The 72,089-nt window shown below is 34.9% G+C and overlaps 4 long non-coding RNA genes across 9 annotated transcripts; 3 read left to right on the plus strand and 1 right to left on the minus strand.

The window, feature by feature from the left end:
• The first annotated feature begins 41,015 nt into the window (after nt 1–41,015).
• Nucleotides 41,016–44,746, plus strand: LOC103486114 (uncharacterized). Of its 6 annotated transcripts, none has more exons than XR_007822823.1 (5): nt 41,016–41,817; nt 42,828–42,862; nt 42,947–43,047; nt 43,178–43,565; nt 43,976–44,746. It is a non-coding gene; the product is annotated as an uncharacterized LOC103486114 (long non-coding RNA). The 6 variants fall into 6 exon arrangements; XR_007822826.1 differs by having other exon boundaries at nt 42,955–43,047; XR_007822824.1 differs by lacking the exon at nt 42,828–42,862.
• A 6,346-nt stretch (nt 44,747–51,092) lies between these two features.
• Nucleotides 51,093–52,470, minus strand: LOC107990565 (uncharacterized). Its single transcript, XR_001762211.2, has 2 exons — nt 52,245–52,470; nt 51,093–51,327 (listed from the first exon to the last, which is right to left on the minus strand). It is a non-coding gene; the product is annotated as an uncharacterized LOC107990565 (long non-coding RNA).
• On the plus strand, nt 51,321–54,974 carry LOC103486113 (uncharacterized). Its single transcript, XR_537015.3, has 2 exons — nt 51,321–51,465; nt 54,621–54,974. It is a non-coding gene; the product is annotated as an uncharacterized LOC103486113 (long non-coding RNA).
• Nucleotides 54,975–63,170: 8,196 nt separating this feature from the next.
• Nucleotides 63,171–63,903, plus strand: LOC127150572 (uncharacterized). Its single transcript, XR_007822974.1, has 2 exons — nt 63,171–63,538; nt 63,748–63,903. It is a non-coding gene; the product is annotated as an uncharacterized LOC127150572 (long non-coding RNA).
• Nucleotides 63,904–72,089: the final 8,186 nt, after the last annotated feature.

Raw genomic sequence — 72,089 nt, forward strand, 5'->3', positions numbered from 1 at the left:
AAAAAATAAACCTTAGTTGGGTATGCTAAAAACCAAATCAAACATACCAAGGCTTACCAAAAAAATGGGTCAAAATAGGGTTAAAAGAAACTTGGTAGCTCAAATGGCTCGACTGGAGGAAAGGAACCAGCTGGAGGCTCGGTTAAGGTGGATGCACGACTCAGGAGAAGGCGCAGCTAGCTAGGGGCAGGCACGCGCGACTCGATCTTCACACGGGCGGCTCGAGGCGGAAAAGATGGCGCGGGTCGGCAGCTCAGGTCGGGCGCGTGTGCGACTCAGGAGTGGAGGGTGCTTGGCCTTTCAGTGATACGTGGCACGACTCCGGTTGCGACGATCTCTGACGGTCGATGACAGAACGAGGCGGCGGTGCTTTATGATCAGTGGAGCGCGTTTGCTGACGACGACGGGCGACAGAGACGAACAAACGAAGGTGGGGCGCTTGGAACGGTTGGCTTGCCAAGGCGAGAGGACGGCTCGGGCGATCGACTGTCGGCTCGGTATTGCTGCTCGACGGATGACAAGGTAGAAATCGATCGGCTAGACGTTCGTGGTGGCGACGGGAAAGGGTTAGGGTTTTTTTTCCTTTCTCTTTTCTTTCTTTTTCCCAATGAAGGAGATGACATAACTTCCCATGCACATTTAAACAAAATAATAATGTTAATTATTATTATTCTTTTCCTTTCCTTCTCTTCTCAAACTTATCCAAATAAAACAAATCTCTTCTCTCTCTTCATTTAAAACCCATTAAATCCCCTTTTTTACTCAAATTTCCCTCTCTCTCCAAACCAATCATCTTTATCTTTAAATAAATAAATATCCTTATCTAATTACATTATCCACATAATATAATTATCTTACCGTCAAAATTTAATTAATTATACAATCAAATATATAATTAATCAAATTTTCTCAAATACAACCAATTAAAACACAAACTCTAAACACTACAACAATTAGATATTTTCCTAATATCAAATAAAATCCAATCTTCATAAATCAAATAAATCAACCAAATAACACCTATAATTACAAAAAAATTTAAACTTAAGTTAATCAAAATAAATTACCTTAAATTTTGGGGCGTTACATTAAAAGTCTATCATTCAAATTTTTCATATTGAATGTGTTAAATATATCGTTAATCCAATTTATAACATTCACTTCAAGAAATTGGTTTTCTTTTCATGCCTTGCCCAAAACGTCACTCTATGCGATCAAGTAGAGATGTAACTGCCTACACATTCTTCGCAAGTCTTTCTACGATATGACATGCAGAACGCCTAGTAAGCGAATTAATCACAACCAACAAGCTTAAATGTGAAATGAAAACTCGATTGAATAACAAGACTTTATTGATGTGTAGCAACAGAGTACACTCAACACTTAGTACAAGATTCCTTCCAAAAGAATTAAATACAACTCAAAACAACAATTTGACTCTTCTTGTCTAGCTTCTACATACTATGCGAGTTGATAGTGACCACGACCAAAATGATGCGTTTCACGTATGGCACAATAAGCGATCAAGGCTACAAGTTCAACGCTGGATATCCTTCGCTACCTAGGTGGAGATGAAACAAAATATTTGAAAGATTGGACGAAAATGTCTAGTGAGTGGGGTCTTTCATCAACACCCTTAATAAGTTAAATTCTACCTTAACTCGTTATAAATCATACGATATAAACAATTTTCTTTTCTATTAATAAAACATTGAGTCTTAAACCAAATCATTTCAATGCATTAGGTAATTAGCACAATTCAAACCTCATCATCAAACATTTCTAAATCGCACGGAAATCAATCTTTTCAATTCATACATAAAGTGCCATGTCCCATTCCAAAGGTCACTCCTTGCAACCAGATGAGAGAGTGCTGCCTAGATATCCATTGTGTATCTCTCTGTGAGATGACACTCTGAACGCCTAGTAAGCGAAATAACTCTTACTCTTGTCTCTTTCACAAAGCTCTTCCATTGAGCCTTAAAGTCCTTCACAACTTTCTGCAGCAAAAAGCAACTCTTCAGACTAACTTGGTTGCCTATCTCTTATTACTTAATTCCACGACTTCTAGGCGATAAGTACAAAGATATAAGTAGCAAATTAATCAATTAAAATTCCTCTCTTTATTAACTTAACACTTTTATAAAGTTAGCAATGTAAAGAGAAACCCTTAATCTAATCTCCACGGCATCCTTCTTACTCAGGGGCTTCTCTTTATGCCACGATGTTCGTGCGTATAAGACCCCTTTTCCTTTCTTCGCCGCTTCAATTGCTTCCTTGAGGCAGGGCACCTAGAGGTGCAAAGTCCTCCTTGTGAGGCCCTGATCTGGAAAAGGAAGTTTTGTTGTAAAGGACCCTTGTTGGGAGGTTTTTCTTATAAGTGTTGAGACATCCCATAAGAATAGATGCTAAAAGAGAATATGTGATGAGAAGAGAAACGCGTAAGTCAAGGATCTATCATGTGAAGGTGAGCAACGCGATGAGGATGACTGACGAGGAAGGCATTATGTTAGGAGCCAAGAGCGAGGCATTTGACATGATACTGTGAGAGAAGTATCTGCACCTGAAGTTTGAGGCGAGGAAGTGAATGTATTGTCACTGTGACTTGACAACTCGCTATAGGAAAGAAAACGATGGTGACTTTTCCGAAAGAGAAAAGGACAATTGGACAAATAAAAGTTTGGCTTCCCGAGGAGATAAGGTGTACGTCTTAAGAAAAAGTCAAATCACTGTTGATGGTTAGATTACATGTCGAGTTCAGGTTGGTGGCACAACGTGTTAGTAAAGTAACATGTGTAAAGTGCAGAAGTGGCTCTTGGATGTGAAAAACCTATATAAATAGGATCGAAAGCCAAAAGAAAAGGGGAAGTTTTGTTGAGAGACTCTAGATTTTCTGATGAAAGTGAGAGGATAAAGCTGTGAATGATGAACTGATGGTTACTTCAATCGTCGAATGAGAGGAGAAAGTCTGAAGCCAAGAAGGAAGGGGTTAAGGCTAAGTATCTTTTGTGAGTGACAAAATGAATTGTATGTTTTTTTTTAGTTACTGTTTTGCAAGTATTGTTTGGAAGTGATAAATGTGATTTATAAATGTGTCCAATGATTGATTACTCTTCTATGAATGATCAAATACATTTTATATGTTTTGTTTCTACAAGTGTTAAGATATGTTTTAAAAATGATTGTGAAAGATTAAACGTCTTCCATATTTAAATGTAGGTTATGAATGCTCTTCAGTTAACGATTAAATGTTTTCTATGAATAGATATGAGTATTCTTCTTAAGGTGATAAAATGAGATTTATAAACTGTTGTGAATGAAAAATTGGATTTTGAATGTAACTTCTAAACTTTTGACCCTCATTTTGGAAAAGAGATGTTTTATAAAATTTATTTTGTGAGTATTCTTTCCTCTATGATTACGGTCATACGATGTCTTATGGTTCTGTGATGTTTTGTGCTATTAGTAAGTTGTGAACTATCGCGTGGTTGTGAGTTGTGATGTTTTCGTAAGGCAGGACATTAGTTGTTTAAATTGTTGGGATGAGGGAAGAATCCCAAGTTTCAGTGTTGAGCTCGTTGTAAAATGATTCTAGCGTACGACATTGTAGGACTCGCTGTGTGGTTGTTTAAATTGTTGTGGTTAATGCGATGTGCGATGTGGCTTGATGCATATGCTTTGTTTGATGTGGTTTAACCTTATTACTTGTGATTCTATGTGTTTTCCCCAAAAAGGTTTTTCTCAAAACTCGTCGCTTACTAAGTATGTTTGAGTTACATTTTAAGTTTTTCCCTTCCTAGGTTGTCAGGTGTTGAAGCCATGCAAAGATTGGTTCTGAGGCGTTGTAGCATAGTTAAGGAGGAAAGATAGAGTTACTCTGTAGTCTTACATGGTATGCTAACCATGACATCTCATCATACACCTGAAGAGCTTATTGGTAAGCGAATGGCTCTTTAGCGTGGATGGCCCGACTTAGAAGGTAGGCGAGTGCAATATCCAAGTTTGTGAGGCCTAACCTGGTGAACCAGAGAGCCAGAGAGCCAAAGAGTCGAGTCTAGGGAAAGCTAGCCCTGAATGTGATCTGCTAAGAGAGGTGGTTGGGAACTTGGGCGAAGGAGGAAGTGTCATCTTTACACCTTTAGGTACCCGCCACAAGGAGCAACCTTTAGTGTGAAGAAAGAAAATGAAGACTCTTGTGGTTGTCCTTTGGTTGAATTGTAGATGACAAAAATGAAAAAAGACGTGAGTGAAGTTTGATGCCCCAACCACCACTACAGAGAGCAGCATTAGGCGGTGGATGAAGGAAGGTACGCAACATGAAAGACTGTAACTTGGTAGGAAGAGGAAGGATGTGATAAGATATGAGTTGGTTTATTTATGCAAAGAAAAAGTTGTAAATTGTATTTTGTATTAGTTAACTTCTGTAAGTGTTAAGTTAATAAAGAGGAGTTTAAGTTATTCAGTTGTGTTATTGTATTTCCTTGAGCTGCAGCCTGAGGGTTAAAAGTTAAGTTGTGTTGTAAAAGTGTTAGGAAACGAAGCTACATTGAAAAGTTGTTTTTCTGCTGTAAATGTGGTGAAGGTCTCTAAGGCTCAACGCAAGAGCTTTGCGAAGAGACAAGAAGAAGAGTTGTTCCACTAACTAGGTGTTCGTCGCATTATCTCGTAAGAGGTATGCATTGAATGTTTAGGTAGCATGCCTTTCATTTGATCGCGTGGTGTGACATTTGGGGTGGGGTGTGGCACTCCTTCCCCTTTTCACCTTGGTCGCCTAACAACTCCAACTTAGAAGACAACCTTCAGGGCTTCCTTTCCTTGCCTTAATTCTTCGACTCTTTTGCACTCTAGCTTGACCTCACTAACCTAGGTATGCATTTGCAATCCTGCTGAATTGAGTTGTGGGCGTTTAGGAGCGATGCTTTTACCAACCGACTCTTTAAACACAGGATGGGATACCATGGCTAGCACGCCATGTAAGATTACAAAGTAACTTTGCCTTCCCTCTTTAGCTAGGCTATAACACCTAATATCAATCCTTCGCTTAGCTTCAACGCCTAACAAAGTGAGGAGGGGGAATCTTAAAACGTAAGTCAAACGAACTTAGTAAGTGATGAGTTTGAGAAAATCTTTCTGGAGAAAACATAGCAGAATTAATAATAATAAGGTCAAACTGCATCGTATAAATCTCATCGCGTCAAGCCACAAACAAATCAATCATCAATACAACAAATGCTACAAGCGTCATGTGCTTAGATCCTCTCGCAGTTCATGTTCATCACTGAGACTTGGGATTCTCCCCTTGCCTAACCTTGAGATTCACTCTCAACCAACGTTAGACGAATTACCTGGCGTCTCGTCACATTCAATTTTTCTCAGACCTAGAATTCTCGCCTCGTCAAGATCTGGGGTTCACAATCAACTAACATCATGTGACTTACTTGGGGTCTCCACCCAGTCTTACTATAGATCTCACCTTCTTGTGTCATTCCATCATTACAAATCAAAGGGTTGACTTTCTAGCTACTTTCCTTACACCAAATCACAGTAACAACAATATCATGGAATACGTATCAATGACAAAATACCTTCATGTTAATTAACAATAGAATACATCAATCACATATCAAGCTTACAAACACAACAACAACTATTTATGAAGAATTACTCATAGGACAATTATTCGCAATTCAAATTCAAACATGTAGAACATTTAAACATAAATAACAACTTAGAAAATCACATTGAAAATGTGTTTGTCACTCAACATATTCATGCATTCGTAAGGATCACCCACCAAATTACTTGACCTCCACTCCTTCCTTATCTGCTATTGGATTCCTTTTTTCACCAAGTGGTTTTCTCGACTGGTCGTTCAACATTTGAGGTTTCTCCTTGACATCTTTTGTCTGGAAATCTAACACTTCCGAACAACCTTTTTCTTTTGAACTTTCGTCCTATTTATAGTGATCTCCCATATCCCAGAGTCACTTCCACGCTTTACACGTGTCACCTCACTTAATTCACCACATCATGCAGTCAACCTAAACTCGACACGTAGACTAAACGTCAGCGACGATTGGACATTCCCTCGAGACACACATCTTATCTCCTTGGAAAGCCAAACTCTTTAATCACTTGACCCTCATATCTTCTCTAGAAGCAACCGACATTTACTTCCTTCAACGAGTGGTCAAGTCATCATGACAAGACACTTTCTCGCCTCACTTCTTAGGCGTATACACTTTTCTCGCATTATCATGCGGAGCTCCTAACTCTTGGCGTCCAACGCATGCTTCTTTCTTGCCAACCACTCTTATCGTGTCGCTTGCCTTCTCGCGATAAAACTTAGGCTTAAGCATTTATTTTCTTTTGCCTTTCTCTTTTTGCATCCTTTACTCGCGAAATGTCATACTTATCCAGAATAACTTTTCAGTAAGGATCTTTATCGGCAAAAATTCCTTTCCTCGGATTAGGGCCTCACACATACCTTTAGCGGGAGAAATGCCATGAGCTCGTGTTGATAACGTGTTGTACAAATGAAGCATAAAGGAAACATGAGTATCAAGAATATAGTGAGGTTATTCGTGACATTTTACATCTTGTATATGTGGGCTGAATTTTGTTTTTGCCATTTTTGCTATATCTGCAAACAATAAATGTGCGTGCGATGAACTTAATTATTATAACTTGTTTTACCTTTTTTTGTAGTGCCTCTTTATTAATCTTGTTGTAAGATCTTCTAGTTTCATCGATTTTTTCAGTTTATTCTCATTTCCTTTTTACTTCAATTATTTCTTTGTTTTTAGTATCTTGTTTCTAAATTTTAGATTGTTTCAAAACACTTAAATATTTTGCCATTTTCAACCCTTGTTTTTAATTTAACTTGTGATGATTTATACTTGATTTATATTTGATTATTATTTGATTTCTATTTGATATATATTAGTGTGTTTTTTCTATCTAATTTTCATAATTTTTATTAGATATTAAGTAATTTTCAATGTCTATTCGAGTGGCATGTAAATTCTACCTTTTTTCTATTCGATATTGTCATGTGATTAATATATCATTGTGATATCTGATTGCCAAGTAATTTTCATTCAATATTAAGTTTATTTAATTGTCATGTATGATTGCTAAGTGACTTTTAAACTGTAGTAATAAATTATGTCGACTAAATTAGGACTTGTAGGACTTTACTGACATACACTAAACCAAATTTTCATATGAGTTAACCACTATTTAAAGTAAAATTGTATGCAAACATGACATTTATCATATTGATACCTAATTTCTATCTGATTGTCATGTGATTGTTATCTAATTAATATTAGATTACTATCTGATTTCTATTTGGTTGTCATGTGATTTTCATTAGATTTTTAGTATTTTGTTATTTCTATTTGATTGTATTTGATTTTCATGGTTGGTCAAATTTATAACTTTGTATCTTTTAATTTGTGGTTATTGGTATTATAATCGTCCCCCATAAACTAATGAGTATCATTATGAGATTGCTATGTGACATCCATTAAATAGTTACTAATAATATATTCAATAAGTTATACATGCAATTTTAATAGGTTGGTAAGTGATGCCCAACGAGCTATATCTTATTATAACAATCAAATATAATGACTCATAAACTTGTAATAACTAAGTATAAGATATCAATTATTGACGGACAAAAATGTATAGCAAAAATTAATGCTCATTGACATTAGTAATGAGAGTGAGTTATAGTTGCAAACAAAGAAGAATGAAAGAGTAGAAATCTTATTGTTTTTGCCTAAAATAGTAATTATAATTTTTCCTACTCAATATGTTTTATCGTACTATACGGGAGTAAGGGTTGAATCTAAGGGTGTGCTTGATGGAATAGCAAACTTGTTTTTAAATCAAAACTAATGGGAAAAATTGTTAATAGACAAGAGGAATTATAAAAAATTAATGCAAGAATTTAAAGAACAATTGCTTAAACAAGAATCAAGAGGAAATTGATGGAAATTTTATTCAACTCAACAAAACTAGACTTAAACTTCTCAAAGAAATAAAATAGTCAATGACATTGGTTTTGGGTGCAATCTTTATTATGAGGTAAGAAAACTAACAAAGAAGATTTGAGATTTAAAATGATTGTTGGTCAATTATGCATTTGCATAACTTTTTCTTTAAACACACAACTTATTCACAAAAATAATAGGCAATGAGCCCTTTTCCAAGAATATGAATTGGGAAAGTTTGACAATCACCAAATTCAAATTAAATATTAGAATCATGTACAAAGAATTAAGTGCAAGGTTCTTGGAAAGTAATTTTGCAATTAATCATTGACTTCATTTTCACAAGAATTGTACATTGCATACTTGAGAGAAATGGTAAATTAATTCAATCAATTAAAGTTGGCCAACAAAGTGATGTGATCAAATTCAATTATGCATATAAATGAAGCAATTCTAACAAGATCCCAAATTACACTTATTTTTCAAGAATTGTCATTAAAATTCTAACAAGAATTCTGAAGGCATTTCAACATATCTCAACATTAATTTCTTAAAAGCAATGTATATTGCATAATAGATTTTCAACTTTAGCCTTATATTCCTTGAACTTTTCAAGAGCTTTAGACTTATGCTCCATCAAGTATAAATAATAATACCTTAAACGATCATCTATAAAAGAGATGAAGTATTCAAAATCTCCTTGAGCTTTCACATTCACTAGACCACAGAGGTATGAATGTACAAGTTTAGGGGCTTTTTTAGCTCTATAACCTTTTCTATTAAAAGATCTTTAGTCATTTTTCCTTCAAGGCAAGATTCACATGGAGGTAATGAATCATCTTCTAACTCATTTAGAAGTCCATTCTTTACCAATCTCCCAATTCGATCGAGATTAATGTGACATAATCTTAAATGCCAAAGATAAGTATTGTTATTTGGGGAAATTCTTTGCCCTTTATTTTTAGTGTTAGTAGTTTTAAACATCTCAAAATTTTAAAATATGTACACCATTCTTAGAAATGAACGATTTATTATAGAAAAATTAATTGAGTACAGATGTTCAATAAGGCAAGAAACGACAATTAAGTTCCTCTTAATTTTACGAACTATGTACAAGTTTTTCAAAAACATGAATCTATTTTCGAAAAACAACTTAGCCACTCTTACTACACGAGCTGAAATAACATCTCCCGTTCCAACTTTAAACATCATCTCACCCTTCTTGAGCTGCTAGAAGGAACTAGTTTCCTATAAAGAAAAACAAATATGGTTAGTGGCTCATGAATCAAGTATTCAGGTATTTTGGTAATTTTCCACTAAACAAGTTTCTAAGACAAGTAAATCATATTTACTTTCTTTTTCATTCTTCTACTCAGCAAGGTATGTGAGGCAGTTTTTCTTACAATGTCTATCCACATTGTAGATAAAAGATTTTCCCTTAGCCTTCTCTTTACCTTTAGCACCAGGACCCTTCCCTTCCCTTATTTCTTCTTCTAAATTTTCTTAGACCCAAAGGATGACGATGTAGATTTAGTTTTAGAGGATGCACCTTCTAAAACCTCCCAGAATGGTCAATGTTTGTCTCTCATTCTTTTTGTCCCTTAGAAATCTCTTGGAGGGAGTCCATTATTTGACGTGCAGCGACCATGGTCTCGTATTTCTTACTTAGTATGTCAGACATACTGGCCAAGATGTAGATGTGAGCTTGTCATTAACCTTTGTCCAACGGTTATATGCATCTCTGATAGTCTGGGATGCATTTCGAGTAGAAGAAGGAGGACATTCCTCCATTAAGACGAAATGTAGATCATCAATAAACGTAATCATATTCAGGTTTGACTTCCACGTCGCATAATTTTCACTAGTTAATTTTTCATTTTTAAGCAGTACAATTATTTAAGAAGACATGTTGAAATATCAAACAATTGACTGTATTAGTTATCTTTGCCTTAACCATTACACAAAATATCCAATTAACTCAACAAAAACAAACAATCAAAGGAACCCTAATCAAACAAATAATTTAGTTTTTGCAGTGATACTTCAGAAGTTTAGAGTAACAGTCATCGAAGGGTGATCAACTACTCCTCTTATGAATTGAGAAAATCTCAGCTAATTACTAATACTATGATAACTCTTATTTTTATAGTTCTTAGCTACCGTTGTTTGGTCAAGGATTCATTAACTAACTTAATTCATACCGTAAGTGTGACCCTACCATTTTCAGATCCTAGAGGTATGCTTCAGCAGACTACCATTAGGAAAGACAACTGTTGAAGATTAACTTAAAAAACGCTATCCATTTCTAGAGTTTGCGTTGTTCCGACTTCTATGATTAGGACCTCCGAAGGGATGGTCGCTTCAGGATGACACGTCACTCCCTGCTCTGTCCACTTTTACAAGATAGAATGTAGACACAACTGCCTAAGCATTCTATGTGATACTCTCCACAAAGTATCACAATGCCTAGTGACCGGGATTAAAATAATAATGAAGAATCTTAGCACGAAAGATGAGACTTTATTGATGTTGAAATTTGGTGCCCTAAAACTTTTCGTTTGTAGTTTAAAATTATATTCTATTCGATCAATAAAGTGGTTATTGAGGACTCATTAGTGAAAATAGAAGACTATAATCTTGAATCTAGTAAACTAAGGTCTTGAGGCTATCTAGTGTAGACTTGAACTTTATGTAGAGACATAAATGTGGATCAAGTTTGATTTTATAGCCTAAATGGTCTATAGTGTATGAATAAGGTTGGACACCTTGTTTTAGGGACACTATGGATGTGGCTCGCTTTGTAATTAGTATAAACGATGTGATCCTAACTCGTTCATGTAGAGATATGGAAGTGGAGACATCCTATGTAAAGAGTTTGCATAAGATTGGAATCATGAAATATTTTCTTTAAAGTTATAACACCCTTGACTATATAAACTGACTATTTCGATTATGGACCTAGGCAACTTAATCTTAATCCTAAATTAACTATGAACTTCTATTCACACAAAATTATCATTAGATTTTCATAGAAGAGGCCAGCTTAACGGCGCTGGCTCAACAAGCCTCCCATTTCAGGGATAAAATCGGGTGGATAGCTATGGACATAGGGTACAAGAAGGAATTCACTTCTTCCTGCTTTAGGGTTAGTAGAAAGGTTATTCCCTTAAGGACTGAATCCAAGTCTTGAAGAAGGGGTCCCACCCTTTCATTGGCCCGAGAGGGATTTGGTTTATAGGTTGGACCTTAAACCAATTGTTCAATGGTGGATCAGTGAGACTTAAGGAATAAGATGTAGTCTTGAGAGTAAAACAGTATTTTGACCTAGCCGAGATTACGAACAATCTGTGAAGGATTAACATATTGATCATAAATTATATCAGATAGATAGAAATATTTCTATAGTAATGGAAGTGCAACTATGAGACTTTAGTAGAATGACCCGTTAGTTAACGAATGTTGATTAGCTCGGTTTAAAAGGGTTTAGCCAGTTAATCTTGGATCGTTGGAGCCCATGATCTATATAGGTCCATTATGTTCCCCTACTAGCTCATATGGAATTAACTTAGAACAATATGTTGGAATAATTTGAATTGTTCGAATTAGGTAAAGAGAGAGAAATCAACGAATATATGTGATATAACCGTTGATTATCAGTTTTAGATAGAACTTTATGTTTAAATATGATTTAAATATTAAAAATATGAATACAGATTCATATTCAGAAGCTCGAAATAGATGGAAATGGTCAAAGTTGTAAATAGTCAAAATGTTGACTTGGATTTTGAAAATATGATTTGAATTTTAGCAATGTGAATGTGGATTCATGCTCGGTAGGTCGAAATTATTCAAGATTTACAAAATGGCAGAAAGTCAAAATGTTGATGTTGACTTGAATGGTCAAATGACCATTTGTCCTTGGACTAAAGTTAGTAGAAAAATCCAACATTTTGTTCGATAATCCCACTCACACTTAGTGAGATAGGTGGCTACATGAGATGTAAACACCTAACCCACTAAGTTCCACTAATGGTTAGTGGATTATTAGATGTTGAGATTTAATAAACTAATTACATAAATATTTGCATATAATTAGTCTATCTAAATGTGTTTTTTTCATTTTGAACAAAAATTTTAGCCATTTTCGTAATTTTGAATTACAAAAACTAAACCTAAAAATATCTTTCTCTCTATCTCAACCTTTAAACTCTCCATCAAATTTTCATCTCTTTCTCAAATCCCTTCACCTAATCGAGTCCCATAACCCGATTCTAAGTCTGGAGAATAGTGGATTAACTATAGTGGTGATCTTGGTTCGAGTTCGTGAGGTGATTATCAAGGATTCGGGAATTCTTCAAAGGTAAGTATTCATTTAACCTAATTATTTTATTTATGGCTTTTTTATGCATGTTAACTTTTAAAGTGTTTAAATTCAATTATAGTAGAATTTTGATTTTTATTCTGCTACGCATGTTTCTTATTCTATCAATTGATAAATTCAATGCTGAGTACATTAAGTACCAATTCCATCATTTAGTACAACCCTTTAAACCTGACTCAAGACAATACATAGAGTTTTTCGCCTAACTATTACACGTTTTGTGAACAGACAGTGGCCACTACCAAAATGATGTGATCAAAGCTACAAGTTCAACATTGAATGTCCTTCGCTAGTTATCTAGGGGAGATAAAATAAAATATTTGAGAGGTTAGACTAAAACATTTAATGAGTGGGGTCCTTACACATACTTTTTGGGAATTCAAATTTGCACTAACATGGCATAAATATTTTGTCAAGCATGCGATATGAGCATCATGTGGGTCACTCATTACTTTTTCATCACTTTCAATAAATTGTACATCGTGAAGAAAATCGTCTCTTTTATTCTTTCACTGTGGATCATATCAAGTGGTTTGCCTCTAGCATACCGCATCATCAACTCGTAGAATCATTCTACATGTCTTATTACGTCTTTGTACCCCTTCCTCAGCTCAAGCGTTTATCGCATTCTTTCGTCGATTTATAGCCATGCAGAGTAGTCTCAACGCATTTAGCAAGTTCCATCAATTCCACTACGCATAACATACCTTCTAATGCTAGATCACACAGCAAGCGAAGGACATCCCATACCAGATCATACAGCAAGCATGGGGCATCCCATACCATATCATATAGGAAACATGGGGCACCCTATTCAAGATCACATAGCATGAATAAAGCATTTTATCCAGGATCACATAACATGAATAAAGCACTGTATTCTAGGTCACATAACAAGAATAGAACATTATATTGCATAGGGTACAAAGGTTATTTTATTCAATCGTTATTAGTTCTTACACCTTCCTTAAACACATTATTTCATCACCTCATTCTAATGTACTATAAATCCTATTCATTTATAAATTGTATGCATTTTAGGACTTGGAAAGCACAAGGAAAATCATATAAGTTATGGTCTCAATAGAAGTGCAATTTAGAAGCTTTTGAAATTTGGTAATATTTTATAAGAGAAACCACTCACAGTCACAATCAACTAGCTCATTGGCCTAGCTTCCTTTGCACTTTGTCGGGCTCAAGATCGTTTGGGTCTCAGAAATCTCCAAAAAAATTTCTAATTATCTTTTAAGTGAGTTTAGAGTAAAAGCAACTTCAAACTGTTTTAGATTCCTCCATTTCTAATCCTCTCTTGTGAGTTTTTCCATAGCGGAATGATTACCTTTTCTGGCGACGGAAGGTGACCCAATCTCGAAATGCCACATGTCTCTGTCCAACCTTATCTTAAATTTAGATTGGACAACAAGCTCCAATCAATCGTCGACCTACTAACAACCGAATCACGTCACTATTTATAGGCGCACCCTAAACTTACCCTATTATTTGCCGCACACTTTCCTTGCTAGTTCTTTCGCGAAGCTCGTTCTCCTTATTAGTAAGGTCTTTGCAAAGTATTCTTTTTGTAGGGCTCTTATCATTTTGGTGGTATGTGTTTGGGGCCTCACACGACACGCAGACATATCATAGAAATCTCACGATGCAACCTAATGGAGAAGACCCTAGGATACGTTGATACGTGTCCTTCTCCCACTTACTATGAACATTTTCCCTATTCACCTTGTTATTGACCCATACAAACACTTTCAAAACAGAGGCCACGTCTAGGGCTACACGAAGTCGAGTATGGATCCCACGTCTGAACTCTTAGAGACGTAAGAGATAAAAATTGCTATATCATTTATACGATTTTTCTCCCACTAAAATGTTCTATTAATTTAGGGTTTGTTGTACTTAGCTAAATTCCTGCTAAATGAATCTAACTAAGTTTATTCTACTAAATGAATCTAACTAAGTCTATTCTTATTATAACTCTTATAATAAAACTTTACTCTAAAAGTTTCTAGGTGTATTAAACCATTTCATTTACCTAGTGACATCTTATACTAATAAGAATAAGGTTAATTCAACACCAGTTTCGGGTCCGTTTTCAGGTAGGAAGTGTTCCATAAACCATCAACTTAGTTTCATTAAACTAAAGTTAGACATAATTCTAATCCTATTAGAATTAATGTGATCTTAGGTCTATTTAATTTTAAACAATTTAAATTTAAATCAAATTTATCCTAAGATCATATGTTTGCATATATACAACTCTTTATTATAAGTTGATGGTTTCTAATTATCAAATTTTATAACTATTATGCAATTAATTAATTAGTCCTATAATATGCATACTATGGTTTAATTAATTAAAATCAAATTATAATTAAATAAAAACCATATTACATGTAAAACATTACATTAATATAATAATTATATTAAACTATGGATGTAATATGCACTTATGTTAAAACAAAATCATGAAAATGAATCAAGCAACAAAATACATTAATTTAAATATAAAATATTATTTGTAACTAAGTAATACCATGCATCGTGCTTATCCAATTTCCTATATTTAAAATATCAATATACTTTAAATTACTCATGAAATTCACAATCATGCATACATTATAACAATTGTAATATATAAAAATGTATGAATATGCTTAACCTAAGGTAGAATTTATCTAAATGACATCCACAAAGCATTTAAATAACAACTAAACTTGTAAAATTGGCCTCTAGGATAAAATAAAGCAAAAATTACAATAATTAAGCTTTAAATATATTAGCTTCCAAAGCTTCAAAACTGGTCTCATAACCTTCATAAAGATTCAAAGCAAGTCTAAAAACCTTGAACTGGTGGAAAAATTGAAGAACTGACCCAAAACCAAGCTGAGCTAGCCCAGTAGAGTTGAACCACGCCTCCAACATGCTGAATCGAGCCAACCGAAACCGACCATGTTGAACCACGAATCGTCCAGCAAGCCGTAAGAGAAGTTGCGCCTTCCTCAGCGCTTGTTGAAGTCACAGTTACGTCATGCCTAAGTTAGCTCTTCTTCAAATTACAAGATTTACATACTAAAATGCCAAAAAATGCAAGGGCTTTTATAAATGATTATATCAAAAACTGCAAATCTACAGCCAAATTTTATAGAAAACATCATTTGCTAACCACATTCACAATGTACAGATCCCACCAAACTAATGCAAATTTTTAAAATTCTTAATTAAAAAGTGAGATGTCTTTGATACCAATTGAAGTGATTAAAGTCCTACACAGTTGAAGAGTTAAAATAGAACCTTAACTCAAATTTAATTGGGAACTTAAAAATACCAAATACATTGAAAAATAATTAAAAACTAATTTTCTATGGCTAAACATGCTTTCGAAAAAATAGAACAGGAAAGAAAACTTACTTTCGTTGACTACTCTATATCTGTCAAACGGAAAATTGTAACTTTATCGAGATTTTTGTCTGTGCGAACCAAATTTGGGATGGGAAAATTTTTGTTTAGAGAGAAAATTTTTTCACAGAGTTACAGAATACCAGAAGCAACTCATTTCTTTTTCTGCATGTTCTTGCCTCCCCCTTCTTTGTTCTGAAGATGAGGAAGTTAGAGAGATTTTTGGGTTATGTGGTAGAACAACCCTCGTTTCCCATTTATTTTATTTAATTTAAAATTAAATTAGTATTAAAACAATTAATTAATTTAATATAAATTAAATTAATAATTAATTAAATAATATTTTATTAAAATCATATTTAAATGAATATATCTCATATAAATTACCGTTTTAATTTAGTTAAATAAAATTAAACTAAACCATTAATTATTTCTCTAATTAACCCTTCCCACAAATGTAAATTTCTCTCAAAACCTATGGATGCGTTTGGCGGAAGGGTTGGGTTATGGAAGGGTTAGTGTTATGATAAAACTAGTGTTATGATAAATTTAGTTTTATAATAATCCTTGTTTGGGGGAAAAGTTTAGAAATGTAGTTTTATGATAAGAGGTGTTTGGGGGAAGGGTTATGTGGAAAGGGTTATATAGTATTATGAATAAGATGTGTTTGGGGGAAGGGTTAGGTGGGTAAGTTTATGGGGAATTTATGATAACATATGTTTGGGGGAAGGGTTATGTGGGTTGGGTTATGAATATTTTTTTTATGTAGTAATTTTTAATTCACATTGTATATATAGGAAATAAATTATTATTGCATATCTTTTTACGAAAGCGTCGAACCTCTCTTATTGCAAATTATTTTTTTCTATGTCTGATATAGTTAAATTAGTGAACACAATTGATGAATTTCCAAATTATAGAAAATAAGTAGTGACACAAATTATGTTACTAAAAGTATGCCTTTAGTAATGCACAAAAATCACTAAAAGTTTATATTTTGCGGCGCGAACGCTTGCGTCGATAAAACTTTAATCGATATGGAATCTGCGATAGTCCTAGTGACAAAGGGCTTTTGGTCGTTAAAACTATTAGCGACGCATTGTTGACCTTTAGTTACATATGGAATGCCTATAGAGGGTTGATTTTTGGTATAGGATATTATTATATATGCGATGCGGGTTATCCAAATGCTGAGCGATTTCTCGTCCCATACAGAGGCTAGCGCTACCACTTCCAAGAATGGCATGGTGATGGAAATGTCTCAAGGACTGCAAAGGAGTACTTCAACATGAAGCACTCGTTGGCACGGAATGTGATTGAGCGTGCTTTCGGTATTCTTAAGGGTTGTTGGGCAATACTTCGTGGGAAGTCCTATTATCCCCTCCAAGTACAGTGTCGCACCATCCTGCATGTTGTTTGCTACATAATTTAATAAACAAAGAAATGACAAATTGTAACGACATTGACGAAGTTGACGAGGGGGACTCTGCATACGCCACAACCACCTCTACAGAAGACATTCAGTTCATTGACACGACAACCGAGTGATCTAACTGGCGTGACGATTTAGCTAAAGTAATGTTCACAGTATGGCAGTTGCGTAATGCTTAGCTAAAGTGCATTTAAAATTATAACCCATCGGTTGTATACCAATTTAAATTACGTAGACTTTGTTGTTATTTTATATGTAATGTAACTGCGCATTATTTACATATATTAATGTCATAATATTGTTTCCTCTTCGTTTCTGTGTCGTAAATGTCGAAATGAAAAATTACTTACGAGTTCCATGAATTCTTTGTCCTTTGTCATTCTCAGTATGACAACATTGTCGTGTGTCCCGAAGCATGTATGAACGAAGGAGGAGGAGAGCATTCTTGTAGAGTGTTTAGTAGATTTGGTGTCCATGGGGAGTGAAAATCAAACAATGGTAGATTCCGGCCAAGTTACCTAGCCCAACTGGTACGCATAATGGCCAAAACATTACTTGGATATCGGGTCTGCACAACCATTGTAATCGACTACATAATAAAGACACTTAAGTGGAAATTCTAGGTCATCGCAGAAATGTGAGGGCCAACGTGCCGTGGGTTTAGCTGGAACGATGAGGCAAAATGCATAAATGCAGAGAATGAACTCTTCGATAACTTGGTTAGGGTAAGAAACATAAATTAAACGTCCTGTTACTTACGCAATGTACATTTACTAAACGTCTCGTTACTTACGCAATGTACATTTACTTCACAAATTTCGTATGAGTACTTTTCAGTGGTGCTCTTTTTTATGCAGTCGCATCTTGTAGTGAAGGGGCTCCTTAACAAACTGTTTCCCTATTACAACGAACTTGCATATGCATTCGGCCACGATAGGGCAATGGGTCGCTTCGTTGAGACATTCACAAACGTGGGGTCTATTGAGCCTGTAGGGTATGAGGGGTTTGACATGCCCTATGGGATGAGGAGTTTCCATCAGTGTACAGTTAGGGGATTGACATCTCCAGGAGAATGTACGCGCACCCTGACCTTCTCGCCCGTCTGAGGGTAGGGTCGGATCGAGTGAATCAAAGAGGAAGAGGGGAAGTCAGCGAGAGGTCAAGCTTGAAGTCATACATATGGTGTTGGAGTGTACGAACGACCAACTCAGAAAGATTGCGGAGTGGCCTGCACGCGTCGTTGCCAATGATAACCTTGTGCGCCAGGAATTCATCTGCATATTACGTGAGATGCCGAAACTAACAAGTTTTTGGATAGGGCATTGTTGTAAAGGCACCTCTTGTCTCGTATGGACGACATGTGGGATTTCATACAAAAGTCTAATGATGAAAAGGAGAGGTTTTGCAGAGTCATCCTACGCGACATCTCTAGATAGTTTTGAAGGGATGAAAGCCCTTTATAACGAAAGAATTAAAAGAGACCATAACTCAATTTAATTAGAACCTAAACCAGTACATTGGCAAAAGCAATTACAAAACTAATTTCTATGGCAAAGCATGCTTTGAAGAAAAAATTACAGAGAAGAAGAACTTACGCACGTTGACACCTTTATATCTACAAAACACCAAATTAAGGCACCACCACTTGGAATCCTTCCTATCCTCTGGATTAAGATGGTTTATGGGAACCAATTGGTAGGGAATTTTTATAGAGAAAATTTTTCTTTCACCAGAGAGAATTTTAGAATTGACATACAGAACTTATATGTAAACATGTGTATAACTCCCTTTTCTTAAGACTGAAGAAAAGGGAAGTTGAAGAGAATCAGGGAACGTGGGAAAACCACCCACGTTCCCAATTAATTTAATTTTATTAAATTAATAATATTAATAATTAATTAATTAATTACTTAAATCATATTTAATTAATATTTCATTGTTATAGGTTAAGAAAAATTTCAACAATGAACATACAACTTTACTTACATATTTCGCTTTTGCCTCATTCACCCACCCCTTCTTTTCATTGGAATGCGTGAGTTGAAATAATTCAATCTCAGTTACTTCCTTACCCTCTTCTTTCTATACGTGACAACCAAATTTATAAATATAAAAAGTATTTATAAGTACAATACAAAAATAAGTGTCGTACCATTTTCTGCTTATGGCGTAAAAATATTGAAGTTCCATCTCGATGGCTGAATGGAAGTGTAAATCGTGCCTTAGCATTTGCTTCAGATCTACTCTTAAAGTCTTCTCGTTTCCATCGATCACATAAATGATCCCAATCTGAATCTCGTGCCACTCGTTTGTCACGGTGTATTCATGCTTCAGCTGGAAAGTCATACTTTTTGTAGCTTTTGTGTAGTGAACAACGAAATTCTCTATACAACACACTCATCTCATGTTCAAGATAATCTTATACCAAAGGTTCATTTAAGTCTAGAATGATGTAATTCTAGCATTAAGAAATAAAACAAATTAGTTTATACTTGGTCTAGAACAAATTACATAGTATTTCTTTAAAACTAAACTTAAATAGCTTACCGAAAGTCTATCTACTATCTCCCTTTTCACCTCTTTCGATACATCTTACCAATGTTCACATTCAAGTGGTACTACTGCACATACCTCTTTTCCAATTTGAGAGTTTAACTTGGAGGAGTTCTTACAAATTAGTTTTCTATCTTCAAAGTCAATTCTAATTCGAATAGGACCATTTGCTTGGACATATTTCTCAAGTCCAACCCCTCTAGTTGCACCTCGGCCTTTTGTTTTTGTACTAGAACCTACATAAGAAATATTAATATTAATACATCTAATGTTGTATGAAAATTAGAAGATTTAACATAGAAATGAATACATACTTTGAATGTCTGAATCTATGGACACCACTTCTTGCTCACCAATACTATTTTGATTAGAATTGTTTGCTTCGTTCACATTTGAAGATGACCTACTACGATTTCCCGATCCAAAATTTCTTGTCGACATCCTACAAAATGTTTTGATAAATATAACTATAAACATTAAAGTAAGTGAACAAACAATGTACAATTCAAATATATGCATAAATAAAACCATAGTTAGTTATGTATAACCTTGGCGTAGTATGACTAAAAGTTAGTAGCTATCACAATCTTCGTCACTCTTGACTCATCACTAGAATTATCTGAATCAAAATCTTCTTCATCAACCAAAGCTTCATCGGTTGAGGCTTCTTCATTACTTTGTGTAGTAATGTCTTCTTAGTCTCCAATGATCAAAGGTTCAACATCTTCTCTATTAAAAGTTTGTGAATCTAGGCTATGTTCAACTCTAGGACAACATGTAGATATGGTTTCATCTGATGTTACTTCTAGTTCGTTACTTTCTATTTTTGGAATATCCCACACATGTCTTTGTTGAATTTGTTGAACTATTTTCCAATATTGACCAAGATTGTAATCATCTACGTAGAAGACTTATGTTGCTTGACTTACAAGGATGAAAGACTCATCTTTGTACCATCGGTTACGAGTATTTATTTATGTAAAGCCATCAACTATGTTAATTCTATTCTTCCTCAAACTAGTATCATACCATTCAAACTTAAAAAGCACAACTGCCTTCATGCAAATGTATTGTAGCCTTATAATTTCATGTAGTTTGCCATAGAAAAATATTTGTCCTGTTTCATCCCCACTTGGCACCATTACTCTACTATTCTGAGTGGTCCGACGACAGACTCGGCCCTAACCCGTGGGTCCTTGAATCATGAAATTGGACAGATCTATTCTCCTTTCTAACAGAAGATAAAAAGAACAAAGGCAGTGAGCCGGTGAGCCTTGGGGCTGCCTGCCCTTCGTAACCTCTGTCTCCTCAGTGTGCGCTTATCTCAATTAATAACAAAGAAAGCAAGAGAAAGAAAGGGCATTCCCATGGAACTATCAAATTGCAATGCATTAAAGAAAGGTCGAAAGACCAAGTGGAATTGGAATATTTATGAAAATCATACAAAGGAAAGAAATAATCAGATATAAGTCGATAAGAAAGCTCTTCTTCTTCTTGTTCGACTCGTTCGAAGGACTTGTTTATATCCATATTAACCTCTTCCCCACGGTTGATTTTGACTTCAAAAACTCTTCAGAACTCTACTCAATCATGAGTACTCTACTCAATCATCAATAAAGGCTCGATTCAACCCTTTTGATCTGATTTCAAGAGTATTCCATTCCTATCTCTGCGGAAAGTTTGAAGGTCAAATCCTAAATTACTCATTTGACTGATTTGATCCGTTCTATATAGAGTAGTGAACTACTCCATTTATGAGAAAAAAAGACGGGTTTTGGCAATTCATTCATGTCGCAAAAGGGGAAGTTTCCATTTGCTTAAGATATTTCATTCGTACCACTACTAGAAACCCACCAAAGAAAGGCACACAATTCCGTACCTCGGATTTCAGAAGAAGGCGGTGCACAAAGCTGCTTGAAAGGATGTATATAGATGTGTAAAAGAAAAAAAATTTCTTTTGTTTCCTCTTCTTTTTTATTTGTTCATACTCTGTCTCCTGGCATTCAATTCCTATTTTATACATATTTGAAAGTTTCAATTAGTTCCTTATAAGACCCAAAAGTTTAGTCTAGGGGAGTTGAAAGGCAGGAATGGCAAGATTCATCTCAGATATAGTACAAATAGAATCTAATTCCCTTTTCATAATCCATCCCCATTCTTAGCTTCCCTTTGATCCTCATACCATACTGAGCTGCCTAGCTACAAGACTGATAGTTGAGCCTATTACTAACCTTTCCTAGCCTATGGGGAATACAAGGGGGAATCCTCACAGTCAGATAGTCTGAAAAGAAGAAAGATAGAAAAGAGAACAACTCCTTCTACGCCTGGCAAGACTTTGAAAGTTGGGGAAGTCTTTTAGAAGTCGAACTCGCAATTTCTTAGAATCAGATTCTTCTCTTTGTGAAGTAGTCTTCGCTTTTGATCTCAGGCAGTTCAAAATTCACTTTCCTCTTTGATTTGAGTAGATCAGAATGCATTAAGGTCGGTTGATTGATGGTCGATCGGCTAACTGAACCCGCAAGGACATCCAAGACGTACGGAAGAACTGAATAGAAAGGGAGTTCTTGCATTGGGGCTTGCTTTGATGATGGGTAGGCTTCTTGTGCTTTGACCCTTCTGTGGGCTTTCAGAGAGGTTGAATCGAAACTGTAGGCTTTCTCTCTTTCTTCCCTTTCTTTGTGATGGTTCATGTAGGCTTGGGTCTTGAATTCGGGCCCTATTGGGGTGTGGGCCAATGCGTATAACTTGGGCTTGATTAAGGTGGCTCATTTGACGACTTAGTACATGGATCTCACGAGTTTATTGGCATAGAATATTGATTTCACCGCTCCACAACATTCAGTTCCATAAATCAGTCCCGTAACAGGAGAAGGAATACTTATGAAAGAAAGGATATCAGTTTCAGTGGAAAAACAAAGGCTCAAAGCAATTTAGAAGAGGCAACAAAACAAAGGCAGGGATCTTGTTTGAATAAGGAGTCACTAAAAGCCTGTGGAATGAATGATGACTGAGGCTCGACTGAAAGGCGAGGATCAAAGAATTTGAGAAAGGCGAGGAGTTGAAGGGTTCAAAGAATATTTCCGAACAAGGCTCCGTAGGAGTTGCGAACCCGTCCTCCGGACCTCCGCGGAGGAAGAGACTTGATTCTTCCTCTTCCTTTACCCGGTCCGTGGTAGTTTAATTCTGATAACTTCCTTAATTCTCTCTTCCTTCTTTAGGCTTTCTTCTTTATCAGATATGATGGCCTTCTTTAGCCTCTTTAGATATTATGATCCTCTTATGACTTGAATCTGATTCTAGAACCTATTATTTGCTCCGTAGGATAGGCTTTCTTCCTTTGCCTTTTTCTACTTTCATCCGTCCCCCCTCTCCTTTCAGTCGAGTTATTTCATAACCTCCGAAGGAGTTCTATAACAAGGAGAATTTCTGAGTTGCACTCCTTTGAAGGAGCAAAGAATCAATCTCCAAACCGCTCATCTCCTTCTTAGTCGAGCTGCTTCGCTCCTTTTATTTTGAGTCGAGCTGCTTCGCACCTTGAAGGTGAATATTGATTTCAGACTCCTACGCATCTGGACCCCTTATAATTGCTGATATCCTTTTATTTCAAACTACTCCGAGCAATATTTCATTGACTTTCTTTATTGAAAGCTCAACTCCTCTCCTTATCAGTCGAGCCTCTATCTGAAATTCCACTTTCACTTCCGCCTGAAATGAGAAATTCATGGATAGGGCTGCTCCATCTACACTTGAAAAAGGAAAGAAGGAGAAGTTTCCATAGAGGCCTGGTGGTGGAGAAAGGAAAGACCAGCACTTTTCGGCAGTTGCAGTTCTTGTTCCTAAGCAGTTTCATAAGTAGGTTTGAGGCTGCTTATCATATCTCTTGCCTCATTCAAGGCTTATCTGAGTTAGATCGAAAAGCTACAATCCCCAAATTCAAGAGTCAAAGATCCAGAATCCCCGAATTTGACCAGTCCTCCAGACTCATATAACAATGTGGCCTCACGTAGCGGTTAGCGATTCAAAATCCGAATCTGTGGATGAAATTCAGGGGGAGCCATGTTCGCTCGGTAGCAGAAGTGAGAAGTGGTGGTTGAAGGAGAGGATTTGAGATCCCTTCTTTCAGGTTTCGCTAGATCCTTATCCTTGGATTGTCAATCAAGTGAACCCCATCTCGGTCATTAAGGCAGAAAGGAAACTAAAGCACTCGATGCTCGACCCAAGGATGTGAACCCCATGGAATCCTACCAGGATTTGACACATGAGGGGTAGGTTCTTTCTTCCATTCTGTCTATGTCAGTGAATTGTTCATTTTCCCTAACTCATGGCATGAACGGGATCCACCCCATTCTCTTTCCCAATCAAAAGGCTATTTCATTGAAAGCCAACAAGGGCCCATACCACCTCTTTCATTTCAGCTTTCGTTGCTGAGGAAGTTGCTGAAAAGCTATTATGCATAGAAAGATTTCATGAACGAGAAGGAATGGATTCAATCCTGGAATAAGTGGATGGAACCGGAAGATCTCGCCACCTTTGGCGATTAGTCTCGCTTTTTCCTATACAGGAGGTATGAAATATATTCGTCTTTCATGGGGCCTCGTGGTAAGTAGAAGGTTCAACTCATTCCGTCCCAGTTTGCTACGGTTTTTCACTCTAAAACGAGAAATCGAGAATTCGTGAACAAGTCTGAAAGGCTAACTAAGCCGCGTACAACCTATACATCAATCATCTCTATGGATCTTCACCGTGGAAGTCTTTGTGGTATCGATAGTCGGGCTCAAAAATCCTTGAATTCATGTGTTAAGCAAATTCTCAGAGATCCAACTCATCCTAGAAAGTTGACCTTTTCTCAGCTTTTTTCTTGCAAAATGTGAGAAAAAACCAGATTGATAAATTATATAAAAATAATAGACTGAAAAACAAGGCATTTGACTTGAAAATTCTTCTTCCCTATGTCAAAACCTAGCAAATTGTGAATTTTAGCTAAGAAAGCGAGAAGGAGCGGCAACGAACCTACGGAAACTCATATTGCAACTAATTAAGCTAGTCCGGACCCTTAATTTAATAGAGCTGCGGCTCTTGCATCAGCCTCTTGTTTGAGGAGCACAATTACTTCAATCTCGAACCAAGCATGTTTCGAACATCATGAGTTTGATCGGAGTTACAAGGGATCTTTCCGAATAAGTCATTCTACGGGAGAAGAGTCAGACCGATTAGTTGCTTCAGTGTTCATTTAGTTGCGGACGTTATCATTATGCTGCTTCGTTATTCAGCTTTACCGAGGCATAGGCTTATCCATATAGGTTCTCACATATATGCTCCACCTCTTTCGACTGGGAATCATCATTCGAACTCAATTCTCACCCCACGAACTGAAAGCGGAAGCTAGAACTTAGGATCAGCTGCGGATAGGGTATCACACGACCATAAAGATTGGAGTGGCACAGGCCAGAAATCCGCTCTTAGGAACTACTGAATGAGCAGAAAAGTCAGTGGCAGTTGCCCACTACGCGGTGCGAAGGCTCGGAGAGGCTAGGCTGCTATCTCTCTTGACTGGCCTTGAAACTGGTTTACTGGGTATGTCATTGTAATCCTTTCTTCTCTTCAAGGGATTCCACTTCGTCTGTCTCGGTTTCCGTTGTTGAAGTTGTTTAATTTAAGTGGATTTCAGAGAGTCCTTCGCCTCACAAATTCTTTACGCCTTTCTTTTTCCTTTTTGAAGCGTAGCGGTTAAAGAACTTGATCCTCTATTTATCCGGACCACAAACTCAAAGTTTTCACATGTCATTGATTTTACCTGTCCTAGGCTTTCTTCTTTCATTGCCTTTTTTCGTCTTTTTTCAAGCAAAATAGGACTTTTTCTCATCTTTCTATTTAACGATAATTGAGTTCAAAAGAAGGCATTTGACTTTCTTTTTTGCTTTGAACCTTACAGAGGAGAGTGGAATTTCGTGTGTAGGGGTGAAATCCGAAGATCTACGAAGGAAGGCCAAAAGCGAAGGCAACTCTCTGGATCCCTACCGACGCTGGGGTGCGAAAGCATGGGGAGCGAACGGGGTTAGATACCCTGGTAGTCCATGCCGTAAATGATGAGTGTTCGCCCTTGGTCTAGGCGGATTAGGGGTCCAGCTAACGCGTGAAACACTCCGCCTGGGGAGTACGGTCGCAAGACTGAAACTCAAAGGAATTGATGGGGGCCTGCACAAGCGGTGGAGCATATGGTTTAATTCGATACAATGCGCAAAACCTTACCAGCCCTTGACATATGAACAAGAAAACCTGTCCTTAATGGGATGGTAATTTCATACAAGTGCTGCATGGCTGTCGTCAGCTCGTGTCGTGAGATGTTTGGTCAAGTCCTATAACTAGCAAAACCCTCGTTTTGTGTTGCTGAGACATGCGCCTAAGGATCAAGTCTTTGCAACCGAAGTTCGTCGAGGAGCCGAGTGAGGTGCCAACGCGACTAATTGAGTGCCAGCATGTAGCAGTGTTGTCAGTCAGAAGGGAGCCTTATCCTTTCAAAGGAAGCACTTGAGAGTGTGCGCTTTATAGTGCGCTTTACTAAATCGGCATTCAGACGAGCCACCCGGTGGTGCGGTACGAAGTGGGTTTAGTACGCCCTGCCAAAATGGGTCCTCAGTATAGTGAAAGGTGCGTGCTGCACTCACGAGGGACTGCCAGTGAGATACTAGAGGAAGGTGGGGATGACGTCAAGTCCGCATGGCCCTTATGGGCTGGGCCACACACGTGCTACAATGGCAATGACAATGGGAAGCAAGGCTGTAAGGCGAAGCGAATCCTGATTTTTCATGCCCTTATCAATGAGCTTTGAACCTACGTCAAAACCTTGCAAAATGTGGGATTTCCCTACTAAAAGGAATAAAGATCAATTTCAAGAACTTCTTCTTTGCGAAAGCAACTTCTTCTTAGAGAAAGGAATAAGACGATAAGAACCCACGGAGCGGTGCGAAGCAGCTCGACTAAGAAGGAGTCAATGAACAAGAGGTTAGGACTCTGAAGCTGGACCTCTTTCTCATGCAATTAATGGATAAACAACAAACGAGTCCTCCGGACGAGAAATTTCAAAGTTTTCTATGAGTACGAGGATGGACCATCATCCGGTCTTGTAGCTGAGGCGGTTAAAGTTGAAGCGCTCTTTTTCTTGATTTCCATGGGAAGAGCTTCTGAATTGACTTGTACAAGGATTGAGACTGATTTCCCATTCTTTCTTCTATCAGAAAAGAAATAACTCTTTACTATCTTCATGGCGAGTTCATCCGCTTTACCTTGAACTTGAAATGGGGATCCCCGCTTCTTACAGAGAAAAGAAGGTGCGATAAGGAGAGGTGCTCAGAATTCTTCTATTTGAAAAAGATATTGCAAGCTCGACCGCCTCAATGAACAAGGGTCAAAGAATGATCGAAGGAGTTGACACAGTCCAAATCCATTGATTTTACGTGAAATCTTGAGGAAGAAATATGCTCAAAAGTAAAAAAGAGAAAGCCTACTAAGAAGAAAAGCAAGCTTCTATTTTGATGCAAAAGGACGGGAGCGCAATCAATGAACATCCATAAATCAGAGGAGGACTCCAAAGTAGCTTTCCAAGAAGAGGAAGACGTAGGCAAGGGACTTGACCCCACTCCGCGGTGCCTGACTTTCGTCTTCCTTATTATTTGAGAGCACATAGAAAAGCTTCTGACTCAAGATCTCATCCCCTATCTGACTAGGGCGAAGGAAGCTGCAAAGGGGCTGGTGGGGTTCATTCATCTTTTTTTTTCTTCTTGGTTGGAGCACTCTTGAAGTTCTTGCACCAAAAAGGTAATGAACAAATAGTAGTCGTGCCTCACCCGTCAGTCTCTCGAGGAGAAAGGAAAGACCAATCCATTAAATCAGAGGCTCAGAGGGATTAAAGGAAAGTTCAGTTAGTTTCAGTTCCATAAATGGAAAACCTATCCAACAAGAAGAAACTCACTATAGGATTACTAGTTAGAGGAAAGCCTACCATTCAAAGGATGAAATCAACCCGGACTTTTCTAATTCTCTTTGTATAGTACAAGACAAAGGTGAGAGCTAAGGGAGGGGAATCTAGCTTGATTTGAGGGTGCGAAGCAGCTCGACTACGTATAAATTCTAGAGTGAGCAGATAGGATAAGAAGCCAGAAGACTCCGAATAGAATCAGCCGTAGGCAGTAATGCTCCTCCAATAATCAGCCATGAGACTGAAATAAGGGGTCATACCTAATAATCAGATGAAAGTAGCGGAGGTGAGAAGAAGATTGAGAAAGAAAAGAGAAAGAAATCTCGTTCTAAATGAAATAGAAGAAGTCAATTAGGAGGTAGTTCTAGCTTTTTCTCTCTTGCATTTTCTTCTTTCATTGCTTAACACATGAATTCAGAGATTCGAAAGAGAAAGATCAGAAGAAGAAAGATAGAAAAAGCTAGAACTACAGATATGTGGAGTTCTTTACTTACGCTATTTGTTCATCAAAGATTCTTCCTTCTTTTCGAGTTAATGAATTGAGAATGAAAGAGAGTAAGAGAAAGCCTACCCATGCGATGCGGCATTTTGAGATTACAATAGGGCAAGGTACGTGCTTCATGTCACAATCGCAGCCTTTCAAACATGGGATGGGCGATCAAAATCCGAACATCGCTGACAAAATCTTCGCAAATTCTTTGTGCCTTCACGTTCTTGAGAAAATTGTTTTCTACAACGTGAGAGAGAAAGAAATTCATTGAAAACATCATTAAAGAAAGCATTGAAGACTGTCAATTGCAATAGAAAGCTTTGATTGCAAAGAGTGCGACAAGGCTTGGTCGGGGATTCAACTACTATGTCTCCCCTATAGTACATTTTGAATTTTTTTTAGCTTTGACAGGCTTGCATATGAAAATGCCGAAACGTCACACCCTAGGTCGGCGACACAAAAAGGAAAGCAAGAGACTAAACTAAGTACAAGACATAAAGACAAGAGGGTTTGTTGGGGTATTTGGGCATACGGCCATAGGCAAACAAGGCCCTGGACAAGCATGCTCGTGATATTCTCCCCCACTTAAACAGTTGACGTCCCTGTTGACTGGCGAAGCTTAAACTCTTCGATCTTCTGCGTCCAGACTTCTAGGTCTTCGACACGTTCCCAACTGGTTTCTTCCACAGGAAGGTTCTTCCACTTTACTAGGTACTCGTGGATTCTTCTTGTGGGTCTTCGGCCCTTTCTTACTCATCATTCTTCTCAAATTCTTTGATCCTTAGCGAAAAGGTCTGCCGTCTTTCATTCATACCTTCCTTCTTCATTGACTTCCCTGGAAGAGTCGAGTTATTTCTAAATATAAGGGCCCTTGTTCATTGACTCCTTATCAGTTGACTTTCTTCGAACCTTATCAGTCGACTTTCTTCGAACCTCCAAACAAAGCGAGCTCCTTTGCTTCTGAATAATCGTTTTGCTTTGCGCCTTACGGAGCCTCTCGTTCCTAAACTTATTTTCGCTAGTTCTTTTTATCCTCTCGCAACCGATTCCTCGTAAACTGCTCGCGACACCCTACTGACCACCCTTAGCAAGATAGCTAATCCAATCATCTGAAAATGGGTGAGTCGGGTCTTTGACTGACGTGGGGTCCCACCCTTGTCTTCACATCTTTTCTTCTCAGGACATGGACATATAGAAAGAAGGGAGGTTTCTGATCTTTCTAATTCTCCTCTTAGGCACTGGACAGGCCTCAGCCTCCAATTAAGCTACTAAGGACCGGAGACTGGTAAAGAGTCGGTCACTGCGACCCCCTTTTTGAGGAGCCTGAGTTACGGGGCTATTTTGCCGTCCTTCTTCGATCATTCTTTGAGCCTCTTTCGTCGTGAAGATGAGAGTACTAATTTCTTCTTCTTTTAGAACTGATGACTCAGAGGCCTCCTTCCTTCGCACACCCATACCGGGGTTTCAGTCTCTCCTTGAGATTCAAATACTCATTTCCTATTTCTCGGGGTTGAAGCCCGTTGAAGTGCACACAATGATGCTTTTCCGATTCCCCTATTTAGACCTCTTCTTAAAGGGTCAACTCAGATTAAGAGATCTAACTGTCCTCTCATCTTTGAGCTACTTCGCGCCATTCAAGCTCAACTATCTTATTCTGCCCCAACTAAAGGAGGGAATTCCCTATCTGGTCCAGTACCAAGGAGAGGTTAATATGGTAGATTTCTTCGCAAATTCTTTGCTCCTCTTCTTCTTAGTCGAGCAGGAAGGATAAATTAGAGAATAAAAAAGAGTATGAAAGAGAAGAAGAAGAAAGATATGAAAAGCTGAAGAGCGGACAGCTAATGCGTTCCACTTATTGAATAGGGTTCTATGGTCGGTCCGCGACCCCTGGATACCAAAGGCATCCTTGGGGTGATCTCGTAGTTCCTACGGGGTGGAGACGATGGGGTTGGTCCATGGATTTTCCTTCCTTTTGCCGCATTTCGCTCATATCAAAGATTCCACACTAAATAGCCTTTGGAAGAGATTGCAGCCAGCAAAGAGCAGGAGCGAAACCTTCAAGAACTCAGACTTTAACTTCCACAATGAAAGCGAGAGCCGAATCTGCATAGTGGGGTCGATTTCCCTCGGTGACTCTCGTCTCGCAGCCTTGACCCGAGGTTAATATGGATAAAAACAAGTCCTTCGGACAGGTCTCGTCTTTGTTCATTGATTGTTCATCTCAAATTCTTTGATCATTGAAATTCAAACCTTCGAAAGGTCTTCCATAAATCAGTCCAACAAGGCTCCGTAGGAGTTGAGAAAGCCTAGCCTCAATGAACAAGGGGTTGATTTGTTGTTGACTTATTTTAGCTTTCTGAAACTCTGCTTTTTCTGCTTGTCTTGCTTGACTTGAGAAAGGCTGAAACTCTTGCCTGCTTTAAGAAAGCACTACTGGGATCTCGCCTTTTGCACTCACTTTTTGGACATGATGCCTTACTAGGAAAAGAGAACAAAATAAGGATGCCTTGGCTCGACTAAAAGGAGAGGCGCAAAGAATTTGTGGAGAAGAATATACTGAACTGAGGCTATGGCAATGGAACTGACGCAAGTAGAAGACACCAGGCCAGGCTTCAGGCCCTGACATCGATCAAAGCTCACCAGCTGAGAGTTGCTCGATCTTACAACCACGGATTGGGCGTACAAGCCTTTCAATCTATTCATTCATCCATTTCTTCTGGTGGAAAGATGTGCCCTTTGTTCACATCCATAAGTTTGTAGGGGCAAAGCTTGATGGAGATTGCTTCCTCCCTCTAAGCTCAAGCAGAAGCGAAAGCGGCTCGACTGTCAGGAGAGGAGCGAAGGAGCTTCTTCTCGCCAGCTATCACCTTTTTTCTCGACCCATGCTTTCTGGACTTTCGGTCAATTTCAGATAAGTCTGTAAATAGGTCCAGCTCATTAGGTCCCAAGAAGGAGTGGGGAAGGACGATCTGTGGAGCGTTGAGAGTTCTTCTGTAGTGGGGAAGGTCAATTTCAGAGAGTTTGTCTCCTGTAGTTCTGGGCTTATCATCACACCAGTAAGAAGAGGTCGGCAGGTCCGAGAGTTCTTCCTCCACAACCTTTCTACGAAGGGACGAAATGAACTGTCCCTTCCAGAAGTCTTTCTGCTGTGCCTCCCCTTTACACTTCTTTATCCAGTATAGCAGGTAGCTTTTCCGGCTCACCTAGCAGCATGCTCACCCACCACCCATAGGCATCAAATCCTCGTTCAATGAGAAGAACTATCTATTATCAATAGTGGTTTTCCCTAGGCTTTCTTCTTTCTAAACCTACTTAAAGGAGAAAGCCTAGCCTCAAGGGGTTGATTTTTCTTGGACAAAGAAGGAAAATTCAGCGATCTACTTCCTATTCTATGTGCAGTAGCTCTCAGAATGGAAAGCCTTCCCCACGGAGCGGTGAACTCCCAATGGCTGTAAATAGCGAAATTACAGTAGCACTGCCCGCAAGAGAAGGGATTCTAGTGCTTTTTTTCAGAAAGTAGATTGTTGCTGCTCGTATAGAAGTTAGGGGACCTCACATCTGCTTACCGCTACGTGGGCTTTCTCATAAAATAAATTAGCAATAAGAATAGTCCTACCATCTATGCTTTGAAGGAAAATCCATATCTCTTCCAGTTCAAGAAAATACCTGAAATGCTAGGGTAAGGCCATCTAATTACAGTCAAAGTAGGAGTTACCATCCCTCCAGTCCCCCTTTGCTTCCAATCAGTGTAGGAGTCATTTTCTAGGCTAATTCCCAATCCAGTAGGAAAGCAGGCTCTAGGTCGAGATAGACAGCATGTAAGATAGTCGTCTATCTAAGGGAAGGGTCTTACAGGATTGATTTCTTGATTGCACAAGCTCAAAATCAATACCACAATGAGAGAGATTCGATCCCACTTCCAATGCCAAGCCGTAAGCAAAGTTTCCTCCATCTTGCTCTAAGGCTGTAGCTGGGGGAAGGCGTCAGGGACGAAAGAAGTTATGCTAAGAAGAAGTTCAAGCTATCATTTTCTTTCTATCCTCTCTTTCTCACCTATACGAGAAGTCAGAGGAACTAAAGGTGATAAAGAAAGAAAGGAATGAAGCAGAGACAGAGTGAAGGAGATGAGGATCCAGATTCCATTCTTTTGGAGTTTGAGTGAAGACCCGTCCTCCGGACTTGTGAATTCCACTGATTGTAGTAGGCTAAAAAAAAACAAAGGTGCAAAGAATGAAAAAAAGAAGAGGGGACGCTTTTCACTGATTGTTCTTGGACTGATTTATGGTAGGCTTTCCTCTTTCTGCAAATTCTTTGCTCCTTTTGCATCAAAAAAGAAGTTGTGCTTTCTTCTTACTTGAACTTCAGTTTAGCTTGATCAACCTCTATTTAGCTGATGAGCCGACTAATGAATCTCCCACTTCCACTTTCTTTCTACTTTCCTGATCATCCGATCTCAGAACTAAAGCAAGCAACAAAGAAAAGCAAGAGCTACTTCTTCAACCGGAACTGCTGAAAATGGACTCTTTTACCCGGAATACCCGATTGAATTTCCTACCCTTTTCCTAGCAAGAAAGAACCGCCTCAATGAACAAGGGATCCTTCTATTTTTAGTGAAATTCAGAAGTTCGGAGGACGGGTCCTCTTGACTGATTAATGGAACTAAAAAAGTGAAAGGAGTCTGAAAGGACGTCAACTCATCTGAAGCTTGATTTTGAAAGACGCTTCTTTCATTCTCGTTAATCATCACTTTCTCCTTTCTTTCGAAGGCCAATATTCTTTGTGCCTGTCTTTCTCACTCTGGAGCGGAAGCGTAACTACGCGTAGCGGACAACCGTTAACTACTTTCTATTTATTTATCCAAACATTATCAGGAGAAAGAAATGAAAAAGGTCGTAATTGAGCCCTCAAAGTCTTTGACTTTATTCTCATTGAGGTTTTCTTTGAGGTTCATGAGAAGATTCTGTCAGTGATCCACTGCGGCTTTCAACCTTTCTCCCTTATTAGAAGCGTAGAGACTGAATTCGCTTGGGACTGAGGAGATGAGAAATGTGTGAGGGCTCGAAATGAAAGACGTTCAGATGCTAAAAAAGAAAGTCAGTGAGAATAAAGTCAAAGACTTTGCGAACAAGGGCTCGACTGAATCAATGAATAAAGTCATCCATTCCAATTAGCTATCTTTCGATCAGTAAATTCATCACCTTTGGCCTTACCAGAGATAGGGGAAAATAGGCGAGGAAAGGCCGCAAGGACTGCAGCAAGAAGACAAGGAAGAACTTCTCCTTCCCGAATCGGTCACTCCTGAACCCAGTTTACGGATGAGCTACGAGGTTTTCATCTTATCCCAGCCCCACTAAATCAGGTCAATTGGCTGGTCGACTTTCTGCCTCGCACGAGGGAGCCTTTTCTTTCTTATTCGAAGGAACCCTCTTACCTTTCGTTCTCGATCTTACCTTTCGACTCGAGTGCACAGAGACGAGGTCGGATCCTCAGCCCTTCCACTCCCCATGATTTTAGGTACTCCTAGTCAACTCAGCATCTTCTGCTTCCAAAACCCTGCTTTAAGATGCAACCGCGTAGGGGGTTCCCCAACCTTTCTTTTCTTTTGCACTCCTTTCCAATCCTTTTGCTATCGGGCCTCAACTACCTTCCTCTCGCCTTTATTCATTGATCGTTAGTTCTTTTTATCCTCTCGCAAATTAGTCAAGCGAATATTGAACTAGAAAAGACCAACTGCATCTTCAAAGAAGTCGAGACTGGTCCGGAGTTTCATATGAATATGTCCTTATCAATGAGACCACTAGACGAAACCTTGATGAGAGCGAGCATAATCATTCGGACCACAAGCAAGGGCATACAAATCATCGGATATGGATTTATCACAATGCAACCTTTGGGCCTAATAAAAAAGGCATTGCTTAATGTAACAAAAAATTGTATAACGCAAGGTACGACCATAAAAAAAACATACCTTTGCTTTGAACCAAGTAGGGAATTCTAATTGTTGTCTCTTAGACAAATCACCATGTCCATTACTCGACTCAAGGATCCTTATATACTCCCTATGTTTTGCAAGTTCGTCTAACTTTTTACTGATATTTAAAATATTAAAAATGAATATAAGCAAAGCATACGTACTGGAGATAAGGTTCCACTTCATCACAATTGTTTACAATATACCAATGTGATTTCTCTAACTCAGCAGGGGTTAGTTGTCGAAATAAAGCACCACCTAACCACCTTATATGTTAAGAGAAAATTGATAGACCACAATTGTTGTTCTCTTTATCATCAATGTCATCATTATTTCGATTCCCTCTATTAAACCTTGTTTCAATACCACGTAAATACATAGAACAAAAGTTGAAGGATTCATTTATGACATAAGCTTATGCAATTGAACCCTCAAGTCGAGCTTTGTTTCTAACATATTGCTTCAAATAACGCAAACTCCTAAGACAACATGAACGAAATTACATATGTCAGAATCCTACATCATAAAAGTAATAGCAATAAAGAATTCACATACCTTTCGATTGGATACATCCAACTATATCCAACAGGTCTAATGATTCTTGCTTCCCACGGCAAATGGACAGCTAAATGGACTATCACGTCAAAAAAAGCTTGTGGGAAGATCGTTTCCAACTTACATAAGATGAATACTATATCATCTTGCATTTTGTCTAGTTCTGATATGCTCAAAGTTTTTTTACATAGAGCATGGAAGAAATTTGACAACTCCGATATAGTATTAGAAATTTCCTTATGTAGAATGGTCGAATGCCAATTGGGAGAAGTCTTTGTAATAAAAGATGACAATCATAGCTCTTTAAACCATATATTTTGCCTTCCTTTAAATTAACACAACGAGATATGTTGGATGCAAAACCATCTGGAAACTTCACAAACTTCAAGAACGTACTGAAGTCAACTTTTTTAGCATAAGTTAACGTGTAGGAAGCATGAGACTTTACACGTTTATTTTCAATCTCTTGTATGTGAAGCTCATTTCTTATTTTCAAGTTAGCTAGATCCTCACGAGCTTTAATGGTGTCTTTAGTCTTTCCATCAATGTTCAATATCGTACCTACCAAGTTATCACAAATATTTTTCTCAATATGCGTCACATCTAGTTTATGACGTAGTTTATGGTTTTGCCAATAAGGAAGATTGAAAAAAAAATACTTTTTTTAGTCCAATTGTGCTTACCATTTGTTCTTTTTTGTTTGATATCACGTCTTATAGGATTCTTGCTCAATAGTGAAAAACTTATAGAATTCAATTGATTTATAATATCTTGTCCAGATAAAATATTTGGAGTTGATCGTAATTCTTGTTTTCCATCATGCTGCCTACTTTTACGCCATGCATGTGTTAGAGGTAGATATCTACGATGTCCCATATAACAAATTTTGCTCTTTAGTCCTATTGAGCTTGTATCAACATTGCAAACTGGGCATGCTTTATAACCTTTTGTCCTCCAACCAGATAAATCACCATAAGCTGGAAAATCATTTATTGTCCACAACAGTGCAGCACAGAGTTGGAAGAAAGAAGCACTGAAACTATCGTACGTTTGAATACCATCCACCCACAACTCATTTAACTCATCTATCAATGGTTGTAAGTAAATATCAATTTCTTTGCCAGGAAACCTTGAACCAGGGATGAGTAAAGATAGAAAAGTGAATGGTGCTTTCATACACTTCCAAGGAGGCAAGTTATATGGAATGAGTGTAACTAGCCACATGCTGTATGATGTGCTCATATTTCCAAATGGATTAAACCCTTCAGAAGAAAGTGCTAATCTGACATTTCAAGCGTCTGAAGCAAAACAAGGATATTGTATATCAAAATGTTTCCAACCCTCAACATCAATAGGATGTCGAAGTATGCCTTCAGTTTCACACCTCATATCCTCTGCGGTATGTTTAGAAAAAAATAACCTTTGCAACCTTGTCTTTAGTGGAAAGTATCTTAGCACCTTATGTGGAATTTGTTTCCCCTTTCTATCATTCAACCTATATCTAGACTCTCCACAATGCGGACATTTGTCAAGTGATGAATAACCTTTCCAAATAAAGCACAATCAAATTTGCACACATGAATTGATTCATATCCCAGCCCTAGGTCACGTAGTCTTTTATTAGCTTCATAGTAGAAGGCAGGTAGCTTCACACCATTCGGAAATGCTTCATTTAATAGTTCAAGCAACATATCAAAGGATTTGTCGCTCCAACGATTAAGTACCTTAATGTGCATAAGTTTCACTAAAAAATTAAATGAAGTGAACTCTAGACATCCTGGATATAACTCCTCCTCTATTTCAAGAAATATTCCACTTATTTTATTGAACTCATCTTGCTCGTTTGATTCTCTTCTACATTCTTCAAACATTGGCCCATGTAGATCATGAATCATCTCTACCATCTCATCATCCATAGTATCTCTAACTCCAATGTTTTCTCTAAGATTTACATTCTCTTCTCTACATTCACTTACATTGGAAAACGTTGCACCTCGAAACCTCGAATTAGACCTTAAAAATGGAGAAAGATCAACAGTATCTCTATGAAATATCAATCGCTTATAAGTCGGGAACATACCATATTTATACAAATGACGTTCTATGACGTCTAATCTATTCCAATTGACATTCAAACAATTTGAACAAGGACATCTTGTTCTTTTCTCTTTGTCTAAATGATTATTTGTAATTTCGATAAAGTTAGCAACACCATCAGAATATTCACTAGAAGCTCGATCTTTTAAATTTATCCAACTTCGATCCATAATAAGTACAACACTTAAAGTACCTAAGTTAGAAATCCAGGTGTTAGAATTAAAGCCATATGTAAATTTCTTAATAATCAAGTATAAAATCACACATTCGAAAGAACATAATTGAAGCCAATCTAAACTCACAACTTCATTCCTAGAAGTGAAAACCCAATAACAAAAAATAAAAATAATAACAATAACAACAATAATAAAAATTTCATTGAAGCTAATTATGTTATTGATCAAAGAAGAATCTAAACTCACAATAAAAATTATATTGTTGTTGTTGTATTAACAACAACAATCTAAACTCACAACTTCATTCCTAGAAGTGAAAATACAATAACAAAACAAATATTCAATGAGACATTACTTAATTCTAATTAACAAAACAAATATTCAACCAAACATTACTTAAATCTAAACATTAATCAAGACTATGCAAACACTACAAGGATAAAACCCAATCTCAAAACTAATTAAGAGAATAAATATTCAACAAATCAAAATCCAAATACACTGCTCTAAAAATTTTAAAAATTAAGAATCTCATTGGAATGTCTTGGGTTGCCGTAGGTGTGGAGCAGAAGTGTTTAAGGAAGTTCGAGTAGAATCATCGCGAGAAGTAGCTTTCAGGACCGTTCGAGGTTGTTGGCCGTCGGGTGGTTCGTGCATCTGGCAGTCGGCGTAGTTCGTACAGTTGGCAGTCGACGTGGTTCGTGCAGCTGGCAGTCGACGTGGTTCATGCAGCTGGCAGTTGATGTGGTTCGTGCAATTGGCTGTCGGCATGCTTCGCGTGGTTTATTCGTCGTGGTTGGGTGTGGTTTGTTCGTCGTGGTTTGTTCGGCGTGGCCGTAGAAGCATCTTCATGCAGATTTGTTCTGCGTGCTTCGCCGTCGGCCACCTCAGTTCGTGCAGATGGATAGTACTGCCATGGAGGAGAGGAGGTCGAGATGGAAAGTTTTTCGGGTTGGGTAATGGGTAGGGGAAAGGGTTTTTTTTAATTGTAAGGGGTAAGGGAAATGGTTTTTTTTAATTAAAATTGTTTGATGAAAAAAAGAGGAGGGAAATAAGGAAGGGAATTTTTTAGACTTTTGGCAACATCTATTGTTGTTGCTAAAGCTATCACATTTTTAGTGACATTATTATTATGTTGCTAATTCTTTTAGTGACGCAAATTTAAAATGTGTCGCTAATAATGATCTTTTGTGACATTTTTTTTGCATTGCTATAAATGACCTTTTACTGACAAAAATTTGTCATGTCACTAAAAATTTGTCACTGAGTAACAATTTTCTTGTAGTGTTAAAAAGGGCAACGAAAATGAGAATTCTAAATACCCTTTAGCACTTGCAGTTCGTTTTGTCAGGCAAGGACATCCTTGAGAATTCGCGAGTCTGCTACGGATCCTTCCTAACCGGCGAGGACATATACAAAATTCCCTTTGATATCGCAGATGCCGAGTAGATTAGTTGCAATTTCCTCCTTTCGCATTTTGAACATAGGACAATCTGCTGCGGGCACATTCACCTTTATGTACGTCCCATCCAATGCCCCAAGGAAATTCTGTAGGTTTAGACAAAGAGGCTTACATTACTATAACGTATTGATACGTGAAAAACTTACCACATATACTACGCCGACCTCAAAACACTTCCAACGTTGATCAGTGCAGTTATTTATTATCGGGATAGGTTTCTTGTTAACTCGTCGTATAGTCTTAGGATAGCCAACAAGATGAGGTTAAAATGTCACGAAACTATCTCTTCGAATAGTACAAATTCCCGTTGAGTTACGTTATTCTTTACGTCATGCACAAGGACATGCAAGAACATAGCAACCATTTCCTCAACATCGACAATTTCTATTGACGAAAGACCGGCTACAGTCCTATGTATGTGGCATAAAATTGCGAATGTTCGACTGTGCATGCGGATGCTTTCGCAACATATAAAATTAGACTCGTGTATCATCCAAAAGTACGCAAGCTGCCTAATTCTATGCCTTGTATCGTAGGGTGTCTGTGTGAGATGCTTATTGTCGTTCATTAGTGCCTCCAACATTAGGAGCATTTGACGTTGAGCCATTGTGAATGCAGTTAGGACTCCAAGAGGGGTTTGTTGATCCATGTGAAATTACCTAAACTGTCCTAAAAAATATATTGCTAAGTATGTAATTACAATGCTCATATACAATGCACATAAAGTTAGTATATGGAAGATACGAAGTATTCCAAAACAAATACTGTGAAAACATGGCAACACATGTTTACGTAATGTATGAAAAAAAAACTATTTGTTGTTTAGTACATATAAAGTGCTTCTTGTTTACTTCTAGTCATTGAGTTTACGATAATTGAAAAAACCCTTCGCGAAAACAAATACCTTTTTTCATTACTATTTTGAACATTATATGAAAAGGTATATTAAATTGAGTTTCCAATTAAATTACATACAAAAATACGGGTTAGATTTGTATAAAAAGTTATACAATTAAGTTTGATAATGAATGCAATATTTTATTCGTATTAAAGAAATTACAATGAAACGAACGGTGAAAATATTTTTTGTACGCATGTGGAAATAGCTGAATTTAGTGAATCATGAAGTTTAGGGTTACAAGTATAAAGATATTAAAATAACAAATTGGAGTTCAATTTGAAAACGTGTTTTAAACAAATTAAAATTTTGAAAATGTGAACATTCATTTTACATTGTTTCATGGTATGAAATAATTAGAAAGAACTAACATGTGTAGACTTTATGAAATTTTTCTTGTTAAGAAATTCAAATTTTATTTCATTGACTTTGTAACATAGTATGACCCATTATTTACATCTTTCAAATGATAATGGTAAGGAGTGATGTAAATTGGTATTTATTATGGAAAATAGGATTTTACGTTAATTAATTTTAGATATACATTACTCGATTATTGTGTTATAGATACCTTCAATATTGTTACGCTAATTTCATTCATAGTAATTAAATGCATAATATGAAGATACTAGTTTTAGAAAAACATATATTGATCGTACATATTAAAAAAATAGGTAAAGAAGATTTTGATAGTAAATAGTTCTTATACTGAAGCATAATAACAATGTTGAACAAAATCTGCACTAACAGATTTATACAAAACCAGGTAAAAAGAAAATAAAAAAACAAAAATTGAAGTTTGTAACAATATAAAATAAATTATGATCATAAGTGTACCTGACCATAAAATATGAAAATAACAAAATCATGCCTACAAATGGCCATTATAATAGTACCTCTTAAAAGAGTATACTCATGAACGGGGATGTCCTGCATAAGATAAACACCATTGTTAAGATTTGTACATAAGACATGATATGGAAGAAAAAAATGGAAAGAATAGTACGTATACATACCTTCTATGACGACCAATAGGACCCGAAATGAACAATAAATGAGTAAAGCCATTAATAATTAGCATGGAAGGGATAAGAAAATGCAATTTTATTTTAAATTGGTAGCCTCAGAGTTTTGAAATCCATTCAAAATAATGAATGAAATTTCATAGTAGTAGAAACATCAATGGGAATGGAAATAACACAGATAAGATAGACGAATAAACAGAACACGCGTAAATAGAAAATAACAAACAAGAGGATGGACAATGCTAATATATTAAAAACATCCAAGTGAGAAAGGAGGACAGAAGCATATAAGGAGAACATGAATACAATAGAGGAAAACATGATACATACACACTAGAAGAAAATTGGGCTTTAATGTCAGTTGGAAAAAATGAATACAGATCTTTAACGTCGGTTTTAAAAAAGCGGATCTTTAATGTTAGTTTTAAACCAACATCAAAGATGAGGATTAATGTCAGTTTTAAACCGACATTCAAGACCCATTTTTTTAAAATCAACATTAAAGATATATTAAAGATAATAATTATAATTTATTTTAGAGTTTTATATATATAAAGATATATTTAGGGTTTCATTTGTCAAAATTTCAAACCCTCAAATAAACCATCTCTCACGCTTCTCCCTCTCCATTTCCCTTTCCCTTCCCATTTCCTTCATCTCGCACGTCTCTCCCACTCCCTTTCCCTTTCCCTTCCCTTTTCCTTCATCTTCTTCAGTCGCAAGCACATCCTGCGCCAACACTTCGCCCTACCGTCAAACGTTTATCCGCCAGTCGCAAAATATCGGATTGCTGCTGGAAATGGTCTATCCCTCACGTCGAATGTTCAAATTGCGAATGACTAAGCTCTATCCAATGCTAGTGTTCTGAGAGAGCCAAGGACCCATGGACCGAAAAAATATGCCACGGTTCATCTTAAGAAATGCACCAAAACCTTCCCTAAGCGAAGATAACTTTGGTGGCTCTTCATCTAACGACAATTCTATAGGACTCCTAAATCCACTTGAACTATAATGTGGAGAGTGTTCGAAGTCACTCTCGTTAAAGTCTCATTCTCTCATTAAATGTTCTGACTCCGTGATGTTTGCAAGAATTTTTGCATTCCTTCTATTTCTCACGAACTGGTGCCCCTCCTCTTATACTTTTTCAGCAACATAAATGGAAGAAAATCAAAATCATCATTTTGATTTTCAGAAGCAAACTCCATATCAACCCCTTCAAAATCTCGCAGTGGTTAGATCGAGATGGATGATTTCCTGGGTAAAATAGATCTCACCAAAGTCATCTCCTCATGTCTCGAGTGTAGATTTTGTGGCAGTGATCCAAGAATACCAGAATACTTAAATGAAGCATGATCAGTTTCAGGCAATAGCGACACAGATGGTGGTGTATGGTAAGAGCACACTAATTGATTGTGCTTAACTTTTTTTTTAGTGTTTCCATTTCTCTCTTCTCACCGACATTTGTATACACGGGTTGATTTTTTGCAAGAAATTATGTGGTAAGATTTTATATCTAGTGTATTTTTTTTCACTGTGACAATTGACATTTGTATATTTTCTTTACAATTGAAATCATTAATATTGCACTTTTATCCCATATTGCATTAGAGGATCATTAAAGCTTTTACCAATTGGTTGAAGTTTTCATGATTTTCATAGCATCTAAATCAAATGATTTTTAAGATTGATTTGTAACTGGGACACCACCAAAACCCACCAATGGAAAAAGTAATAATTGGGAGGTTTGATTGATGTGATTTTTCTCTCTTCATAGGTATTTATTTGGTAACCCTCTAATTCTTTTATAGATTTAGTGAATATATATTTTGTTTTTCCTTCCATTAATGGAAAATATTTCATTGATTTTTCCTTGAAATATTTAACCCTATATGATAGTATATTCATTTGTAACTGTGAAATATGCTTCTTTTGCCTCTTGCATGAATATTCACAATAAAGAGGGAGGTCTTATGGGTTCAAATTCATATTTATAGTACCCTTAAGTGGGATTTCTATAGATGCTTGGTAGGAAACTAAAATTGGGTTTGGTGTGAGTTAATTTGTTCGAAAGTCATTCTTGGTTGCTTTGCATTTATATATATATATATATATATATATTAGACATAATGGCAACGAAAAGAGAGAACATAAAAAAAAACACAATTCCGTAATATATTCTTGTTGATCCTTGTTTGCTTTCAAGTTGCATTGAGTTTTACGAACTTATTCAAGTTTCCTATTTAATACCAAACATATTTATTCAAAATGGTGCGATAGAAGAGGAAATTGGTTTAGTGATGATGAATGATATATTTTCACTACAAATGAGTATTTGAATGCCTTTTAACTTTCTTCTTCTTCTTTATGTAATCAATTTTTGTTGGCATAAATGGTGCTCAAGACCTCACTTCCTCGGCAAATACATATTGTAAAAAGGTTCTCAAGTTTGTTTGTTTGTTTGTTTTCAGTTTCTATGTTTATCATTGTTGTACATACAGTAGTAATAGTCTTGAGGTTCAGTTTATCAGTGGGGAAGAAAGCTCTCTTGGTTGGGGATAAGACAAAGCTAGGAAATGAAAGAGTGGCAGGTCAATATTCTACTCAATCAAATGAGGGCTGCAGTGAGTGGGAGCATATTTGTGCATTTTCTTTGATTGTGATAATTGAGATGTTTAATTGTTTACCTTTTTGTTCCTTACTTTATGCTCTATCACATTGGTGATTTTTTCTTCCCTGTTATATGTTTCGCAGATTTGTGACATGGTTACAATTGCAAGGTATTTGAACGTGACATTTATCTTACTTCTACCTTAATCAGGTTAGTTTTCTCTCCTCCACCTGCTCTGAATGTGAGAAAATGCGAAAAGGTTTACATGGAAGATTACACTTCTCTTTTATCCTTTGGCCTTGCTTCCGACGATACTTCTTCTCTGGTACTTCTCTTTTTTCCCTAATCTCTCCATCACAAAATTATTTTTCTCTATGAGATTTTTTGAATTCGAATTTTCGAACAGGAGAAGCTCTACGAAAAAACTATTACAGTTGCAGAGCAGGAAATGGTGGAGGAGAAGGCTGATTAGATACTCTCCAAAGCTCATACTTCTAATGTTGCTTTTCTTGTTGTTGGCGACGTTTTTTAGTACGAAGTTTTCGATTTTCCCCCTATTTTGATATTGAAGATTTTTGTGATTTTGGATGATTCTACTATGATCTCAATTCTATCAATGTTTAAATTGCAAATTAAGAACTTTAAAAAATCCTCCATTACAATTTCTATTTTAAAACAATTAAAGTTTCACAATTCTTCAAATGCTTGGATTGATGTTTATTAGATAGAATTGCAAAAATCAAATTTTTATTGAAACTCTAAGTTGATTTTAAATAAGATCAAGTGAAAAATAGCGATCTAATTGAAAGCTCAGGCTTAATGTCATTGAATGTCTCATTATTGGAGATTTGGAGACCTTTTTCTACTATGAAGATGTTTGCAATGGAATTTTCTTTTGAGCTAAATATTTTTCTTCCTCTACATACTGTGTCATAATACAGAGCTACTATCCACTCTGATCTGGTAGTTCGAGCAAAGAGTTTGGGGATTGAAGTCAGAGTGGTGTACAATGCATATGTGATGAATATTATTGGAATTTGTGGATTATAATTATATTGCTATGAGGAAACGATTTCAATACCATTTTTTATTGAAACGTGGAAACCGAGTAGCTCCTACGAGAAGATTCAGAAAAACCGTGGACTTGGTTTGCACACACTCTGCTTGTTAGGTAGGAATTAGGATTTTGTTCCTAATGATTCAAATAGAAAAATTATGACTCAACATGAAAAATATTGTTGAAGTTAAGCTAATCCCATAGTTGTGAAATATCATGTTCTGTAAACCTTTTTTTTTTCCAATATTTAGAGAATGACATAATTTAGGCTTTGTTTATGTTTAAGTCATGATGTTTGTTTCGTCTGTAGTGATGCCGACTTGCCAACAAGTCAATTTTCTGAATTTTAAAGTAGCTTTAGTTTTAATATTGTGTTCTCTTTTATAGTATTGATTTAGTTGTGCATTTGGCTGAAGGTTAAAGACTGAGAAGGTTGAAGGTTGAAGCGAGTGACATTAGTAATATTGTGTAGATAGCTAGGCAATCGTTGAAGGTTGAAGATTTTCAAGGCGTTTAAGATTTCTTATTTAAGTCTTGTATTAGGATCTTGTTTCATGTACTACTGTAGATAAACACAATATTAAGATTTCATTTTGTGTATACAAATGTAAAAGACAAATATTACAGTTTTCTAAAATAATATTAATTTTATTGATTTGTTGGAGTGAGAAAAAATATTTATCTACACTGACCCAATGTCTGTTTTGTAAAAAATGAACAATAATGCAACAATTAAATAAAAATAAATTTGTAAAAATGGACCCAAAAATAAGGCTTCAATGTCGGTTATAAACTGACATTGTTGGCCTCTTTAATGTTGGTTTTAAAATGACATCAAAGCAACCGACATTAAAGGGTTTCAATAACACTATCAAAGATGTCGGTTGAAAATCGACATTAAAGCATTAAAGAGGATATAATCAAAGCCCAAAAATGAAGAAGATAATTAAACCAGAATTAGAGGACAAAAGAAAGAACAACATTAAACAGGACATAATCAAAGGCCAAAACAATTGCACAGGAAAAAAATTCAGATATTGTCAAATTGTACTCATCATCATCTTTCATTCGAAAAAAAAAGTTTACAAAACAGAAAATATACCTCCCTACCATGCCGCAAGCTCACCGAATGCCACAAAAAATGGGTGTGGCATGTAGTATCCATCCAAAATCAGTGAAGGCAAAGAGAAATCGGCAATGGAAACACCCACCGGCAAATCGGCAAGTGGAGTGGCAAGTCAAGTTTAAATTTTGTAAACCCAACATGTGATTGACGATTTTGGAGGCAGGGAATACTCCTCACCGGTCAACAAAACCCAACAACCGAAAACCCAAACGAATTTGGAGGTGAAACCTTACGGCCAAGCCTTCAACAAATTCGTGAAGGGTTTTAGAGAGTGAGACAAAAGGTGAACAGAGATGTAGATATGGTAAGCCCACGGGCAAATCGACAAGCCCATTAAAAGTTTTGTAAGCCCAACATGCATGTGGATAGACTACATCGAGCCAACATGTGGGTTGAGGATTTTGGATTTCGGAGGCAAGGAATACTCCCCACCGGTGAACGAAACCTTAAGCCGAAAACCAAAACGAATTTGGAGGCGAAACCTTTCGGTCAAGCCTTCAACAAATTCGTGAAGGATTTCAGAGAGTGAGAGAGAAGGTGAACAGAGATGTAGATATGGTAACCGCGTCGTGTAAAGGGAAAAACGAAAATACGGAGAAGAAGAACAAGAATAACATCGAAAATCGAAGGGGGTTTAAGTCGCCCGACGCAATACACACCGATTTCAACTCGAAATCGAAGAGAAACATGGAGAAGAAGAAGATGAAAGAAGAAGCACACAAGTAGGGTTCGACGATTGAAGAGAAATCGAAAAGGCAACAAGGGTTGAAGGGATGGGTGAAGACGCGTTGAATGGGGAAGTGGAGAGGTAGACCTTTCGGTAGACTAAAAAGAGAAAGAGGGTGAAGATGCGTTGAATGGGAAAATGGAGGGAGGGCAAAATTGGGTTTAGGGAAACCCTAAAACTAGGGTTTCCATAACCCTAGTAGCAAATGCGAGTTAGGGTTACTTAACCCTAACCCCACAGTGATAATCCGCCGTCTAAATGCCCCCTATAGTTTTAATGTGTATCATATTAATATACATATTAAATTTTAACATATAGTTTTAATATGAATTATATAAATTTTATATTATAATTTATCACCATACATTATATTAATTCCCAAAGTAAATTTGAACATTTCAAATTACAACCAATATAAATAAATCTCATTTCCCTTTACGAGCTAGGAAGGGGACCTAATGGACCTACAGATCAGAAGTTACAACGATATGAGATTAACTAATGAATCAATACTTCTTAACTGTGTGTACACTTCACTAAAGACTCAGAGTTGAACTCTTTCAGTGTAGATATATTTATATGTCCATAGATATAACCAATAATAGTAAGTTAGTCCTTCAAGTGTTTGTAACACCAGTTGGGTCAAATTACCGTTTTACCCCTTAATTACTTCTAGTCCTTAAATACCATTGCTTCTCTAATGAACAACTTGTTTATGGTCCAACCACTAAACAGAAATCTCTCTCATACCATTGAGAGGGTAGCGCCCTTTGTTCAAGCCTTGAAGACACCATTTAAAGGAACACTCATCTAATTATCCTAAAGTCTGGAAGGTGTGAATTTCATCTTGTGTGATTATGTTCCCAGCTCCACACTCGATCTTGTCCCTAAAATGATAAGCATATTGAGTTGATAATCTGACCACTCTCACCTATACAAATGAAAGGACAATCCCTCGTGAACAGAAGTTCATAATACATTCAGGATTAAGACTGAGTTATCTAGGCCATTCTAATGAACTAGAAACCTAACTAATTACTGAAGTTACATCTAAAAGGTTAGTATTTCATAGTCCGATCTTATGCAAAATCATTCCATAGGGTACCCCCTCACTCGCATGTCACCTACACGAATGCATTGGATTATTACATTTGTATCAAATACAAAGTGAGTTGTATCCATAGTATTACCAGGATAAGGTACCCAACCTTATTCCTATACTATAGACCCTTTAAGTTGTATCTTGAACATTGATCATTGTATGTCTCTACATACTATTCAAAACTCATCAAACAACTTAGGATGTTAGTTTAGTGGATATTTTAGGTTATTAAGACAAAACTAATAATATAATCAATAACACTCATTGAAATTTTAATAAGATTATTTTATTAATAACGGTCAATGAATTACATTTATTATCTACGATTTTTAGAACATAAAACCCAACATGTTCTGCAAAAGAAAAAAGGGGCAAGTAAGTCTGACGACATATTTTAATAAGAAAGAATACGTGAAGAAAAAAAAGTATCGTGTAATTCCAATGGGTCCTTGACTATTTCAAGCTCAAGTATATGGATCAATGCAGGTTTCGGAAATAGCATCTCTTACTAAGAGATGCTATTTCTGAAGCGTGTATTAATCTTGTGGTGTTACCACCTCAAAATCGAGATGCAACAAGAAATCGATGAGCGACATGATAGAGTTCCCTAGACCTTTTTAGGGCCATCTCTATGTGAACCAAATTGAGATACAGTAAAAATTCGATGAGTCGCATGCTAAAGTTTTCTAGACCTTTCTGGGGTCATCTCTACATGATCCAAACCGAGATGCAGGAGGAAGTCGAGGAATGGCATGATAGAGTTGCCAAAACCCTTATAGGATCATCTCTACATGAATCAAACCGAGATGCAGTAAAGTCAAGGAGTGACATGATTGAGTTGCCTAGACGTTTCTATGGTCATCTCTATGTGTGAACAAATCCACGATATAGCGCAGTCAAGGAGTGGTAAGATATAGTTGCCTAAACCTTTCTAATGCCATCTCTATGTAAACCAATCCATGATGCAGCAGAATCAAAGGGTCGCATGATAGAGTTGCCTAGACCTTTCTCGAGTCATCTCTATGTGAACCAATTCATGATGAAAGTCCTTCTTAATGTCATTTATATGTGCTTGCATGACCTTCAAAGTAGGCTTGTAAATGGGTTGGGTTTGGTTAGGGAGATTTTTAGGACTAACCCGAATTTTTAGATCGGTCAAATTGACAACCCAAATGACCCAAATAAGATCTTCAACCCAACTAAACTCAACCCTCAAAATTCTGATTGGGTTGAGTTAGGTTGTCAGGTTATTTATTTCTTTTCTTTTCTTTTTTGAAGTATATTATTTATTAACTTAAAATACTTAAATTTGTCTACAACACATTTTAAATAAAATTTCATAAAACTCAAATGAAACTCAAACGTTAAATATCAAAATTCAACATATCTATTACAAACTTCAAAGAAACTTTATATTAATATGCACGAATTATAATATTTATAAGTTATAATATATATTTTATTAATCTTAGAAACTCGGAGTGGGTTGGGTCAATCCAAATTTTAGAAATGTAACTCAAACCCAACCCAACCCAAAATAAATTTAACTCAACCCAACTCTTACAATTTGGGTTGTCGAGTTATTTAAACACTTCTATTTCAAAGAATGGCTGCGGAAAAAAAAGACAAATAGAATGGTTAGAACTACGACAAGTTCCTTTTAATTTGGTGCAATTACCAGATATTAAACCAGTAAAAAAAATGGTCAAACTTAAAGTTAGAGGAGTAAGAAAAAAAATTATTATAAGATAAATAAAACAAAAGAAAAAATAATAACAACATTTTACTTTTGTTAAAAAAAAAGGCTTCAATTGACAAAGTGTAAAAAAACCAAGAAGTCACTTTTAAATAACAAGCGTTAAAAGAAATTAAAAAAAGAAAAAATAAAAAAAGAAAAGAAAAGAAAAAATATATTTTAGAACAGTTTTGAAAAGAAAAGAAACTAAAAAATGTAAAAGAAAAGGAAATAATGGTAAAAAAAATAGGGCTTTTTCTTTTTAATATAACAATTCACTAAAATAATTACATTCTATGTAACATTTTAGAAGCTCAACAAAAGTCTAAGCCCAATCACGTGTAATTACAAAATGTCCTTTCAATTTCAGACGAATAGCCTTCATGTTTTTTTTTGTTTTCATTTGTGCCTCTTCTTTCCTTTAAGATAAATAAAGATAGAACATTATCATTATCTATCTCATTCCATTCTAACAAATAATTTCAATACAATGCAATGCTAATTCAACACATATTTTCATGCTGTCGCAATCTCCGGATAGATAGTGATAGACCACTATCTCTGTCTATCTGGGTCTATTCCAGATAGACAGTGATAGTTTTATCTCTATCTATCTGATTCCTTTCTAACAAATAATTCCAATTCAATATATTGTTAATTCAATACATGTATTTGCATGCTATTTATCCGGAATAGATAGTGATAGACCACTATTTCTATCTATCTATTCTAACAAGTAATCTCAATTGAATACAACTATAGAAATAGACATTATATTGTATATATAAAATGAAAACAAAATTATGTAAGAAAGTAAATTAACTATCCAATAGTAATAGAAAGAAATGGACTTTTATCTTTGTCTATCTCTATACACAATTCATTATAGAAGACAAATAAGAAGATATATAGACAGAGATATACATCTAGAGTTCTATTTCTGTTTATCTTCATCCACGATTCATTATAAAAGACAAATAACAAGAGATAGACAGAGATATACATCTAGAGTTCTTCTTCTGTCTATCTCTATCCACATTTCATTATAAAAGAAGAAAAAATAGATGATGATCCTAATCACAATGTAAGAATATAGTTAGAATGTTTATCTATCACATATAGACAAAAATAGATGTTTATCTCCGTCTATCTCTATCCACAATTCACTAATGGTAAATAATATAACTTTTTAGATAATATAAATAAAAGAAAATTAATAAGCGTAAATAAATATATTTGAGATAAACATAGCCTTTATAAGCTGAAAAAGAAAAGACACAAAGAAAGAAAGAAAAAGAACCTAAACCCATTTTCGAGCATTAACTTTTTGAAAAAATTCAAAAAAAAAATAAAATAAAAAAGGAGCACATAGTGGACTCAAATCTTATGATCAATCATGAATGAAGTGATCTCTTGAAGTTCAAATCTCGATCACATCCACACGTTTCGAAGTGTTCAACGTATTCACCGGATGAGGAACAAAACCCAGAAAGGATGACCAAAAATATGTCCGAAGCTTGAAGAAATAAAACACCACCATCAATTGAAATATGGATGCAACCACGACAATTCATTAAGTAGTTCAAATAGTTTTCAGAAATTAAAAAAAAAAAAAAAAATCAAAGCTGAAAGCTAAAGACAAAGAACAAAAAAAAAGAGAATGTGAAGCAAAAAAAAAAAAAAAAGTCTAAGGAGGACGAACCAAGAATGAAATTTTCAACCTCTTCCTCCTTATTTATATATAATTGAAAGGTATCAAATCACAATCCGTGCGCATTACAGTTTTTCAATAAACGTGCAAGTCTTTAGGTGGTTGAGATGTGTTTGAGTTGAAATTGTTATTCTTGGGCCAATTTCATTTTTTATTTTTATTTTTATTTTTTTCTTTTTCTTTAGTTCAAGTTAAAAAAAAAAAAAAAAAACCTAAAATTCTTCCACCAGTTTATAAATTCAGAAATTCCACCCATTTGGTAAGTTTAAAAAAACCATCTTACCTCTACGAAAAAAATGAGGACATGCACAAATCTTTATATAAATGGGAGTTTAATTCAAAGCCATAACAAATATTTGGATTGAATTTTTTTACCAGAGATCAAACTTTTTCGAGGACAACATATGGCATTTTCTAAGTTTCATGCCAAATTAAAACTAGAATATAATTGAAACAATATTCCAAATTTAAGCCAAGATTCGAGGTTCCAACTGTAGATTTGAGATTTTTCTATGGATTATTTGTTCTTGTCGCATATTGTGGGAAGTTGAATTAAGTTGTTTATCTGTCTAAGAAAAATGGGAACACATTAAAGTGAAGTTGTTCTATTAATTTTGGAATTTATTAATTGGAGAAATAAAAAAGAAAATGGAAATATATATATTTGTTAAGTAATTAAAATAGGAAAAGGAAAATATTAATAAAAAGGATTAAAAGAAAAAGAAAAGGTGGGAAAAGAACATTAAACACAAAACCATTTGGAGCATTTCTCCGCCGCTCAAGTCAATCTCCATTTCATTTTCACCCAATTTTTAGACGAAGCTCAAGGGGAAACCTGAGGAAGAAGAAGAAGAAAAGGGCTCGAATGAGATGAAGAAGGGTTGAAGAAAGAGGCAACCATGACAAAAGCTTAGTATAATCTGCACATCTTTGAATTTTAATTCGGTTTCAGCAACATAAGAGCAATTAAAAGGTGAGGTTTTTTTTTTTTACTTTTGAATGTTTACTCATTTTATAACAATTTTTTTCAAGAAGCTTGAGCAAATTCTGATATTAAGTTAATGAATTTCGAAGAGGAAAACAAGTCTTTATGTGAATTCATGAAGTCTCTGGTCTTTTTAGTATCCCATAGTGTACAAATTGAATTAGAAGCTCTATTGGGTATAGTTGGAAAGCTTATTAAATTTCCTGTAACTTTTATGAAGAACTCATAAGCAAAAAGTGAGAGAAAGTAGGTTTAATTTCATAAGTAAATCAAAGGTTAGCAGAAGACACGAATTTGAAATAACTGTGTTTCGGGAGATTTCTGTAACAATTGATTGGGAATCTCGTTTGTATTCCTTCAAGTAAGTTGTAGAAGATTCTAAAATAAAGAATTTGATATAAAGTACATTAATTTTAGTATGAAGTTATGGGTGTTTGAAGTTAGGTTGTTGAATCTAAAAAATTCTGGGAAAAGTATAAAATGTTCTTTTATTTTTAAAGTTTAAAATTGATGAGTCTTATCTTTTGTGCAAATCTTAAGTTTAATATAGAAAAACAAGACTATTTAAGATTTTGATGCTCAATTTTGGTTTATATTGAAAGGATGAAAGACCTTACACAACGAAAAAACTAGAGAAGACCATCAACTCACTTTAATTGAAAAGTTAAAAATACCAAATACATTGACAAATAATAGAAACAAATTTCCTATAGGCTAAGCAGGCTTCTAAAAAAATGATACAGAGAAGAAAGAAATAAGGCACTTACGTCGTTGATGACTTTGTATCTACTAAAACTCCAAATTGAGGCATCACCACCACTTGAAACATTTATATTCTCTGAGTTAGAGATTGGTTTGTGGGAACCAATTGGAAGGGAATTTTTTTTTAAATAGAAAATTTCTTTTTGAAATTTTCTCGAGATCTTCCAGAACTGTTATGAGATGTTACCTTGCTATCTCCCTCTTCTTTAAAGAAAGAGGAAGAAAGTAGAGAGAGAGAAAATAGGAACGTGGGAAATCCACCCACGTTCCCTATTAATTTAGAACTTATATTAAATTAATATAAATATTAAAAACATTAAATAATTAATTAAATCATATTTAATTAATATTTCATTTAAATCATATTAAAATGAATATCTCTCAGATAACATATAGTTTTAATTTATTTAAATCAAATTAAACTAAAATATTAACTAATTCTCTAATTAATTAATTACTAAATTAAATATCTTATATATACTTTAATCCAAATTTAAATCATATTCAAATATAAATTTCTCTTATAACCTATAGCTTTAATGTGTATCATATACATATTAAACTTTAACTTATAGTTTTAATATGAATTTAATTCACATTAAATTAATATTTGAACTCATTCACATATTTTATCTCACATAAATTTATTTTAAATCATATCAAAAATTAAATTTATATAATATAGATTAATTAAAATATAAATTTTATATTATAATGTATCACCATACATTATATTAATTCCCAAAGTAAATTTGCTACGATTCTTCCCATTGCACTAGGCTTTCCCCGCTTCGTGGGCATGTACCGGAAAAATCATTGATACAGTATATTAATTCTGAAAAGTAAATTTGAATATTTCAAACTACAACCAATATAAATAAATCTCATTACCCTTTACAAACTAGGAACGTGACCTAATGGACCTACAGATCAAAAGTCTATGACGATATGAGATTAATTGGTTAAACCATTAACCACAATAATCAATATTCGTTAACTGTGTGTATCCACTAAAGACTCACAACTGAACTTTTCTCACTGTAGATATATTTCTATGTTCATGGATATAAATCAATACCAGTAAGTTAGTCTTTCATAAGTGTTCGTAACACCAGTTGGGTCGAATTGTCGTTTTACCTTTGGGTTACTTCTGGCCCTTAAATACCAATGCTCCTTTAATGAACAACTTGTTTATGGTCCAACCACTAAACAGAAACCCCTCTAGTGCCATAGAGAGGGTAGGACCCTTTGTTCAAGTCGCGGAGACACCATTTAAGGGAACACTTATCTACTTAAAGTCAGAAAGGAGTGAATTCCATCTTGTGTGATTATGTTTCCAACTCCCCACATGGTCTTGTCTCTAAAACGATAAGCATATTGAGTCGAAATCTAGCCACTCTCACCCATACAAATCAAAGGAAAATCCCTTGCGAACAAGAGTTCATAATACACTCAGGATTAAGATTAAGTTACCTAGGTCATTCTAATGAAATTGAAACCTAACTAGCTAATGAATATACATCTAGCTAGTGGTTAGTATTTTGTGGTCCGATCTTATGCAAACTAATTGCATAGGATACTCTTACTCGCATGTCAACTACATGAACGTGTTGGATTATTGAGTTTGTATCAAATACAAAGTGAGTTGTATCTATAGTGTTACTAGGATAAGGTACCCAACATTGTTCTTATACTATAGACCCTTTAAGTTGTATCTCGAACATTGATCCATGTATGTCTCTACATACTATTCATAACTCATCAACAACTTAGAATGTTAGTTTATTGGATTTAGATTATTAAGATAAAACTAATAATATAATCAATAACACTAATTGAAATTATGACAATACACTTTATTAATAACGGTCAATGGATTATTATATTTATTATCTACGAGTTTTAGGACATAAAACCCAACATGTGTGATAGGCCAAGAGGAAATAGGTCGAGTTTACAAACTAGGAAACTAACCCAAGGCTGTGAGTGACAAAACATATTACAAAAGTGATTTCTAAACTATTATTTATGATTAAATGTTTTATATGCTTGATTATGAGTTTATGAATAATACATGATTTGTATGAATCGTTTCGAGCATAAATTTTGAGCATAGATTTCCCAATAAAATTTATATGTGAGCACGTGATTATTGACTTTGTGAAAATTAGTTGAAACGATATCATTTTAAGCAAAGTATGTATTAGCAAGTATTGTTTATAGATTGTTAGTTTTCCATGAACAAGTTGAGTAAGCTTGAGTTTTACGAAAGATAAAGATAAGCAGACATGTTTTAATGTTTTCATATGGCTTTCTGAAATTTCTATTAACTGCATGGTGAGATATTAAGCCCGAGGTTATATGGTACCATGTGCACACAGGTTAGATTCTATTGTTGACATTGAGTGTACTCTGTGACAACGATGTGGTTGCGAGTGTTGGGCTGGCCTCACTACGAGAAAGATGATGGAAGTGCTGGACGAGTCCCACTACATCATACATCTAATAAATGTTGGTTGTATTGGGCATGTCCAACACAACATAGATTTGTCATGTTAGTTAAAATGTTTAATATACTTGATATTTTTTGCTAGGTTTTAATGACCTACTTGTTGAGTATTTGAGAAAGTTGTTATCGTTGCACTTTTATATTCAACGCTTTGATTAAACAGATTTATATGTTTAAGGTTTATCATGTGCTCAGATTTCCATATTAATAATTTTAAATTTAGTCACTCACTAGGCTTATAGCTCATCTTTTCAAAATATTTTTTTCACATTCTGGGTAGAGATCGAGCTCTCTGTGTCTGATAAGCTGCCATAGTAGGCTAAAAGCTCCCAAATCGATTCCAGTACAAGGGTGGAGTTGTACATCAAGTTTTTTTTATTATGTTGAAAATGTCTATACAAGAATTAGACAGTTTATAGTTTGTGTAAGCTCTAGGTGTTGTGGTTGTGTAAAAATCCTAGTTAGATATGTTGTTTTAGTTATGATGACTCTATCAGGTTTATTTTCCAAAAGTGAGTTATTTTAGGGTTGTACTTCTTATATGTTTATGGGTTATCTAGGTTCTGCTATGTTGTGTTGCATGTTAAGTATTTTCTATATAAGATTAGCATATTTATCAAGTTCAAGGGTTTTGCAGAGTCGGCAGGTATCGTTAGAGGAGAATGATGTCAGTCGACATGTATCTTTTGGGCTAAGCTAGCTGGTAGTTCAGGAGGGGGTGTGATACCAACAAATGTTATCTCAATGTCAAAACTTTATATAGCATCATTCAAGTTTTGCCTCAAGTGAAAATATGGTCGCACTCCAAGCTTCATCTAATCAAAGTTAAATCTCGTTAAAATGAAAATTATACTTCAAATCAAAGTAGAAGAAAAAAAAACTTGTGAAGTCAAAATCATACTTTGATTTCAAATTATCTTCTTCAAGATTCACTCACCCATACACATGTCTAAATCTCAAAAAGGGACATTTGTTGAATGAGAAATTTTGGTCAATTAGATTTCGCCACGTTGTTAAAACGAAAGTCGAGATCGTTGTGAAAATTATACTTTGAATTGGTTTAGGTAATTTAAATCTTTTCTCAATTCAAGCCCATGATAGAAAATTGGGCCAAATAAAATAATGCAATCCAAGCCCAAGCCCAAGCCAATAAACAAAATGTGCCCAAATCCAAGTTCAAAGAAAATAGGCCTAAGCCCACCTAAAGCCTATGAAAATTTTTTATAAATAGAGACCTTGTCGTTCATTGGGACTATATTTTGTTGAATGAAGAATTAAAGATCTGAAGAATTAAAGATTCAAACTTCTAAAGCTCTTAAGACATGAAAGTTCTTATCAACCTCGATATTACCATCGTCTGAAAGATTGAAGACTTGGAATATTAAACATTCCTTCAATTTTAGAAGATTGAAGCTTGAAATTTACTTGTAGCCACAACTTCTTGAATATCGAAGAGCAAGAAGTTCTAAGTTTTAATTTATATTCGAGAGAAAGCATTAAAAGAGTAAATATTAGAGATTGTATCCACTATTGTCACACCCCCTCTCGGATACACCTACTCTCAACCTAAGAGACAATGTGAAGTCAACAGATATTGCTTTCCTTCTTAACAACACCGGTTGACCCTTAACCTCTAACCTTCAAACGAAATGCAAGCGAAAGTTAACACACATACTTAAACACAAACTGTAGTGCAACTCATTTATTAAATAAACTTTACACAAATTTTATGCATATATACATTAACCCATATCTACATGAAAACATACTCCAATTACAACCATCTCTAACTTAAGTCCGGTACAACTGAAAGACCAAAAGTATAAAACTTTAAATAACAAGACACGTATAAAAGAAAAGACAAAACCCTCCAGCATGATAAACAGTAGTGAATCAAGCTCCGACAACACAATATCTACCTGGAAAGTAGAAAATATTTTGGAGTGTATGAGTTAAACAAGCCTAATGAGTGATAGGTTTTAAAACAACATTTCATAAACAGTAAACATAAACAATAACATGAAAACTTTAACTTGATAAACATTTAGAAAACAGTAAACCAAATCCTTGCTTTTCCAAATCATAACCAAGAATCTATTCATCAGAGGTTATAGAGTAAACTCAATATCAACTCCAATTCTTAGAGACAGACATCCTCAATCTCTATTCCTGAGAGGTAAGTGTCCTTAACTTTGATCTTGGAGATAAGTGTTCTTATCTCAAATTCCTTGGTGCCCCTTAACCTAACCCAAAAGTCTATTTGAGATATCTTGGATTAGATAAAACATGAGTAAACCCATATGCCTTGAAAACATTGCATCAAACCTTTAAAGAAACATTTTCTGTTAATCAACCTTAACCATTATGATGCCTTGATAAACTCATTTTCTTATTAGCCTTAAATATTTCTCAATAATCATGCTTGAATAAACATTTTAATGAAATCACATGCTTTGAAAATCATTAGTAAATCAGATAACTTAAACATTAACTTAAATCATACTTAAAACAATAGCTTTAAGAAAATGATTCGAAAACACTTTATAAACTCATTTTCTACTCATAGATACAAGCTTTAGGTCCTTGGTCTATAAATTTGCCTGATCTCTTCTTCCCCTAAAATAATGGTTATTAAGTCCAATTAATTTCATTTGACCATGATAATATCAAAAATTAACTTAGAAATCCTAAAAACCACAAAAATGACCCAAAAACACCCTTTGACATAGGCTAGTGCGCATACATGGGCGAAAGGGGCATAGCACCGCAGCAAAGCTTGCGCAGTTTGGCCACATGCTAACCTCACGCACAGGGCATGCCACACGCCTCATACGGCTGCTTGCCTGACGCATCGTGCACCTCCTTGCCCACGCAACGCTTACCTTGTGTATAGGTTGTGCGCCTACCACGAGCCATCATGCATGCTACTAACCTCTTTTAGTCTAATAATTATGCCCACCTCGCCTACCAATGCCTGTCACCCAATCAGCCTCTAACACTTTCCATGTGAAACCCCAAATTTCTATGACCTTTGGGACATGTTAAGCTTTGGTAGAAGAAAGAGAAACTTTAAAAGATTTGGTTCCAAAGTCAGTTTTGTTTGGAGTTTAAGTTTAAAAGAGATTTGATAGTGTCATTTAAATATGTCTTGGTAAGTGGGAAAGAGAAAAAAGAAGGAAAATGATGAGAAGGTTGAGGAAAAGTTGGTTGTTAGCCGATGTAAGTGTTTTGGAAAAAGGAATCTCGGGATAGAGGCTTTAGGACTCGATCCTGTTTGATCGAGATAAGAGATAGGAAAAAGACAAAGAGTAGATCTTGGTGCTCTCGAGACTGTGACAGCCCGCGATGCAAGACAGAAAGGTTTTAGAGTTGGAACACGGGACAATCTCAGTGCTTATTTGGTGAAATAAAGGACAGAAGCTTAAGAATTTAAGATCTCGAGCAACCTCAGGATCGTGTTAGACTGGGATTGGAAGTTTGGAGCAAAAGATTAAGGGAACTCGAGCCATCTCGAGGCTCTATTCACCTGGAACTTAAGGTCTCGAGCAACAATTTGGTGTTTGTCCGACCAAGAAAGGAGTAAATCTAGGTGGATCTCAGGTCGATCTTGGTCGAGATCACTTATAGGACGCATGATAGACATGTTTCTAAAAGTTTCTAATGCGCAAGATTAGCGTTTTTCAGACCCGATGGATGTTTTTAAAGGCATTAGACCCTATTTTTCTCATTTCTTACCTTTTTCAGCTCAAGAGAGGAGAGTAAAGAGAAGTGTGGTGAGATTTGATTGTTTTTGGAAGTTTGGAATTAGCCACAGCAGAGTAGTTCGGTCAAGCATCAGTTTGGGTGTTGGGAAAGAGGCATTTGAGAAGTTGTCATCGTTGGCAAGTTAGAGTTAAAGAGGAAGGGTTAAGAGCCTAAGGTTTAGATCCAAGTAAGTTAAAGTTCATTTTCCTTAGTTAAAACGATTTAGAGCAAGTTCACAAGTTCTGGTTTGTTGACCTAGACTCTAAATCTGATTACAAGTTTGTTGGAGCTAGGGCAAGCTTGGTAGAAGTAGCTCTAAGCAAGCCAAGGTTGTCAAAACTTAAAAGAGTTCAAGGTGAGTTAAAAGGGGTTTTCTTGATAAGAAAGAAGGATAAAGGAAGAAGTAAAGAGATTTTATCATGGTTGAAACCAAGTTTTTTATTCGAGTTTCCTTGTTATTTTTCAGGGCAAGAAAAAAAAGATCTCTAAGCCAAGAACCTATCCAAAAGTTGTTAGTGATAAAATGAATTTATTAAATGTTTTCAAAGCATGTTCTTCAAGTTAATGTTTTTTGAAAGCTTATGTTGAAGTAAATGTTTAAAATGATGCTTGAGCTTTGTTTAAAGAAACGTTTGAGCTGAATGTTGAGTTATTTGATTTATGAATGATTTCTAAAGTATGAGTTTGAACTAAACTAAGTTTCAGAAAAGTTATAATATGTATGTTTGAAAGCCAAGTTGTTTTATCAAGCGATGTTTATGCAAGAGATGTTAAAGCATGTTATTTGAGTTTGAATTATGATTTCACAGCACAAAATTTATAAGTATGTTTAAGCTGTTAAGTTTCTAAAGTGTTTGAGATGAAAAATGATTTCAATACGTTTTAGACTATAACCCACATTGTTCTAAGATATATAGCAACCCTTTAGGGAAACTTTCCTATATATGCACAGAGGTTCCTATGATGAGGGTATTCAGTAGATACCTCAGATTCCATCAATGGTACATGTTAATGAGATGAGGCTTCTACAAATGTCTAAGTTTTGCCCATGGAGAGTGAAAGCGTGTATGAATGCTTTTGGTTCCATCTCATTGTTTATGACTATAACGAGCAAGGGCACTACTAATGCCTTAAATTTTGTCTCGTAAGTATCATATCAGGATGAAGGCCCACAAGAGCACCTTAGATTCCATCTTTGTGATTCATTGTGGTATAGCAAGTAAAAGAGAAATAATTTTTTTCAAAAAAGAAAGAGCTAATAGAAATCAGAAAGTAAAAAGATTTATTTTTTAAAAAGCAAAAGAGTTTATCGAGAAAGAGATTTTAAGAATTCTATGTTTCATGAATTATTTAAGTTAAAGATTTAAGTTTAAGATTGAATATTTCTAAGGTAAATGTTTGCTTTATGCAAAGAGATTCTTAAAAGGGTTTGATGTTTACTATTTTAAGAGGTTTGTGAGCTATTGTTTTAAAAGGATTTATAAATGGGGCGACAAGAAGAATAGCAAAATCTAAGGTTTACTTTGAATAAATGACAAATTTATTTTTGAATTGTCAAAATAGCAAAACAGTTGATTTTCACATAATAAATGTGATAACTATGCCTTAAATGCCCCTACCTACTTTACAATATAAATTCCTAAATACAATAGTAAGAAAAACCACAAATCCCCTATAATTAATACATACTATGCACTCCCTTCAATTTTCTAATTTTCCCTCCCAAAAAAATAGACCATCTTCTGTAAAGGCTTTCCAGCGCATTTGTTCTTTCGTTTTTTAAAGGCTTTCTGACACATTTCCACCGTCGCTTTTCCACCGTAGCTTTCTCTTTCGTTTTTCCACCATCGATTTTTCACCATCGACTTCTCTTCCGTCGCTTTTCCACTATTGGTTTCTCTTCTGTCGCTTTTCCACCGTCTGCACGCCCTTGCTTTTTTAATCGGTTTGCACCACCCAAAGTATCGATGAGTTGTTTCGTTTTACGCTTATGTTCCTTATTCAACCTTTGGATTTTTCCTATGGTTTCTGCATGTATCGGTAAAAAATATCGAGTTCTCAAAATTTTCTTCAAATTTTCTCCGGTTCTAAAATTCTTCAAATTTTCAAATGGCTTTCCACCCGCATTTGTTTTTCACCTTATTCTTTTAGTACAAATTTTCGTTTCCCTTAATTCTGGTTGATTGTCTTCTGGTGAATCTTCTATTTTTGTTTTCCTTAATTCCGGTTGGTTGACAAAATTAAAGATAGATCACATTTTATTTGGCATGATTTTTGGAGGGTTGGGATTTGATTCTAAAGTTAAGTATTTCCATTATATTTGTCATAATTTTAGGGAATGGTTGAAATTTGAATTTGAATTTTACTTGAGATTTGAAATTTGAATCTTTTAAATGATTTTTCGTTACTTTTTAATGTTTTTGTTAATAGTTAATTATTGCATCATCTTTATCATTATTTTAGGAAGTATTCATTGCATTAAAATTTTAGGATGTATTCATTGCGTTAATAGCTCAAGTTTGAATATATAATTATTGAAGGTAAAAATCAAAATAATTAGGGGATATTGAAACCAATTGAACATGTTTAGGGATCTTTGAAAGAATACAATAATTTTTTGATTTAGTTAATAATTATCATAAGTGGGTGTGTTCACAAATACACTATAATCGGATATGTGATATTTTATTTGATTTTTCAATCTTCTTAAATATACTGTATTTGAATCTGGACAGTTCTCATTCGTTGAGGGGTAATTTCGGACCAAAAAAGTGGAAAACTATTTCAGACAGTTAGTTTTGCCATAAATAAAAAAAATAACAGTTTGCTATTTTTCTAATTTCCATTCTTATATTTGCCATTTCCACGGATTCCCCTTTATAAATTAAGTCACTATCTTTGAAAAGGTTTATGAAATGTTTGTGAAAACCCATCACTCACGAGGCTCATTTAGCTCACACTCTTCAAAATGTTTTCCACTTTCTAGATACAGGTTGTGTTGCTTGAGTGCTAGACTTACTGCTGCCAGACCAGTTTGATTCTAGTTGTTCAAGGTTTGAGTTAAAGTTTGTTTCTTTGAAATCTTAGTTGTTAGAAAGAGTTGTTCAGTAGTGTTGTGTTTCCTTAAAGAATTTGTAAGAAATCTTTATGTTTCATTGTTAGATGTTTGTGTAAATTTTATTTAAAGTTTGTCTATTTGAAAAGAGTTTGCTTAAAGTTGTGTTTAAGTTTCGTATCTCTAGCTTCTACTTCCGTTTTCAGTTAAAGGTTAGAATTAAAAGGTCAGCTGGTGTCGTTCAGGAGGGAAGCAATATTGGTTGGCTTTACGCCATCGTCTCGGGCCTAGAGAGGAGATGCTCGAGACGGGATGTGACAGCCCATAAACTATTTTTCGTCAAGAAACTTAACTCCACTTTGAAAAAGCATAACTAAAAATTCATAAATCTTAGGGAAAAGGCTCTTGTACAAAGTTTCTTATAATTGTCTTAAATTTGACTGGAAGCCCTAGTTTAGGAATTAGACTCAATTTATGAACTTTTGGAAGTAATTTGAGGCAAAACGCACGGGTAAAATGAAAGAAATCCTCTTATGGAGTTGCCTATTTATAGTGAACCTTACATGAAAATTTCTTGACACCTCTTGCTTGCCGAAATTTAACTCTTGCATGCAGAGGACACCTGAAGAGCACCCTCTGACTTTCCTAGGCCGGCCACCTCTCTCACTTCCTCCCCTAAACCTCAAGAAAAACGCCCAATATCAATCAAAACGCCTAATGCTTCAACCGTGTGCCATACTAACCTCTTAACATGGCTGCACAACCTCCCTCGCGTGCAACGCTCCTCACCCAACATCATGTCGCCTAGCCTCCTTTCCTTACCCTTACACAGTCCACTAACCTCTAAATGACAAGGTTCTTTTTGCCTAGATGCAATATGGCTGCATATGACACGTCTTTAGAGGTTCTCTTCACCTAAAGCTACACGAACAAGTTTTGGCCGCCTACTCTTGCCCAAAACACCTACTGTGGACTTAGCAAAATTTTTCTCTTTCTCAACTATAATTCAATTTAGCAACCTTAACTTAATTTTTCTTCCTTCTAACAACCAAAACACATCATCAAAGACCTTCACTCATCAACACTAGTGGTGGTCTAGGTGTGAGATCCATACCTAAGAAAGACTAAAATTTGACTAAGTGTTTAAGAAGAGGTGTTTTGGGTAAGGATCATAAGATAAGAGTTGGCGTTGAGTTAATTCGCGAGGAGATGTGGTGATGCGACATGACTTTTGATGTTTAAGAGTCATTATGCGATTAAGGTTCTTCGTGAGATGGAAGACTAGGCAAGAAGGTGAAAGGAAATTTCTAAAAAAATTTCTAAGTTTACTTAATGCACCATGTGTAGAAGTTAAAGCTAAGCATGCTTAAGTTAAATTACATTAAGTTAACACGTGTACCACTTAGAGAATGAGCTGGCAAGTTATTAAGAGTTTGAGCATGACTAAGCTAATTTGAGATTGGTATAAATAAAGGTCTTCAGCCAGTTGAGAGAAGCGTGCTACTCTGGAAATTTGAAGAGAAAACTGAGTGTTGAAGTGCTGTTGAAGGACTACGAGAGAAGAAGAAGTGTAAGAGCATTTGAGGTTTATGGCAACCAAGTTTTGTGAGTGTTTATCTTAAAATGATTTGCTTATGTTTAAGAGTTTTCTTTTAAGTTCTTATTGATTTGAAATGATGTTTGATATATGAATATTTCCAAGGGTATTTCCAATCAAGAGCTTATGTTGAGTTTAAAGTATGTTTTATGTGATTTAAATGTTTATGAAATGGTGTTCAAACTATTAGTCTCTTCTTATCATTGAGCTAATTATTATGTGCACATAAGAAGTAAAGGCAGCCATGTAGAAAAGGACTATATGGTGGAATGAAGTCAGCTGATGCATAAAAGATCTGTATTGTGTTAGGCGTGCGGTCTAAGCAACAAGAAGTGAACCAAAATTTTCTTGAATGTTGTTGATGAAAAGGACATCATGGTTGTTTAAACGCAAGGTGATGAAACTTAGCGTAGAGAATGATTCAGGTTCTTGGAGAAAGGAATGATTTTTTACTAATGTGTGTTTATACATACGCTATGATGTGTTATGAAATGATGTGTTTACGCGTTTTAATATAAAAGATAATTTTAAAATATATTCCAAAAGGTTTTCTTAAAATCTCAAGTTTTTTTTTATTTACGTTTTAAAGTTTTCACTCTATAGGTTTAGGCATTAAGGCCAAGTAAGAAAAGACTGAGAAGCTGTTGTGCAAGAAAGGAATGTCAAGTGTTTCGTTCTTAAGTTCAAATATTGTATTCATGTATTTTATATTGTTGTAAAACGCTCGGTTATAGATTAATAAAAAGAAATATTTTCATATGTCTCTGTTGCATTGAGTTGTTTATCGCCTAAAGTATAGCTTTTAAGTAAAAGTGTAAAGTATCAGGCGATTAAACAAAGTTTAAGGACCTCAAGTTGAGTGTTTTAGTGTGACGTGTCAGAATACTCAAAGTCATATCCCGTCTCGCCTGAAGTACGAGGCGGGGTGTGACACCAGGTTTAGTTCGTGAGAAAATTACGAGCAATTGGGAGTTATGAAGGTATAATCTCTGTAATCTAGGGTTAAGCATGTTGATTAAGTTTCTATTAGAGTTTAATTTATTCCAAATTTCGTTGCGCATGCCTAAATTTCCACCATATATATATTAACTGAGGAGATTAAAATACATGGGCCAAAATTATATTTTTGATTGGAAATAATAAATTTAGAGACAAAAACACACCTACTCTTCAAAACTTTGAGATATAAGACGCCCAAGGACCAAAGTTTTTTTTTATATTTTTTCTTTAATAATTTAAATAAAGGGATTTTTTCAAAAATATAACAAAGCGTGAAAATATTTACACCGTATAAAACATTTTTAAAAAAGAAAAAAGCTCATAGGCCTACAACGTAAAATAACAAAAATACCCTCACAATTAATCGGTCACACGCGCGTGAAAAAATGGATTTGTACCCAATCTAAACGATCTCGTACCCACTTTAAACGATCTCTTAGCAAGTCTAAACGATCTCATAGCAAGTCTAAACGATCTCCTAGCAAGTCTAAACGATCTCCTAGCAAGTCTAAACGATCTTGTACCTTTGTACCAAGTCTAAACGATCTTGTACCCTTATACCAAGTCTAAACGATCTTGTACCCTTGTACCTAGTCTAAATGATCTCGTAGCAAGTCTAAAAGATATTGTATCAAATCTAAACGATCTTGTATCAAATCAAAACGATCTTGTACCAAATCTAAACGATCTATTAGTGACAGTGGTCTTTTTTATATCTATTTGGGATAAACAATTGATTGTTTAGATCTTGTACCAATATCATTTAAATCTTGTACCAAGAAAAAAAATAGATGAGAAATGAAGAAAGAATAAATTCTGGAAGAGGAAATGAATAAATTGGTAAATATTTACATAAATAATTATAACATTGTAAACGGAAGAATAAGTAATAATACGAAGAAATTAATAATATGAAGATGAGATGAATAAATCGTAAAGAAGAAGAATGAAAAGAAGTAAAAAGTTGTCTGCATTATTTAAGGGAAACCTGGAATTTATGAAAATATCATAGACTTTTTTGATTTTGTTACACGGCCGTAAATATTTTGATGTTTTGTTATATTTATAAAAATTAACCTTAAATAAAAATATTAAATAAGGTTTTTTATTTTATTTTATTTTATTAAGATCTACGATGTCACTCACATTTGGGTTTTGGAAGGTTACTTAAAGCCCAACCATTAAGCAATATGTATCTTTGGATTTTGTATTTTGAATTTTATGAATGATATTTTTCTTTGGAATTGATGACTGAGATTCATTAACTTGATTGCAGAGGGTCTAAAGCTTGAATAGGGAAGTATTTCTCATTTGCTATTGTATTAGATTAAAAGGTAACTTTTGCCAACTCTTCTAGAGTTGTCCTAATTGATTTTTACATTTCATATTTTTCTATTATGAGCTCAAATAATGAGAAAGTTTCTAATTTACTAAATGCTACCATTTTTATATCACTTTGTAATTTTCCCTTAATTTTGATAGGAAATATTACCTATTAATTACATTAAAAAGACATGTCCTAATAATTTAATTTGAAAAGCCGGATAAGTGTAATAAACTTTGTCTTTTACTTCTATGAAGTGTACATTTTTTTTTTTAATTTGGAAGAAATCTAAAAAAAACAAAAACTATCTATAAATCTACACTTCACAAAAAAATAGCTAAAAAATAAAAATTTGTTACACTTGATTATTTTATGATATGTAAATATTTGGTTAATTTTCATAAATGTAACAAAACACCAAAATATTTACGGTCCGTGTAACAAAGTCCGTGTAACAAAAACGAAAATCCCATGAAGCAGGTCAAACTCCTTTTTCTTCTTCTTTACAATTTACTCATCTTCTCTTCCAGATTTCTTCAGTTCGTCTTCCAAATTTTCTTTCTTTTATTTTTATTTATCTTCTTTTTCTTTATTTCTTCATCTTCTCTTTCTTTCTTCCATCTCCTCTTCTAGAATATCATGATCGTTTAAATATCACTTTGATACTTTGATATGATCTAAATAATCGGTTACCTAATCAACATGATCGTTGAGATTTTAAGCCCTTTTCCCATCATTTAAAAAGAACTAAACGATTGTGTGAATATGATCAAAATGATCACTTATCATAGTCAACACGATCCTTTAGCATGGTCAACACAATCATTTAGTATAGTCAACACGTTTGTTTCCATTTGAAGCTCTTTTTCCATCGTTTAAAAAGAACTACACGATCGTGTGGATATAATCTAGACGATCGCTTACCATAGTCAACACAATCGTTTAGCATGGTCAACACAATCATTTAAATTTGAAGTATTTTTCCATCGTTAGAAAAAACTACATGATTATGTCGATACTATCTACAAAATCGTGTATCATGATTGTTTAGAAGAATAATTACACGCGCGCGTATGGTCGATTAATCGCATGTTGACTGGGACATTTTTTGTATTTTCCATTGGGAATAGGTGGACCTTTTTCATTTTCAAAATTATTCTATACATTCTAAATATTTTACCGATTTGCTATATTCCTAAAAAAAATCTCTAAATATTTTGTCATTTTTTCTATTTTTCTTTATTTTTCAATACAACAATTATAAAGGGGAGATTAATCCTTCTGACCATGAAGGGATAAGTCATTCCAATAACCAAATTCAGCAATTTAGTTATGTAGTAATCTTATTTTACGTACAAAAATTGATGTATCATTTCTAAGTAGGAAAGTTTGTTGTCTCAACTTCTAAGGGAGAGTCGACGCCAATATTATTGAATCATGGTTTCAGAATTTGTTTTTAATTTTTATGATCTAAATAGACCATTACTCTCAATATAACAATTTTTATATTTTCGTGTATCCAAAAGTTGAATTTAAAATTCAAAATCCAGAATTGTATATATTTTAGTATAAAATGCATACATATATTACATAAAAGATAAAAATGGCTAGAAATATAATATATAATGCAATAAACTCAATTCAATTTTTAAATAAATTATGTATTATATAATATCTCACAAATTATATAATATTATCAATAATAATCATACAGAAATTCTCAACATAAAATATAAATAATTAATGGTAGTTTATTTAGTAGGTAAGTAAGAAACAAAAAATATTATTGGTAAACTCCAGCTAGTTTTATAATTTATAATATAGTATCACAACTAAAACATTATTTAAACTAAAATCTAAATTATAAATTTCTTGAAAAAAAAACACTTATCTAAAAGATGGATGCAACTATGATGTAATTGTATTCCCTAGTTTTCGAATTTATATTTTTAGATTTTCTATTAAATACGCCTATATTTTTGTGTAGTCAGTTGACATTCTATTTTCATGTGGTGATAGTATCATGTATTATGTGTTTGACCCAATTTAAGAATACATTGTTGAATGAAAATTTTTGGCTAATTAAAATTTTTCACAACAAAAAATAAGTTTGTTATGAAAACTATAATTTGAATTGGTTTGCGTGAATGTTTACTTTGAATAAATAACAAATTTTTATCTAAATTGATAAAATAGTAAAATTGAAAAATATGAAAAAAATAATTGCTAGAACAATATTTTAAATACACCCCTACCTAACTAAAAAATTGAATCCTAAATATAATTATTCAAGAAACCACAATTACCCTATAATTAAAATCAAACTCCCAACACATAATTAACACATCAAAATCAAACTTTCATCAATTGCAGAAACTATTGGAGTTTTCAGCTCGTCTTCTTCAAACCTTTCAAAGTCTTTATACTTGGATTTTCTTCTTCTTTGTTCCTCTGATCGGAGACTTTAGAATTTTCATCTTGCCTACAGCTAAACCCATGAAAGTCGACTAAACCCGACTCCAACAAACGCCGAAACGTCATAACCTGTCGCAAACCCACAACCAACATCACCATCAAGCGTTGCTCGAAAAAGCCTGTCGCCGCTGATATCAAAACTCCGATGTCTTCCTCTGACAATTAAATCAACCTCTGACAGCTCCAAAACCACGGTTAAACCAGTTGTTAAACCCGTCACAAAGCTGTCAAAACGAATGTCGGAGTCGTCGTAAACAGCTCCAAAACCGTCAGCTTCTATTCGCCTCAAAATCCACAGCTAAACCTCTGACATCTTCCTGTCCGTCGACCAACGTTTCTCTTCCTATTGAAACACTGAAAATCATCACACCGCACTCTTCTCTATCAATCTTTTGCTAGAAAAACTCTCTATTGTGTTCTTTAGCTTGCGTGCCCCCTCTTCCTATCCGTCTTGCTTCTTTTCTTTTCTCTAATTTAAAAGACGTAAGAAAGAAGATTCAATTAATTACAAAAATGCCATTAAGGCATAGTTACAATTCTGCCCTCAACATAAAACTCATTTGAAACCACTTAAATATTTATCATTTTTCTACCGAGACCTATCAAAATATAAAATCGAAAGTTTTGAATCTTTGAGATACTTTTGAAATCTTTTATGTTTTAATGTTTTTTAATTTATGTCTTCAAGTTTGGTGATATGTTAAAATTGAGCTATCCTTAGTGATTAACTTACAAGATATAATGCTTAATGAAAGGGTTAAAAAAATGAAGAAGAGGAAAAAAGATATTTAAGGTCATTTAAGAAATTGTAATAATTATCGATATTATTAATAAATTGTTTAAAATATAACAAACCTCAAAATATTGTAGATATATTTGTCATTATTATAAGGAAGGTTGGTGCAATCTTGTCCAGCAAAAAAAATAGCATATTTAGTTAAGATTTACTAAATTTGAATATTGTTTGCAAAATACACAATCTTCATGCTAATTTCAATACTCTGCCTCATTTTTTGAGCTATTAAAATAGACAGTATTTAGAATATATGATTATCCTATACCCAGTGGAATGATACTATATCTTGATGACCAAAATTTTTACCTTTTTGTGTGTCCCAAATATGTTGTTTATAATATCATTCATACTCGATATATACTATGTTTGGGAAATCTTAATTCTATTAATTATTATAAAGTTTGGTTATGATTCAATAACATTATTTAGGAAATCGTTCTTATTTTTGGTTTTGTAACAAATCCATCTTAATGTTAAGTTTTTTGGATTACAAAAGTATCTGATTATATGAGCAAATAAATATTAATATTTGAACATGTGATCCTGATATATAACGAATAATTTATCACATTATTTAAAAGCATAAAATTACAATGTAATTGTGTGAGTAACATATGCTATATATTCTGTCAAACACTGTGGAACAAATCTAGAAAGAATTATATTGGCATGTAGTATGTACAAATACACTGTAACTATATAGAAAATCAATGCAATCAAACCTGACCAATTTAACCAATAAATCAATTTTGTTAAATTAAGAAAATTAAAGTTGTTATTAAATTGGTAAAAATAAATGGACAATCATAATTAGCATTATTTTAGGGGAGGATCTAAAAATTGAATTCAAACTATTATTAAATTTTTTGGAATATAAAGAACCCGAAAATGTTGTATTTATCTTTGGCATTATTTTAGGAGAAAATCTAAAATTTAAATTTGTTATTAAAAATCATCCAAATAAGTGGATAATAGTAATGATCACAATTTTAGGGGATTAAAAAAAATTAATATTAAAATTGTTATTAAAAATATGTATTATGTATTGTTTAATAAATTTTTAACAAATATTTTAGAATATAAATTGTTAAATTTTAGATTTTAACAATTTGAATTTTAAATTTTAAATTCAAATTGTTATTAAGAATTTACCTTTGCCATCATTTTAGGGATATTCTGTCAGATTTAAATTCAAATCGATGATTTTAGGGAATGATATAAAATCTAAGTTCAAATTGTTATTAAAAATATGTATTATGTATTATTTAATAAAGTTTTGATAAATAGTATGAAATATAAATAATCCAAAACTATTGAATTTATTTTGCTATTTTAGGGGTATTATAAAAATTTGAATTCAAATCGTTATTAAACATATCTATTATGAATTATTGAAATAAATTGTTAATTAATTGATTTAAATCCTAAGAATAAGAAAATCGGGTAGAAATTACCGCCATATTTTGAGGGGATATGTTTAGCAATAAAATATCATATTTAGTTAAGATTTACCGAAGTTGGATGTTTATAAATACACTGTCTTATATAAAGAGGTATAATCGAGTATAAAATAGTCAAAAAAAAAAAAAAGCTGCAGCCCGCAATTTTACTATAAATCTTAATATTTTTGGGATATGTTATTTTTCAGTTTGTTATTTACTATTTTGCTAATTACATGGTTATCTTTTAAAATTTCTTAAGACCCAACCTAGTTGAAGCTCATAATAGAAAATTGAGTCAAAGAAGAGATTTGGTCAAAGTCTAAGCCCATCAAGCAACTGAACCTAAGTACACCTAAAGTCTATGAAATCTTCTATAAATAGAGACCTTGTCTTTTCATTTGAGGGGAAGAATTGATGATGAATTGTTGAAGAATTCCACCTCTAAGTTCTCATTTTAAAATTATCGCCTTTTGAAAAATGGAAAAAGATTAAACTTTTTTTTTTTAATTTGAAACTTAACTAATCTTAAATTTACAATTTTCTGAAAAATGAAGCACTCAAGTTCTAAACATATGAAAAATTTGGAGTTCTCAGATCGTGGAGACCAAACTTTTAAAGCTCTTAAGATCTTAAATTCATACTATCAAAACTCTTAGGGTGTGTTTGGGCCTCGGGTATGGGGGGAAAAGGAAAAGAAATTTGGGTCAAACCTTGTTTGGCCCAAGTATTATGCCAAAAGGGGATTAGGAAAACCCTAATCCCCATATCCCCTATTTTATCCTACACTTCAGCCGCCGACTACCTCTTTTAACCCTACTCTTTTCCGGCCGATTTCCTTCGATTTCCCTGTGTTTTCCGTTCCCTTTTCGTCGCATTATCTTCGATTATCTCCATTTTACCTATCTCTTCTCCCTTCCTCTTCAAGTTGATTTACATTTTGTTCGTATTTATACTATTTCACCGATCTGTTTGTGACCTCCGAAACGCCTTTGATCCTCTCATCCTCTCCCCGAAACGATTTGTTCATGTTCCATTATTTTGCCCTAATCTCCCCGAAACGCCTCTCACCCTCTCTATTTTGCATTTCGTTCATCGGTTGCGACGAACGTCCGTGACCTCCGAAACGCTTTTCATCCTCTCTATTTTCCATTTCATTGATCGATTGCCACGAAAGTGCGTGACCTCCGAAACGCTTCTCATCCTCTCTCCATTTTTTCATACCATTTCGTCCATCGAACAACCCTTGTCGCTCCCCACTCTTGCCAGTCGTATAACCAGTTTACTACATTTTTTTGTTTAACCGAACGGGTATGTTGTCATTGATTCTACACTAAATCGAGGAAAGGAACTCGAGTAGGGGCATGGGAGCATGGCAGGGGTTATCGGTGTGCACCAAAGGTATGATGTGCCTATGATGAGGATTGTGGTGGTAGTTCTGATTTGATCTTTTCATGTTTGTTCTTATTTTCGGTCGATTATGCATTCCTTTGTTCTTCATATTGCCAGTGATGAGTTCAATTATATATTACTGATTCTGTTCATTTTGTTTTAAATCTTTGTTTGTCAACTTCGTTAACCATCATCCGACTTTTGTTGTTGATGTTCATATGTGATCAATTGTGGATTTCTTTGTTGTTGATCTTTGTGATCAATTGTGTTCTTGATGTTCAAATGTGATCAATTGTGGAACATTCCTCTTTGTTCTTCATATTCGTTTTTGAACTTGTTTAATGATCATGAATCTCTGTTCTTGACATCCATATATGATCGAATTTTCTTTTTCCTTCCTCTGTCATCATTTATGTTGGAACTCTGGATTTCTTTTACAACTTGTTAAATTTCATTTGTTCCATTCAATTTCAATTTTGCTGTCTGTGTACTTGTGTTGAAAAAAATGTCTGCCTACTGT

Source organism: Cucumis melo, chromosome 8, assembly GCF_025177605.1.
Source record: "Cucumis melo cultivar AY chromosome 8, USDA_Cmelo_AY_1.0, whole genome shotgun sequence".
Classification (NCBI taxonomy): domain Eukaryota; kingdom Viridiplantae; phylum Streptophyta; class Magnoliopsida; order Cucurbitales; family Cucurbitaceae; genus Cucumis; species Cucumis melo.